This window comes from Ambystoma mexicanum, chromosome 12, assembly GCF_040938575.1.
Source record: "Ambystoma mexicanum isolate Mex_15411 chromosome 12, UKY_AmexF1_1, whole genome shotgun sequence".
Taxonomy (NCBI): Eukaryota; Metazoa; Chordata; class Amphibia; order Caudata; family Ambystomatidae; genus Ambystoma; species Ambystoma mexicanum.
The window spans coordinates 522,725,967-522,794,893 of NC_090936.1; the positions used below are offsets into that span (position 1 = coordinate 522,725,967).

The 68,927-nt window shown below is 49.2% G+C and overlaps 1 long non-coding RNA gene across 1 annotated transcript; it reads right to left on the reverse strand.

Annotated features, from left to right (window-relative positions):
* Window positions 1-26,952: 26,952 nt before the first annotated feature.
* Window positions 26,953-57,503, reverse strand: LOC138513740 (uncharacterized). The gene is made up of 3 exons (XR_011281804.1): window positions 57,466-57,503; window positions 53,633-53,674; window positions 26,953-26,983 (listed from the first exon to the last, which is right to left on the reverse strand). It is a non-coding gene; the product is annotated as an uncharacterized lncRNA (long non-coding RNA).
* Window positions 57,504-68,927: the final 11,424 nt, after the last annotated feature.

The following is a 68,927-nucleotide window of genomic DNA, read 5'->3' on the forward strand; positions in this document are numbered from 1 at the left end:
AAGAATTTTGAGGCTGGTGGCGACACAATGGGGAGTTCGACAGGGTTGTGGGTTGGCCCCGGCTCTCTTCTATCTGTATCTTGCAGACTTGGGCTTCTGGTTGGATGTGGTCACGGCTTTTCCTCCGAGTATTTCATTATATGCTTTATGCAGATGATATTGTGATCATGGACCAAACTCCAATTGACCTCCAATGGTCAATAAATGCACTCATTTCCTTTATGGATGCACATGATCTTGTGGTAAATTGCCAGAAAACAAAAGTATTGGTTTGTGGGAACAGAAAGAGGAAAATGCAGTTTGTTTGGTTAATCAACAACTCCTCTATTGAGTGCGTAGGAAGCTATGTATACTTGGGTTTTACTATATATGGCTGCCCTAATAAAAAGATCAGATTGGAGGCCACAAGGAAAACATTTAACAAGTTTAGTGCATAATTGAAAAAAATTATGTGGAAAGTGGGGACATTTTCTCTAATGCCTGCAATAACATACTAGAGGTCCAAAGTATTACTGTCTCTAATGTATGATATTGAAATCTGTGTAGGGGGGAGTTGAATTGGTCTTTGTTGGGAGGAACTATCTGGCAGAATGTTCTGGGTTTGCCTAAGGCTGTTCCAGCCTCTGTCATACTTCATGAATTGGGTCTGCAATCTATGGAATCTTGTTTTGAATGGAAGCACCTCTCCTTTCTGACTGCTAGAAGAAAATTCCCTATGATGTGAGCTAAAGACCCTGCTGCTTAATGAATCCACAGCATATTTTAAGCGTTGGGTAAAAGTTATTGAGAATGTTTTACTGGATCTGGATAGATCGTTGGACTCTCCGGACTATGATCCTCAAAAGGTAAAAAAGGTTGTGTTAGAAAGAGACTGGATAAGAATGAGCACGGCAGTAGAAAAATACAACTTGTTCCGCAATGTGGTAAAAAGTGGAAAGCCTCAATCATGTCCAGAAGCATATCTTGAAAGATTTCCAAGTGCCGGTTTGAGAAGCAAGTTTATGCGATTTCGCTTAAACTTGCTAGCTACCTTGGAAATTGTGGGGGGAGGAAATGACCTTCAAAGATCCTTAAGACATTGTAGGCTATGTAATGCCCTGGGTACAAGTGAAACTATTGAGCATCTTTCATTATACTGTTTGCAATCTAGGTCAATAAGTTGTAAACATTTTTTATCCTCACGTGAGACAATATAGATTATTGGATCTGGATGTTTTCTGGAGAACATTTTTGAATGGGAGATCGATTGCATTGACTTTGGCGTCGATCAGAGGCATTGAAGAAGTTTTAGCTATGATGTCCTGTTTATGTGGTTTTAATTTAGTTATGTGCCATTAGTTATTATAGTATAATTGTGAAGTGTACATGTATAATTCTGTGTTCGGTTATTTATGAATTGACTGTGTTTTATATGTATTTTTTTTTTTAAACTTTTATTTTTGGCGGCAGAGGTATACATTAGGCACACACATCAATCCAGCAGGTGAACAGTACAGTCGCATTATTACTTGGTACAGAAGTCAAACAACTCTCAGTGGTCGCAACAAATCAACTAAGCTTCACATGGGAGAAATGAAAGAATGAGTTCACGGTGCAGGAGTAAATTACGCTGGAGTAGGGGACGAGCCCGACCCGGGCGCGCCATCACACTGACTGCTGAGGTACGCATTGAATTCAACCCAAATGTTTTTGGGGCGTGAATGGCCCGGGAGCATGGTCAGATATTCCTCTTCGCAGTTTCGTGACCAGGTGAGCAGACGCAGCCAAGTCTGGAAGACCGGAGGAGAGGAGCTCCTCCAAACCTGGAGTACACATTTCTTGGCTACCATACAGCCTATATTCAGAAACTTAGCCAGGCTCCCGGTGCAGACCACCCCCCCACACCCCAAACAGGACTGCCAAGGGATCAGGGTCAAGCACCGTGTCTGCTATTGCAGCAAGTGTTTCTAGGATGCGCTTCCAGAATTCTGACAATCTATCGCAGGACCAAAACATATGTAAATGATCAGCTTTTTCGGCCCCGCAACGTGGGCAGGAGTGCACAGTGGCACGGGTGAACCTCGAGGTGCGATGTGGAGTGTAATATAGCCTGTTTAAAAGCTTGTATTGCATGGCACAATACCGAAAGTTTAGAGAGACTCTCTGAGTGTGAAGACACATTCCCTCCCAAATCTCATCGGAAATCTCCAGACCCAATTCTTCTGCCCATTCATCACGTGCCTTAAGAGCCAGATTTGGGGTAGTGTCCTGCAGGATCCTATACAGAGAGGATACGACGCCGCCAGCGCCACCAGAATTAGCAATGTATGCAATCGCCAGGGCATCCGGGGGCTCGTCTGGGAATGAGGGCCACATGGCACGAAACGCTGCCCGTAATCTTTAGTATTGAAGAGTTTCTACTGCGGAACCAGTGTGCCCCGGTTTCCACGTCTGGGGTTCAATAAACCTGCCCTCAGGGTAAAAGTCAGATAAAGCCAGATATCCCAGTGAGCTCCAGTGTCGGACCAAGGCAGTGTCATGTGTGGGTTCCAGCCCGGGGAAGGACCATGCAGGAAGCCATTTGTAATATGGAGAGGACTCAGGTGTCGGGTAAAGCAGGCGCGTCCAAGCACGGAGGGTCGCATTGAGTGGATCAATTGGGGAGTCGGGTGTGTACTGTCGGTGCAGAATGAGGGACATTATGTTGACACCAGCGGCTGCTAGCCGCTCCAGCTTGACATGCGGGCGCTCTTGAGAACCTGGGTACCAATGCGTGGCGTGTTGGGCTTGGGCCACAGTCCAATATAGGGTCAGATTAGGAGCCGTGAGACCCCCTCGCTTGTATGGGAGTGCCATGTTAGTCCACTTCTTGCGGACCGCACCGGAGTGCCAAAAGAACTGTGCGCAGAGCGAGTGAAGTTTGGTGAAGTAGGCCTTCCCGGGCCATACGGGTATGTTGGTAAAAACATAAAGGAGCTTGGGGAGTAGAATCATTTTAATGAGGGAGAGACGACCAGCTATAGATAGCGGGAGAACGCGCCATCGCAACAGTTTAGACTCAACGGTCTGCGCCACAGCCGTATAGTTGTCGGCCAGCAAAGCAGGCTTCGTCAGGGAGATATGGACGCCCAAATATCTGATACCATCCGGGGACCAGCGGAGAGGGAATTCAGTAGCGGGTTGTTTAGTGGAACTAGTAAGTGGAAAGATCTCGGACTTGAAATAGTTAATTGTGAAGCCAGAGTGGGCGCCGATACGAGTAATGTCCCTCAAGATGGGGTCAAGGTGAGTTGTGGGGTCTCTAATATACAGTAGGACATCATCTGCGTACAGGGAGATGATCTCAGGGTTAGCTTTCAGTCTGATCCCCCTGTGAGCGTGGCGAGCGCGAACCCAGTCTGCCATTGGCTCTATCACTAGGGCAAATAGGATGGGTGAGAAGGGACAACCCTGGCGGGTGCCTCTAAAAAGTGTGAAGGGATCAGAGGTTAGGGAGTTGACCCGAACCTGCGCCACAGGGGAGGTGTACAGCAACTTAATGAACCTGATCATATTTGGGCCGACACCCATTGTCTCGAGTACCAGCCACATGTACCGCCAGGAGACCATATCGAAGGCCTTCTGGGCATCGAGCATGACTGCCACGGCCTCCACGTCCTGGTTCATACGAGACATAGCGTTAAATAATCTCCTGATATTGTGGGAGGTAGCCCTCCCAGGGACGAAGCCAGACTGGTCTTCATGAACTAAATATGTCATGACGGGTAGGAATCGATTTGCTATAACTTTAGCGAAGACTTTTGTGTCAAGGTTCATGAGAGAGAGAGGTCTATAGGATCCACATTCATCTTCGGGCTTACCAGGTTTGAGCAGGACCGTTATGACTGCTTCCCGCATGGAGGGGGGAAGAGCCGAGACCCGTAGTGATTCGGAGAGACCTCGAGCAGCCTAGGGGCTAGTATGGCGATGTGCTCTTGATAAAATTCGGCAGTGAGTCCGTCAGGACCCGGTGCCTTACCTTTGGGCAGGTCCGAGATGGCGGACACTACCTCATCCAAGGTGATTGGGGAATCTAGTTGCTCTCAGGTGGAAGGGGAGATCTCCGTAGTGGGAATCTGGTCGAGAAGGTCGCGGGTGTATTGCTCGGTATGCTCTACAGGCTGGGTATAGAGGGAACTGTAAAATTCGGTGAAAAAATCTAGGATTTGTTGGTCAGTCCACAGTATGTTCCCTGGTTTATCTTTGACTGAGGTGATCTGAGTACGGCCAGACTCCCTCCTCACGAGTGTGGCTAACGTTCTCCCAGGTCTGTCCCCCTCACCATATTTCCTGGCGGCTTGTGGGCGGCTGAAATATCGGACCTCACTGGTGGCAAGAGCATTGTATGTATGGAGCTCGTCGCTAATCTGAGCGAGGATGGTGGGATCTGTCCCAGTGGAGCCTCGCAGTTCCAACTGCTTTAGTTTGGTTTCGGAGCGGCCAAGGGCGGCCCTGATTGATTTTAATACCCCCGCCTCCCGTGAGATAGACATACCTCTAATATATACTTTGAAGGCGTCCCATCTAACCGCCGCCGAGGTGTCCTGGAGGGAGTTATGGACAAAGAAAGATTTGATATCGGCCAGTATCTCAGCCCTGAACACAATGTCCCGGAGGGTCTCGGATTTAAAGTGCCAGGTGGGAAACTTGGGGACAGGGATCCCTAGCCCAACGGTCAATGTAATTGGAGCGTGGTCTGAGAGTGTGCGGGGTAGAATTCGGGAGCTCTCAATTCTGCCCATCGTATCCCTTGACACCAGGAACAGGTCTATTCTGGACCAACTGTTATGCACAGACGAATAATAAGTGTATTCCCTCTGCTGGGGGTTTAGTGTCCTCCAGGCGTCACAAACATTGAGCGTCCCGATGTGGTCTCGCAGTTTGCGGGCAGCTCTGGACAGAGCCCGAACAGCCGTGCCAGTTCTATCCAGGACAGTGTCCAGTATAAGATTCAAGTCACCACCCCATATTATCTGAATGCCAACATAACCCAGCAATATAGAGGTGATAGTGTCAAAGAATTCAGGAGAGTCGACGTTAGGGCAGTAGGTATTAAGAAGCAGATATTCACTGTTTACCAGTGTGCAGTGGAGTATGACATAGTGTCCCTCAGGGTCAATGTAGCTTTTATGTAAAATAAACTTCATGGATTTGTGAATCAGCGTGAGAACGCCCCTAGCCTGGGTGGAATAAGCGGTGAAGAATCTAGCGGGGCCCCATGTCGGGGCTATGGTCCTCGGCATGTGGCCCGCAGAGTGTGTCTCCTGCAAAAACAATATCTTACACGCATGCCTGTTAGCATAGGCCAAAATCTTGCGGGCCTTAGTGTGGTTGCTCAACCCCCTGATGTTCCAGGACATAATGAGAGTGGTCATTACAGTGTCAGACAACTAATCCCGCAATGCACAGTTAATGTACCTCCCAAATCCAGCGATAGCATGGGTTTCCAACCGTGGTGCTGAGAGTGTAATCATAGCCAGACAATGTGTGCGCCGTGCAACCTCGTGTGCCTTTTTTAAATAACACCCCATTCCCACCCCCCTCCCTCACTACTGCCCCATAGGCAGCAGTGTGTTCATTACCCGCCCTTAACTGTAAACGGCTGGGCCATCCCCAACTTGGCCCGAGCTGTCCAAAGGCCCAACCAGGGCTAACACACAACAATAGTATAAAGAACATTGCAATCGCAGTGGGGTGTGCCATTGCCGTGCACTGGCACGCTTAGGACCCAAAGGGCCGTTACAAAACAAGCAGTGAACTGCGGTATCATAGTGCTAGTATATGAATCTAACCATCAGCAGGGCCTACCTGCCAGGCTCTGGGACATTGCAGCCCAACACCCATACCGCCAGGAAAACTCAGGATTAACAGCTCAATAATGCAATCAAACTACCAGTAAGTATCAGAGACGCTGACCAACATGTGAGCTGTCGGAGCCGCATACCCGGATAAATGGCATAACAGGAGAACCATTAATGCGGTCGGCGGCCAGCAGCCCTCCCAATACCCCGTAAACAGGACAATTAGAGAGAGCAGGGCCCAAACCAGTTTCAGTCATTGTTCATGATATCTTCGGCAGGGGGATGAAGAGGAACATGTGCCTCTATGAATTTCACTGCTTCCGAAGGGACCGTGAAAAAATAGAGTTTGTTGTTGAATGTGAACTTCAATCTCGCTGGGAACAGTATGGCATAAGGGATATTCCTCTCTCTGAGCAGCTTCTTAACACCGAGAAATTTCCGGCGTTCCTGCTGAACACCAACTGAGAAGTCAGGGAAAATCCGGATTACTTGCGATTCCATTCTGAGCTCACCTTTTTCGCGTGCAAGCCAGAGAATCAGGTCGCGGTCTTTAAAACTGAGGATCTTTGCAATAATGGGCCTCGGGAAGTCTCCAGGCTTAGGGCGTGGTGATAGTGCCCTGTGGGCTCTCTCAACTGTGAAGAAGGGGGACATGTCAGGGTTGCCCAGGAGGTCTTTCAAAAGGCTCTCAACTGCCAGTTCGAGTCGGCCCTTCAGCGCATTTTCCGGGACTCCAACAATACGTACATTGTTCCTCCGTGACCTGGATTCTAAATCGTCGCATTTGGCCTTAACTGTCTTCATGTCCATGACCAAAGTGGATACTGTGCCCTGTAGCGTGGTTATGTTATCCTCATTAGTACTGACCCTATGTTCGGCCTCTGTAATTCTTGACCCATGCTGGTCCAATGTAGCTTTGAGAGACGCTACGTTTGCATTAATATCGTCTAGCTTTTCATGGAAGGCAGCAAAATTCCTGGCCATCGACTCCATCATAGATTGTAGGTCTGTTTGAGGTGTTTCAGCGGTCGGCAGTGAGTCCGCCCGGTCCCCCGATGCATGGGCCGAGCCAGATCTCGGGGCGGCTCCCGCAAATCTGTCCATGGCTCCGGTCTTACTAGTATTCCTGGATCTATTGGGCATGGCGCGATACGGCACTAGAAATACGTATAGCCTCTATGAGTGGTATGCCCGCAGATGATACATGTCGCGGGAGTAGAGGTGAGCACTATCTTGGTGAAAGTCTTAATACTGCTGCGCAGCTCAAGGTAAGTTAGCAGGCAGGAGGTGTTAGTGCCAGGAGCCAGGGGTCGGGGGGGACAGTGCCCGGGGGGGCAAGCCAGAGACCGCTGAGGAGATCCGTCCCAGTGGCAGAGATCAAAAGGAGTTCAATGCATAATACGCGGTGAGCTCAGCCCAGGGCCACGAGGGAGCGTGGGGGGGGGGAGCAGGGGCAGCGAGGCAGCAGCGGTCCCACTCAGAACATTCCCCCGCTCCTCACCTGCATCCACGGAGTCCCAGCAAGCCCGATCAGCCCCGCGGCCACAGCACACCCAGCGGGGCACAGCAAACCGCCAGGAGCCGCCCAGGAGCACCGGCCCCCAGGAGTACCGGGAGCGAGCGGGGGCCAGTGACCCAGCAAGATTGTAAGTGCGGCAGCTGGGCCAGCGCTACTCCGCGTCGCCGACGAGGTGAAGCCCCGTGGAGATGGCGCGCAACAGTCTGCCAGCGTCCACTCGGCTCCCCAGCCGGTGCACGGCCCGAGATGCAGGCCGCGAGTGTCTGGGTCCTCAGGCGGCCTACAGGAGCCACTGCCCGGCGCAGAGGGACAGGCCAACAGCAACTCGGCGTCGCGGATGTGGGCAGCCGGGCTCACACTCGGCCCCAGGTGAAGGTGGAGGCAGGAGCGGGCGAGCCGCCGCCGAGCGGCTTCCAGCAGTGCAGTTTGGGGCCGCCAGTAGCTCAGGGTCCCGGACGCCGGCCCCGTGCAGGGGCAGCGCTGCCCGCGGGTGTTCCGGACAGGCGGCGGTCGAGGCGTTGACACCGGGAGGGCAGATCCGCAGTCGCCGTATATGGTGGAGCAGGCGGGCGTCCCAAGCACGATGGTGAGGCGGCCCCGGCAGGATGAAAGGACGGGACGCCACGCGACTCCCGGCCTCGGAAGCCGGCTCACCGCAGAGGCCTTCCAAGCAAGCCGTATCTCGGCATCGGAGGTCCGATTTGCGCTCAAATCACACTGACACGTAGCCCCAGATGTCAGCCAGGCAAAGGAGCAGGAATAAGGGCATGTAAGAGTAGCAAACCGCAGATGTATACGGATAGGAAGCGGCCGTACACAGAGCTACCGAGCTCGGCAGCCATCTTGACGGCTGCTCAACAGCGCCCCCCGTTTTATATGTATTTTTGAAATAAATGTGCGTAAGGTTTTCGTTGTTAAACCATAACACAAATAAAAAATAAAAAAACCTAACAAAATATTTGTCACACCGCCAATACGTTTTGCGCCACTAATTACATTTCCAAGGCAAATTGCATTATTTTACAAACTTCTAATGTTGCTCTTTTGCACACTCATTTCCTAAAACTCACTTTTAGAGAGCTGGATCATGCCATTTTTTAATAGGCACAGGGAATGCTGCTTCTCCTTTTAAAAATAGTTCAGTGGATCTAAACATTTCTTTTGTGTGTTACTTGATGATACTTGTCACCAGATGTAAGAATGTAGAAAATGTATCTAGTTACAGTTTGTAAATGTCAGTGTAGTAGACCATATTATTTAAAAAAAAACTAAACGTGTAATGCAACAACCTGTTTGAAAGGATGGTTGCATTTCACTTCAAACAAAATTAATTGTACACAATGTGCTTAAGCGATTTCAGGTTGCAATGCCACCCAACAAATTCATACAAATTCACCAGTTTTGGTTCCTAAATCACTCACAACTTGGCCACAGTCATGGCAAAAAAAAAAAAAGAAATTCGGCCACCGCCCTGCATTACTCATGACACCACACACACGACATGCATGTAACCACACTATGTACAGGGCCTGCACAACTAAAAGAGCAAAAGAATAAAAGCTATACTGCAAACTGGTTAAAATCATTTCAAGTTTTAGCTTGCTGTAAACGTTAATATCGATGTTGGATAAAATGTTACCTATTACAGAATTTTGTTGAATATCTGTGAACACTGATAAATAAAGTTTAGAAAAAGAAAATATATCATTTCAAGTTCCATGTGGGGGCCAAAGAAAAAAAGCCCAAAACAACAGTACAATTTAATTTGGGAAACCCGGATTTCCCATGTCAGTCAGCATAATGCGAGACAGGATGAGTAGTGCATGCAGAACACGGTGTTATGATTGTTTAGAAGGCAGCACAATTATGGTTGGTTAAGAAACGACAACTCCTTTGCCCTAGAATGTTACAGTCTCATGTTAGAATAAGCCACGGGTTCATGTAAGGAGAAGGGTGAGCACAAAAGAGGGGAATAAATGTTGAATCTTGTGTCGCACTTCCGCCACATACGAGATCACTGTTGCACTCATCCATTAGATTAAACGAGCTGCACCACAGCCTTTGACGAATACTTTCCCTATTAAATATGTATGCTAGCGAAAACACTCTTTCTTTGTTTACATCTATTAAGACCTATCAGACAAAAAGGTGTGTCTTCAGTTGACTGATCAACAACTATTCTAGTTGCTGATGAAAGTTATGACGGCGAGGCCAAGACACTAATAGTGCATTAAGATAATAATTTTCACTGATTGCTTTTGAAATGAAAACATGAGTTTTCCCACAGATTAATTGAAGCCACTGCCCCCAACCATCCTAAACAGTATCACACAAGCCATTTGCTGGCAGACCCAGGGGCGCACCAAACTACTCACCTAAAGTTGAAGTTTCACCTTGCTTCGAATTCACCACTAGGCCTAAATATAAAAAAGAAATGTCAGTATCTTTACCTTCACAGTCACTGGAGTTGTATTTGTCTGCACGCCTACACAGATAGCGTATCCTCACAAGAAATAGAAGCCCACATTAGACGATACTTTGGCTGTTAAAGTCAGCGGGTCACCTTCTTCCTGCAAGACCATTGATGAGAGAGTTTGCCAAATACCCTGTGGTAAGCCTATCGCAAGGACTGATGCAGCCTTGCATCCCATTTGAGTGGCGACATGTCCTATTTGACAAACTGGCGCAGTGTCTTGCGTGATGCAGTTGGCACCACTGGATGATGAATCTGCCCAGGGGAGTTGCTAGGTCTGGAAAAGACCCGGGGCTAAGCTGATGTCGGAACTGTTGGGACTGGGGGCTAGCTAGTCTTTTGGCTGTAGCTCCTGAGATTCTATCCGGGGCTACAACCAAAAGATCAGGGGCTATAGCCCCCTTAGCCCCCCCCCTAGCAACGCCGCTGAATCTGCCACATTTTAATTGGAATAAAGTTTTCTTTATGAAAATAAGGCATGCCATTTGGCTTAGCATTCCTTACATGGCCCGGATTCACAACCTGTGAAATACTGGACTTTGGTGAACCAAGTGCATATGTTTCGGCCCATGTAATCTGAAGCAAGGCTGTTTTTTCCCACGTGGTAGCCAGCTTACCCTGTTCTATTCTCTCTTGCTTTCTATCTCTAAATTTTGTCAGGTGATGAACACAATATTGCTCAATATGGTTTGTGATCTATCAATTAAATTCAGGTGCAATTATTAACAGCCAACAATAACCTCCTGTTGTACGTGCCTTTTGTTTCGCCAGAACAGCGGCTTCCTCTAGGCTGGTTACACAGTGCCTGGGTATACCCAGAATATTCGTAACCTTTGACTTTACAGTATTATAATTCAACACATGTATTCAGTTATTCACATCAGTGTTTGTATACAGTTTCCTGTAAATTAGTTGAAGTACATTCTATAACGTGTAGTTTGTGCAAAAGACATTTCGGTATTTAGCAATGGGTTTAGAATGAGCTGCTTATATACCTCCTGCAGGCCTGGATTCAGGTTATGTACTACGTAAGAAATTTGATTCTGTGAAGCAGATTATTAGTCCTCTTGCATAGATAATGAGGGTCCTTGTTCTCAGGGCTTTTTTAGCATGAATGAATGCCCCATGAAGAGTATATCTTCTCTGTTACATGCAGTGATCTGTATGTGATATGGGCCAATCATTTCTACACCAGTCTTTGCCCTTATTTTGAGTGCTTTGAAGAGGGATGGGGAAGCCTACCAACCCCTCCCCTCCTTCAAAATTCATGACAAGGAAGAAGGCCAGGAAATACAGCAAAGTACCCATTCTATTTCGGACCGATTCCCAGTGGTCCCATGATTGACAAATATGCAGAGACATACCCCCTCAGCCAGCCATACCCCCTTAAACAGCCCTACAGATTAGGAGCAGTACGAATTTACCCCAGTGTGTACGAAGAGCCACAGGCCATGATCAAAGACACCTCTAGTGACAGCCTGGACTAAGCACAGAGTAGCCATGTTGCTGACGTCGTTAGAGACACCAAGACATAGCAGCGTTAGACACGAAGCACACAGGCCATCTGCACTTCAGGACACAAACACACACTCGAATACATGAAGAACACAAGCATACAGTTCTATATATAGTGGATGGGTACATATCCATACTGTCATTGCTTTTATTATTTTTGCCATTAGCCAAACGCAGCAACGTAGAAACCGCAAGAGACAAGAGATCCCAAGCACAGCTTGCAGATTCTTACATGCAATTAACCCTAAGGAACCGTAGGAGCACCTATGGGACCTGACAGAGCCACGTGTCACTAACCTATGGAAATGTAGTATATTATGGACACTGTAGAAACTGCATTATAATGTTTAGGAAAAGTACAGCCACAGGCCCATCAGCAAGAGACGAGCTGAGCTAAAATTCAGGCTGAACAGAGAGCAAGGCGTGAGAAACAGGACTCGCAGCCAAGGCCAAAAGATACAGGTAACATTCCAATCCACATAAGACAAAAGGGACCAGATGCAGAAATTACTATTAATTACTATTGAGCTGCGCAGCTCAAATTCATGGTGGCTGAACACGTGACCTGGCCGAAACAGACAATGGATAGCGACCAGCGGTGGGAAAGGAGAGCTGGTCTCAGGCTCCCAGACAAGAATATGAAACAATGTGTACCAAGAGTTTTGTTGGTTAGGAGAGCACTCTCATAAGCTAAGGTGGTGTGCACAAGTTACAACATTGCAGACACATAATCGTTCCTGTTACCTTGAAAAGGTACACAGTGAGCTGAGAACTCTTGCAGATGCCAGGTCTGGGGAGCGTCAGCTCTAGTCCATCACAGTTTAGTACCCTAAGGGTGGGTAGCAATGGGCAAAAACCAATGGTAAGCACACCCACACTGCAACATTGTTATAGATAGTAACTTGGGGATGAACCAGGACAGCCACCTGACATGCGAGAGCCAGTAGAAAAACATCTATATAGTCCACTATAGGTGGTATAATACTCAATACCCAATTGTGTGGCCCGATAGGTTTTCTGGAGAAGGGCCCAAGTTGTGACGTCATGATGACGACATATTACATTAAAACCGGCCTGCGAGCTGAGGAAGAGCGAGATGTGATTGGATTTTCTCTATTCCTGTGCTGATCCCAGTTGGTTTTGCCTGTAATAATAATAAACCACAGTTTGAACTTCCTTTTGAGTGAGTCCTCTGTTTATCTAGGAAGGAGGGAGTTGGGCTCTCCAAGTCTGCGGACTTCCAGTGCCCCTCTGTCATACCTGGGGGTCCGTCTCAAAGAAGATGGAAGCAGAGTGGATGGTTGGCTGCGCCAGCCCAGCACCAGGTTGTCTCCTTCGCTGCAGAATCTGAGAGGCTGCAGGACCCTCGCATATTTCGAGAAGATGGGAAAACGCATGCCTGTGTAAAGGCTGTGAGGAGCCCCTTGGAAATCATCCTGCCCAAAGTCAGCGAGATGTCCAGGCAGACCAGGATGGGGTGGCAGGCACCTTGAGGGGGAGTCGGCAGCCAAGCAGCACCAGCGGACCTCGGAGTGTAAGTATTGAACCAGTCTAATCGCAACTGTGGGTGTGGGAGGGTATTGAGTATTGTGAAGTATTGTTTAGTATTGCAGAGTATTGTCAACGTATTGTTTAGCATTGTCACAGTAATAGGTGCAGGAGCAGATGTAGAAGTCCCTTTTCTATGTTTAGGGCACATTTGGTCTTAGGGGTAAAAGATTCTGATGAATAACCTAGACTATTGACTCAAGGGCTTCGATGACAGAAGATATGTAAATAAAGGTATTCCTGTGGGTTGGGCATTTTAGCTTGGGTCATAGATGACAGTATCCATGTGAGGGTTAGCAAAGGAGCTGGCCTATATTGCGGAAGGTGAGTCAACTAGTTAAGTCTCCTGAGTGAGACGTTTTGCACGCTAGGCGATGCAGCAGGTGTAGTTTGATCAGAAGAGAATATTGGTATACTCCACATGGAGCGGGGGAAGACAGCTGTGAGGTCTTTGTGGGGTTTGGGAGTAACAGGCTACTATAGTGTGCATGCAGTGTTTGTGTACTACCTTGTCTAGAACTGGGGACGTCACCCGTAGGCTTGCACATAGGACATGCAGAGCTTGAGACAGTGAGGAGCTAGTATTGGAAACTTGGGATTGGCAGAGGAGGTGAACAAGTTGCGGTGCGCGGAAGGCACAAGTGCAAGAATCTGGGTGTGCCCGAAGAGGCAACGAGTGTGAAGGAGGGGCAGTGCACGGAGCATGCCTGTTAAGATGTGGAGCTCGAGAGGCTGGTAGAAACTGAAATAAGTATGTGCCTTTCTCCCTTAACAGCGGACTATCGAAATCCTTGACTCGAGGTCAGGTAAGGGTACTGAAAAATGTATCAGGATAAATGCGGGGGGGACACGCCCCTTCAGCACTTGTGTAAGACATTGCTGCCTTATCGAGAGAAAATTAGCAAATATAGCATAGAATGTTCCAAAAGTACAGAGGGGAAGTTAACCAAACCATGGCCACCTTGTGGAAGTTTCTCCAAAGATGTGCAGCAATCACTACTGCCACACATACAGGGTGCCAATAAGGGGAGGAAGCTTTCAGGAGGGTGAGGGGGATGCTGCGAGGCGTCAGTGGATGCTGAGCCAGCAGGAGGTGAAAGACCCAGGGATTCATCCCTCTGCACCTTCCCCTGCCCCTCCGAGTGTAGTATCCGATGATACAGATGATGAGCAGGGGATGTATACAATGCAGGAACTAAGGGCAGCAGAGGGGTATTTAAATCCGACATATAAGCCACCACTCTACACAAAGCAGGAGAAGCCGAAAGGAGCAGGGCAGCCAGCTATGGACCCAGAGGAGAGCAGTGAGGCGCAGCAAAGCACAAAGGAGGGGCTCAAGGACATAACCACAAATAAATGGATAATGGCAGAGGTACTCCTGAAACTTCAAGGGAAAATCAATGGAGAGGCAGAAGGGGTGACCAAGGCAATGGATGATTTGAAGAGAAGCAGCGAAGCAACGGACTGGGCAGAGATAATGGACGAGGAGGATAGGAGAGAAAAAGATAGGGAGGTGAGGATAGAACGCGAGGACAGGGAGAGAAGGACAGAAGAAAAGTTGGAAAGGGAAGACAGGGAGAGAAGAAAGGAGGAGGTGAAAGAGCACATGAAAGGGAACGGGAAGAAAGGATCAAGAGAGATGTGAAAGAAAGGAAGAGAGCAGAAAGAGAGATGAGAGAGAAATGAGAAAGGGAGCTGAAAAAGACTGAAAGACAAAGAGAAGCAGCAGAGCAGGAAAAACACAAGTTAGCAGAATGGGAGAAGAGGAAGTTGCAGCTAGATAGACTAGCAAGGAAGAGAGCCCGCAGGGAGGAGGACAAGCGAGCAATAAGGGCAGTAAAGACACAAGTAGCCCTGGAAAGGGGAGGAAATAGACTCGAGGAGGGCAGACGAGCAGAACCAGACAGCACCAGATCACAAAGCAGGAGCATGATAGAAAATGAGGGATCAGGCTTAGGGATCTGGAGAGAAGGAAGCAGATATGACTTGAGAGACAGCATCGAGGAGATTGGGTTTTTCAGACGATTTTTTGTAGTAATATGGATACAGGTTCTGACAATGAGGACAGGTACAGTGGGGACAAAAGGAGGGAACAGTCTGAACCCCAGTCAATGGCATGGGAGTTCAGAACGCACACAGGTGGAGAAGGAGGGGGCAGCTCAAACAAGCACACACGACTGACAACCGGATTTAACACTCAAGAGGACACCACCACATATATCGAGAGGCTTAGAGACCTCCCAGGACGAAGAAAGGGGGAAACAGCAATGGTTTGTTACAGGGGAAGGATGATGAGAAGGTATGATGATAGAAGGAGAGCACCCATAATGGATCCGATAGATGTATGTGCAGGCATCGAGAGCGAGAGCGGGGACAGACAGGTCAGATTGACTAGAAGGACGCATGAGGAGGAGGCAGCGTACACACAGATGCCCTTACAAAGGAGAACGTGAAGTGTAGGTTACCATCATTGAGCGCAGAGGCTGGGAAGTGGGTATTTGAGATGAAAAAATAACATCTGGCCATAGGCTAGCAGAGGAAGATGTAAAGGTACTTCTAGTATCGATCTTAGGAGATGCAGCTGATGATGTATGGAAAAGGGCGGGGTTCCCAGGAGTGATGACACAAAACACTGCACATGGCGGTTCACCATTTGCAAACTTCAGGGCAGCAGTATGGCAAGCATTGAAGACCCAGTACCCGGACACGTCAGACATTGGGGGCATTACATCACAGAAAATGAGGGAAGATGAAGAACCTGTGCAGTACATTCAGGGGATTCAAGAGCTTTGGCGCCTTGAAACTCGAGAGCCTTGGGACAAAACACTAGCAATATTCTATCACATACTAGTACAAGGGCTACCAGAGCCAGTTCATAACAGTTTAAGGAAATTGGTAGGAATGGAAGCCAAGGGATGGGCAGAAATACAGCTCATGATAGTTCACCAATGTAGGTTGTGGCAGGAGAAGGTTAAAAAAAAAGGAAGTGGATAGGTAGGCAGATAAAGCTAACTTAGTACAGAAGAAACTATCTAAGTATGCAATGGAAGGGGCAATCATAACCAGCCCGACCCCACAAGCACAGCAGCCACAGCAACAGCCACAACCACAGCAGTTTGTACCGCCCATGGGAGGAGGATACATGATATGATATTATTTATATAACGCCTATGAACAATGTGTTTCAAAGCACTTCAAGGCATGGGAGGGAACAAGGGAAAATACAATGACATTTTTACAGGCCATGAACAACAAGAATGTGAAATTAACTATTGTACTCAGCCTAGCGACATTTCAGATAGTGCAAGAACTACAACACAGATAGGAAGGAAATGGGAAACAGACAGGCGACTACTGTACTAGACCTGACAACATTTCTGGTAGAGCCAGAATATACAAGAGGTGAGGGAGAGGGGAGGAGAAAGGAGGGAGAGGAACAAAACAAGCGACTATCGTACTAGGCCTGACGACATTTCAGATAGTGCTGGATGGGGTGGGGGAGAACAAGTATGGGAGGGGCAGGGGACACACAATTGTTGCTATCATACTAGGTCCAAGGACGATTCTGATAGAGTAAGTGCAAAGAAAAAAGTAACAAAGGGAGGAGAGAGGGTAGAGGGGAGAAGGGTGAAGAGGAGAGAACAGCGAATAAAACAGTGAAAAAGAGCAGAGAGGCAGAGGTCAGTACTGAACACTTAATGTTGCAAGAGATCAACAAGTGCAAGTCAGGATTCGAGTCATAGATGGGCACAACATGACTCATGGTCACCATGATTATGTGATGCTTAAGGAAGTCCAGCATGAGAACGATGAAATTCGAGATGGGTGAACCAATTTGAGTCAAATGAGTCCAAAAGTCAAATGAAAGCATCAGCAATAAGGCGGTGATGGTGTCACCATAATGTGTCAATACAAACTCCCACAATGGGCAGGGAAGGATTGTTGATGCAGGGAGGGAGAGCAAGAGAGGGCTGCCTTGGGGGGGACAGCACGATGAAGGATTTAAGCATACAGGAATCACATGCATACAACGGGGGGGGGACAGTGAAATACAAGAGGCAGGCAGCGTTATACAACTTGCACAACTTACTGTGCCATGGAGCACCTGTCCTCACCCCAGCACCGGAGGGGGATATGGAGTGGGGCAGCCCACAACAAGGGTTTGGAGGCAGGGGAGGCCAACAAAGAGGGCATGGCTTCAGACCACAGATGCATCACAACCAAGGGAGTTTCCCAGGGGGGCTTCGAGGATATGGGCAGCAGGTGCAGCAGAACACAGGGGATTTCCGGGGGGGGTTCTAGGGGCAAGGGAACAAGAGAGCCGCCACAGTGGACATATTTCAATATTTCAAGAGTGTGTCAATACAGGGGAATGCAGCAGAACTGGGAGGGCAGTGCCAGTAGCTGTACCAAGGAGAGCAGGACGAGTATTATGCCGTGGACCAGCAACAGCAAGGGCAGATGCAGGGCACACATCAACAAATGCCACAAGCACAAGCACCACCAACACAGATGCCAGCACCAGTACCAAAGTATCTACAGCTACATAGATTCAAGGGAACACACACCAATTAGCACATATACAGAAAGATGACGCACCAGCACACATGGACACAGTGGCGACAGTCCCTGTCAGAGAACTGGGGGGAGTGACCCTTGTAGGAAACAACCCTTTTACAGGGAATGGGACGTCTCTGTACCCTCCATAGGACAGCCCACAGATGAACCTGATGTGTCCCATCCTGTCGATCACACCCAATCCTGCGTAGGAACCTCACATAGGGGTGACGATAGGTGACAAGACTTTTTCCTTTCTCGTTGACACAGAGGCGACTAGGTCCTGCATTAGGGAAGGAGCATTTACATTGTCCGGTCGATGCCATGGACACTCAAGGATTCTCTGGGACTCAAGAAGTGGTTCCTTTCACTGACAATATCTCACTTTCTATCGGAGATCATGATCTATCACTACCTTTGCTTTACTGTCGACAGACATGTGTAAACATTCTGGGATGAGACATAATGAGCAGACGGATGAAGGCACCCTATATAGCACGTATCACAATAATGACAAGGAAAAATAAAATAACACACCCTGTTAGGGAATTAGACCAAGAGCTGAGTTGCAAGGATGACAAAGTTTATATAATAATAATGCCAGCAAAGAACTCTGCTGCCCGAGAGCGCTCTGCCAAAATGTACATGGGCAGCACATTATAACAGACAGTTATATCATTAGTGATGTCATTGGACTTTTGCAGATACAGTGCTTGTGATTAGTGACTAACCTATAGTGGTGCCTACTCCATAGGGGATACAGGGCACCCATTGGTCATTAGGTCCTAGTTGATCACGAAGCATGAGGGCCAGTCCACGTGGGTCAGCTGGGCTCATCTGCGCGGTGAAGGTCAGGGCGAGTTGCTGTTTCATTCCTCTCTGTGTAAGCTAACACAACAGAGACTGAATAATGGTGGATATCTGGACCTCACATGCACAGGGGCCTTTGTAGATTGGGAATACTATATTGGCATACCAACCTCTACATTCAGACTTTCATTGATACCGCACCTCCTGCACTCTGTACCCCTCCTGGGGGCATGCTTTACCACCTATCCTTGTGATGTAGCAGACAGAGGTTGTCATTTGGGACGAATATATGGTTATTATATGATATGGCATTTATAACGCGCCTATACACAAGTGTTTCAAGGCGCGATGAGGCAAGGGAGGGTGAACAGAGGGAAGACAGAGACAACGATCTTACTAGGCCCGGTGTCATTCAGATCGCGCAAGGGAAAGGGGAAGGAGGAAAAATGCAGGGGAAGGGGGAGTGGACAGTAAAGTACATGGGATACATAGAAAAAATAGAACAATATAAAAATAAGGCCAGCTGTGGCAAGTGCAAGGGAAAGTGCAGGCATCAGGTGTTAAGTGCTGGGAGGGGGACTGTAGGGATACAGACAACAGTCCCCAAGTGCAGGGGCTGCCAGGGAGGCAGTGCAGGTATGCAACTGGTGGGGGGGGTGACCTGGGCCCTAGATCAGAGGGTGGCCAGGTAACCAGTGCAGTTTCAGTCAGGAATTCAGCAGGGGAGAGGAGGAGAGAATGCAGAAGCAAAGAGGAAGGTTTTGAGGTTCTTCCGGATCCGGAGATGGTTCTCCTCAAGTTTCAGGGAGGCAGGGAGGCTGTTCCAGAGGGAGGCACCAGCCGAAGCAAGAGATCTACCACCAACTCGTTGCTTGGAGAAGCGACTGACCCTGAGGGAGTTGGAGGCGGATGAGCGGAGAGCTCGAGAAGGAAGATATTTAGGGAGAGAGAGTTGAAGGTATTGAGGCCCCAGGCCTCAGAAGGTCTTGTGGACGATGCAGAGGGTTTTGAACTTAATCCTCGCAGCCACTGGGAGCCAGTGCAGAGATTTCATTCCTGGAGAGATACGATCCCTGGGCTTGAGGCCAAGGACAAGTCTTGCAGTCCTGTTCTGGATAAGTTGCAGAGGGCAGAGAGTAGAAGCAGGCAGATTTAGAAAGAGGCTGTTGCAGTAGTCTAGCCTAGAGAGCACCAGAGCTCTAGAGACAGTGAGCTTCTGGGGGAAGGAGAGGAAAGGAAGAATACCTCTGAGGAGGTGCAGCTGGTAGTGTGACTTCTTAGTGACGTCAGAGATCTGAGGGGAGAAGGAGAGTGTGGAGTCAAAGATGACACCGAGTTTTTTTGCCTTGCAGGTGGGAGCAGGAAGAGGGCCAAGAGAGGCCGGCCAGAGAGCTGCAGGAAAGGGGGGAGCCGGTGTGCCGATGAGGAGAATCTCAGTCTTACTTGAATTAAGGCAGAGGTCATTGACGGCACACCAATCGTGGATAGCAGACAGCCAGTCAGAGATAAGGGAAGGTGAGGTGGAGGCTGAGGGGAGCCTGAAAATGAGCTGGGTGTCATCCACATAGCACTGAAAGTTGGGGCAGAGAGCGGTGATGCGATGGGCAGAGTGCCAGGTATTGGTTGAACAGCGAGGGAGAGAGGTTAGGCCCCTGGGGGACACCACAGGTAGAGAAAAAGATAGCAGAAAGGAAGGACCCAAGTTGGACCTAACAGGGTCGGTCAGAGAGGAAAGAAGTCAGCCACGCCAGAGCCTGAACAGTGATCCCCAGGTTGTCATGGAGACAGTTGAGCAGGATGGCACGGTTGGCCGTGTCAAAGGCAGAAGAGAGATCAAGCAGGATGAGGACGCAGGGGTGGAGAGCAGGTCTTCACGGATGTTCAGGAGATCAGTTTCCGTGGTTCTGGCAGCTTTGAAGCCAGACTGATGATCATGAAGACAACCAACAGCTTCAGCGTGGAGATTAAGCTGGGAGATGGCAAGTTTCTCCAGGAGCCTACCCAGGAAGGGAGTGATGGCGTTTGGGCGATAGTTAGCCGGGCAAGAGGGGTCGGCAGAGGGTTTCTTAAGAAGTGGGTGCACAAGGAAGTGCTTCAGGGGGATTGGAAGACTCCAGTGGCGAAGTTACCTAAAATACAGGTTTATGGTGGGTGTTCTGGAATGATAGTGGCGTGGGGGTTAGATACTTATTATGAAAGAGAAGGCGAGGCTGAGGGTGGGCGAGCTCTGGCCTAGCAGGGTGAAAAGGAAGAGGGCATGGACAGGTTGGGGAGCTGGATAGGCCTTTGTGCTGTGGCTGGTTCCTGTCTCACGCTCTGGGTCGAGCGCATTCTTTGAGAAATGATACTACATTATTGCAACATTCAGAGGACAGGGAATGTATGAACTTCCGTGAGAACAAGGCTTGTGCGCTCCTGGCTTGTTATGTCATGCTCTGGTCCCTCTGTGAAAGAGGCCTGCGGTGTGGGTGCTGCAGTCTCACTGAATGGTAGCTTTTGGGCCTAGTAAAATGATGGCGTTTCGGCCCACTATAATGCAATTTTTACAAATGCGATAGAGCATAAAGTGTTAGTAAGAAGAGGGGAGGTGCAGTCTTGCTCCTATTAGTTTGCTGATGTGGTTTATTCATGTCCCTCTAGCCCAGTGGGGTGGGTTAGGACTACTTCCTTCCCAACACTGAATATGACAATCTCATTCAATGACAAGGGAATAATATGCTCCACACCAGGAATTCACATGCTCAATGTAAGGCAGATTGTTCAAGCTTATTGTGGATGCACAGTACAGAGGGGGGTGTCAGTGGACCTAGAGATGTTCCACTATGAAACTTACATTGCCATTACATGGCTTCCAGGGATTGCAGGGAAGATGTGGTGAGTTCCAAACGGGTACCTATTCAGGCCAGAAATACCCATGGATGAGCCAGAGGGAACAACAGTGGCAATAGAAACAGAGGCAGTAGTTGCAAGAGAGGATTGGTTTGCAGTGCATGGGATGGATGACACAGGACGGTCATGGAGAGCAGTGATCGCAGTGGCAGAGTGATGCAGGTTGACAACAGTGACAGTTGAAGAGCTTTTCAGGGAAGAAAGGCTGGAAATAGAGATCGTGTTTGAAATGAGTGTGACCAACTGGTTACAAACTCACTACAAAGAGGTGCCACAGAGAATGGCGTTGGCGCTGGGGGTGCAACCAGCATTCTGGGAGGAGGACATGACCAAGGCACCCAGGACCCTATGGACTGCAAGTCCATATGACGTGGGTCGCATAAAGAGCATATGTGGAGTGAAGATAAAGCTAAAGCCAGGAGCAATTTTACCAAGAGTAAAGCAGTATCCCCTAACTAAAGAGGCAGATGAGGGCATTAATGAGACCATCACAGCTCTGATTAAGAGAGGCATTCTTGTACAATCAGAATCTCCATGTAGCATTGTGGTGTACCCAGTGCGCAAGGCCACAGGGGGGACATGGCATTTCATACAGGATTTAAGGCCTCTTAACCACATTATAGAAGCAGAGTATCCTTTAGTTGTAAATCCAGCAACATTTTGGGCAGCATTCCCGCAAAAGCTGCCTACTTCATGGTCATTGCTTAGAATAATGCATTCTTCTCAGTTCCACTACACCCAGACTCACAAGAATTGACCAACGTTATGCATAGAAATCAGAAGTGGAAACACACTTGTTTACCACAAGGGTACTGCTAGTCACCATCTATTTTTAACAGGGTGATACAGATGGACCTAAGTAACATACAGATGTAGAGCACAGTTTTGCAATATGCAGATGACATTTTGAAATGCAGCACGACGGAGGACCAGTGTAGGAAGGACTCAGTACACATGATGACTGTGTTAGCTGACAACGGGTACAAGGTGGACAAGGCCAAGCTGCAATACTGTCAGAGGGAGGTGCTATACATTGGACAGACGATATCCCAAAATGGCCGACAGATTACCCAGAGAGAGCAGAGACAATAAGCAAGACACCCAAGCCACAACAGTGAGGGAGATGCAACAGTTCCTAGGGTTATGCAACTACTGCAGAGCATGGGTCTTTGACTCCAGCACATACACAAGGCCACCATTAGGTGCACTGAAAGATGCACAAAGAGGAATAAAGACACTGACATGGACCACAGAGATGACTGAGGTCTTTAAAGGCATGGTCTAGTAAAAAATGTTATTTAAAAAATAGATAGGCAACATAAAAAAAAATACTAGCATTCTCTTTTTTAAAACTTCCTATGTAAAATTTTGAGCTATTCAAGCTCAAAATTCGCAAAAGCAAGCACATGGGCGCATCCATTTTGTGAAATGGATGCCCTCCTGTGCTGGCTTTTGCGGCACTAATGAAGGAAAAGCCAGCCAGCTGTAGTAAACAAAAGCTACCGCTGGGTGGCTTTCCCTTCATTAGTGCTGTATGCGGAGGACGGGGACCGGAGACCAGAGCAGGAAAGCTGCAGCTGAATCTCGGTAAGTGCTATTTATTTAAAAAAAAAAAAATAAGCTTCAAAAGCGACCTCAAACATAAATACAATGTTTTTAAAGCTGCAGTTTTATTTCTAAGTTTTCGGGGCTCCTCCAGCCCGGAAAACTTAGAAAAAAAAACCCAGCTAGTGCTTATTTTTTTTAAAAAATAAATAGCACTTACCGAGATTCAGCTGCAGCTTTCCTGCTCTGGTCTCCGGTCCCCGTCCTCCGCATACAGCACTAATGAAGGGAAAGCCACCCAGCGGTAGCTTTTGTTTACTACAGCTGGCTGGCTTTTCCTTCATTAGTGCCGCAAAAGCAAAAGCCAGCACAGGAGGGCATCCATTTCACAAAATGGATGCGCCCATGTGCTTGCTTTTGCGAATTTTGAGCTTGAATAGCTCAAAATTTTACATAGGAAGTTTTAAAAAAGAGAATGCTAGTATTTTTTTTTTTATGTTGCCTATCTATTTTTTAAATAACATTTTTTACTAGACCATGCCTTTAAGGAACTGAAAGAGGCAATAAGCACAGCACCAGTGCTAGGGATTGCAGACTACAAAAAGGATTTGTTCCTATTTTCTCACACTGACAGCGTAGTGATGAAGGCAGTACTGACACAGAGGACACGCATGGGCCATAAGCCAATAGCTTACTATAGTGGGCAACCCGACCCAGTAATGAGAGGACACAGACAAGGCCTCTGATTAATGAGCTGCACCCACCCATAAGAGCTAATTTTAAGAGAAATAACCGTACAATACATTGAAATACACTCATGTAGAGCACACAAGAGGGTCATCCAAGCTGAGACAAATCTGTGTTGGCCAGATGGTTGGCAGTTCTGTGATTTAGAAAAGAAGCTTCAAAGGCATTGAATGCACTTACAATTTTAATTCTTAATTCTTCCTATATATATATAGCTAATGGAACTAAAACAAAGGGGCCATCTCAGCTATACATATTAATCATTACATTGAAAAGCTAATGGAAAGCTTCACAAAGGGGCCTGTGGGCCTCTGGGAGCTGCTCAAATGATTGATTATGCTGATACAGGTTTTCATGTGTAAACAGAAAAAAGGATTACAATTTAAGTGCCATTATTTGGTGGATAAAAAGTGATCTTCGCTCTAATTTTCCAACACTAAGGTTTAGAACGAAAGAGACACGTGTTCTGAAACTGTGAGAGTCTCCCCTACTAAATGAGACTAAACATGATATATTAAAATGCATTCATAATTAATACATTGTATAACCATTAATGACTTCATAAAATGTTATCACACAAATGAATGCCACATTTCTATTAATTCAGCTTGATCATGGGGGTCAACAAATTTGTATTTCATTGATGTGAACAATTCCTGTCAGAAGATATGGAATAAATATAATTATGAGTCCAAATTGTCTAGCACCATCCATGACACATGTGCAAAAATATGATCAGCATATGAAATTAAGGTGTGTATTCTCTCGAGGTGTCAACCTGTTAAGCCAGTGAATGGGAAGAGGTGGCCAATCAGAAATTGTGATATATAATTGTGATGTAAATATGGCATGGTGTGGGAAATAGAGAGCCAATTTAAGTTTCAACCAACAGAAATTGATAGAGCACGCTGGGATTCTGAAGGCTGCAGAAAGGGGAACCTCTGGATGAGCACAGGGGTTGAATGACATCTTAAGATGGAAGAGACAATGGGCCTTTTCCAAGAGGCAGCCTGAAGCAGATTTTACCTGAGGCAGAGCTGGTACCCAGAGGTGGATAAAGCAGAGAGCGAAGGGGACTAGCTGACTGGGGAGATTACCTGGAGGAAATAAGGGTTCATCCTGGCTCTGTACCTTAAAAGAATCATTTTAAAATGAGTATAACATGTCCTGATGCAATTATATATATTCCCTCCATAATCATTTCTCTGCTAGTCCCTAAAGGAAGGAGCCAATAAAGGCAACTAATTCTGAATAGAAATTTTCAGCTGCATAGTGTGAAATATACCCTGCTTTCCCACTATATTCAAAGTCAAGTGAGATCTGATTCAGTGTAGAACCAATAGCATTTCTGCGCAGTGTGTACAGTCCCGTAAAACTAAAGCCAAATAAAGTGTACCCTTTGTATATTCACAGGTATAGTTAATAACCTTGGCTGTGGACTGGTTGCCAAGCCTGCATAGACCAACAAAGAATGCATAAATGAAGACCTGTGCAGGCCTAGTCATTTAAAAGGACATATTGGAATGAAAGGGAGTTTAGCTGAACAACTTCCATGCCCACAGAGAATGAACAGATGGATCTCATCAATGGCATTGTGTTGAAGTGAAATAACACTGAATTAGACACACCCAAGTCATTCAAGGGGATTAGGGGGATAGTTGTCCTTTTAGAGAATTATAATTTTGAGTTGATACATAGTGTAGATAAATCAATATTCTGTGCATTCTAAATTGATACTACAGTTTTCCTAAACCCAAGGCTGTAGATTTTGATGCAACACATCATAGCTTGTATTTCACCAATATGCATGTGCTAGGAACCCACATCTATATATGGTGGAATTCACACCAAATGTGATTTATACTAAAGTTGATGTTTATGTAACCTGTCTCCGATACCAGTACTCATCATTTGCATGGGAGAAAACAATGTTTAAACCATTTGTTATTTAAGAGAAAGTGGATTGTTTGTGATTATACGCAAAGCTTTAACACACTGCCTGATAAGCGGCAATGTTACCATAACATTGCATTGTGTTGCTTAGAAGTTGCAATTTACTATTTAGGATGAGAGGTTTAGAAATATAAATATTTGATTAATGTTAATGATTGTATGTATGATTGTATTCTGTGAACTAGTGATCATTTTGCAGGCAGGTTGATTTTCTTCTGTAGACAAGCTTTCTATGTCTGTAAATCACTGTGGTGACTTCCCTGGCATAACGTTAGGGGACCACCTTAATTTTGATTGATTTAAATATATGAGAGCTTCAACTCTGAATACAACCTGTTTCTTATCCAAGAATTGTGGGGTAGGATTGTATACTAGTTGGTGTAAGTTCACCTTAGCGAAATTAATACTTAAACCCACAATCATTCCAACAATTCAAACTTCATTAGCAACCTGGAACCTGATAAGAACAATATTTATATAAATAACTTCTCTAAAACAGAGATTATCTTCTTTTGGATCACCCCCCTCCCCCCCGGCAATACCACCTTTCAGATGGCCTACTCGCATTGGCATGGCACCCATCCCGTTGGACCAGGAAAATCATCTATTTATCATTTTCAACATCAAATTCTCACTTCTTCTCTTTCCTAAACTACTGTAATAGTCTATCTAGGACAAAACAAAAACCAACTGCAACCCGTGCAAAATAAGTAGCTAGAATTATTTTAGCACTCAAGCCCTGGGACCATACCTAACAAGGTCTCAAAAAAGTCAACGAGCACCCTGTTGCAAAGAAAATAACATGCAGAAACAACTGAATTGCTTTCTAAATCCTTCATAACATTGCTCCTAAATACCTGAACTCCTACAAAAATAAATATGTACCTATCAGAACACTAAGATCATCAAAGGTTAACAACCTAACTACAACCAGGTTCAAAAGAAAACCCAGACAGATATCTCTTGCAGTATTAAGACTGCAATTCTGGAACAACTTCCACATAACTTTTTCTGGGAAATACCCTCCACCATGTTCAAAATTCAATTGAATATCTGGCTCCATGAGCAGAATGTCTGGCTCAGATGTGGCCGGGTACCTTAACCAAATTACCTTCTCTCCTTCCAATGACTCCCATACTTGAATCTACTGCACTTATACCTTATGGCTAGCTCTTCCACCTCATTGTCACACTAAGCCATTACCTGACCATCTTGAATTTGTGTGCCTTGGCCGTACAAAAGGTTTCATGACTTGTTCCTAGGTCTACTAGTTTTATAACTGTTGTAACATGAATATCCTGCAAGAACCACAATTTCTTTAACTAATGGTCCCTTAGCAAAAACAACAACAACATTATGTAACCTAACTCTCAGCTCTGATCTCTGTTACTGAATATTATTAAACAGACCACTTGGGCATGTTACCTGATCCCATGCTTCCTATTCCTTTAATGTGTAGCGGGGGTATCGTACCACACACCTTATAGGTAGAGAGGTGTAGGCAGGCACACAATATACTTATTATATCCCTCTACTGAATGCTTGACCCACCTCTTACATGTATCCAATCCAACTTACCTGAGTTCAAGATCACCCCGGTTAGCCCTGCTGTGACATGGGAAAGGGAGGAAAAGTCAAAGATTAGGGTTGGATTTTCCCCAAATAACCCTAAGGAAAAAAGACACTAGGTTAAAGTAACTGGCACATAAAAGTAAAGGAGAATAAAGGAATGCTGATGTAGGTTCTTTTAGTTGTTGTATGCTTATTTATTAATATCCTCCGGTACACCAGCAGGGTTTTGAGATTTTTTTTTAAATACAAGCAGAAATCACAAGACACTATATATAATTAACTTTACCTTAAGCAGATGCATATCTAAAAACACCTTCACCAGTATAAAAACTCCTTTAAAATAGTTCTTTAAAAATGTGAATAGTCTTTAAAAAGTATATACAAAGTCCATACAGTGCACTGTACAAACAACTATATAAAAACGCCTTTCTTTGCAGACCACCTGGCTGTCTCAAAGTCCTTGCTGCTGCTCTTTCTTGATTTTCTTCTGCTTTTTGACTGGTCTTGACCCTCTCTTAAGACCCTCTCTTAAGATGGTTCTGGTAAGCAGTTCTGCTTTACAAGCAGTTGGCAGCACCAGCAATAGTGTGTGGGGGCCACAACATCTTTTATATGGCTGGGCTGCTTATCCAAGATGCAACTCAGCAATCAGAGGGAGTGTGGGGAGACCCACAAAACTCTTCTCCACCTGGGTCACATCTGCCAGGTGTGGGCCAGGGAATCCTGGTGGGCCAACTGTCAGGGGCAGCCCCTTTAATCATACGCAGCCCAGGAGGGCTGAAAACGTTGTGTGCTCCCCTGCGGTGGGAAGCGCCGGTACTTAATAGTGCCTGGGGCCGGTGGTTACAGTTTGCCAGCTCGGGCGGTGTTGATGTGTTCAGGCGCTCCCCTGCTTGTAAGGAGAGAGACAAACTGAAGGCCTGGGCAGCAGTGGGGAGCGGGCACTGAGTGGAGCGCCTGTCAACCCTCTTGATGTAGGGTTGAAAACCATTGAGCATGGCGCTCCACTTTCGCTGCGCAACAGGAGCGTTCCTTTTAAAGATTAAAGGAACCCTTGCGTGGTCACGTGCTAAGGTACTTGAATCTAATTTCTTTTTTTGTCCTTTTTTGTTTATGGACCCCTGGCATGGATCTTTCACCAGGCATCCGATTCTTTGTTCCTTTTTTTTATTTTACACTCGCAAGGGGGTTACATGCTCCCTCCCGTTGAACTATCCTTGGCCCTATGGATAGACTTGGCTTGTTTTATGAATTTGTCAAGCCATGATTTAGAATAACAGGCCACCAGTTTCCAACCAGTACCCTGATTCTTGGGCACCTCCCACAGTGCCCCTGGACACCCAGGAACTTGCTCTACACAAAGAAGGAGGAATGGAAGACTGAGGGGAACAGGCAATGGGAACCTCACACTGGACCCCTGGTGTATCAGAAGTTAATTTCATGACATGTGCTCTCCCTGCTGGTATGACAGAGAGCAGCCGGGCCTCTTGTAGGTTTTCCTCCTGACCCACACTGTGTGCCGTGCCAAGTCAGGGTCCTATCTTCCAGTGGAGGAAAAAGTAAGGGTTCCTCTACCATGTCCAGTGTAGTAGGGGCGATTGGAACAGGATCTGGATTGGACTCTGACGGAACACTCTCAGGATGGGGTTCAGGTTCCCTAGGAGTGGGATATGGCTCTGTGGGTGTAGGGACACACACTAGTGTCTGATTTAACCATTGGTCTGGTTAGACCCCAAACTGATCGCCCTCAGCGTCACCATCTTCACTGGCTTTGGGCTGGCCCTCTGATGGTCTCAGGGTCTCTATAGCTTGAGAAGCTTTCAGGGGTCGAGCCTGCATTGGATTTTCTTCTGGCATTTCAGTGCAGAGTTGCTGCTTTCATGTTAGCGGCCCCTTGGTCGGCTCTTCTTTAGTCAACTCCAGTGTCAGCTCAACCTCATGCCTGATTGGGAGAATACAGTTCTGGTGCAAGGTCATGATGTTGCTTGGTTCAACCTCCTCTCACAGTGAGTAGACTGGGAGCTCTCCCAGCTAATGCGCAATGATGAAGGGCTGAGACTCCCACTTGTCACCTAGACTGTTAACAAAAAATCCCAAACCAAGGAAGGGCTAGTACTTCTCTGTGCTAACCACCATACATTCAAACAAATAAGAACCTTATTTGTAATTTAGACAAATTCTACTTTCTTTAAGGTGAATAGGCAACATCAGTTCTAGATTGTGAATCTAAGCCCAATGTCACATCAATGAATTGCTTCAAACAGATGTATCATACCAATGCGCCAGACACTAGAAATATAGTAGTCCTCTCACAAAAAATCAACCAAAGTTGGCTAATATACATTTGTTATTTATTTTTCAGCCGCTGCCAACACGTGTTTCGACCTTGAACCACAGGTCTTTATCAGGACATTCAAGTTGATCTTAATCAAATGCTTGTCTCCATTTATCACACCTTGTAATTCTTAGTTGGTAAAACCTCTGGATTATACAATTTCTATCATCCAGCAATGGCAATGTTCACAGTGGCTGGTGGTCCTACGAGCCTGTCAGACATTGCCCAGGATGTTCGAGTCCTGTGCTTGCTGGCAGTATGACTACAGGTGATTTCCTCTCAGGTGGACTAGCTGGTCTGGGTGGATGCTGGTTCCCATATGACTTGCCCACCAGTGTTGTTCACTCTCTTGGGATGGTGGTGTAGAACCTCTTCCGCGCTCTGGTGGGCTGGATTCATTACATGGCTTAGTTGGCACACCTCTGAAGCTGCATCGCGTGGATGATTTGGCGCAACTCCTCCACTTGATGTCTCAGGACAGTTCATCTAATGGTGGTGGTTTTTGGGTCCCTTCTCTGAGTCATAGGTGCGGAAGCATCTGCGGCAGCAATTTTGCTCCATGCATGACCTGTTGCAGCCTGACCAGTTTCAGGCTGTAATTGTAATTGGTTATTTATAATGCGCTTAATACCCAAAGGTTTCTAAGCGTGGATCCGGAGATCGAACCTGTGTTGCTCTGCATCGTCTTGCTTCCAAAGTGAGCCTGTTGCCCCTGAGCTATCCTCCCAGAGTAACCCCCTTCCATTGCAAATCTAGCTGTAGAATTGGCTAGGTGCTGGCCAGATATTCAAATAGACGGCCACCCTGTTGGAGGCGTGTGGCAAATTATTTAATTATCAGCTCTGCACCAGACTCAGTGGCTCCAAACACTCCACCCACTGTGTCCATGATGTCCTTTATAGTGGGGTCTGGATGACTCATCGCGGGAACGCGCAGACTCTCAATGATGCAACACCTCTTCTCCTGGTTTGGAGCTATCCAGTCACGTATCATCTGGTTTGCCCAAAGTTGGTATTCTTCTTCACCCCTCTTGGTTGGTTTCTCCCTGGAGTAGGGTCACTGGCAGACATAGGGGCCATGCTCAGATGGTGTCGCAAAGGTCTCATGTAACAAGTCCATGATGGCATACGCCTGTCTTGAAAAGGGGTTTTTCTTCCCAGGGACCAGCCCTTGAGAGCATAAATTACCCAATTCAGCCCAAATTACAGGTCCGCTCGTCCCAAGCAATGAACTCATGCTAGTGAAATGACACCATCAGTATAAATGTAGCATTTATTAGACAAAAAGCATAATATAACAGAACAGTAAATTTAGCAGAAATCTGGTATTCAAGTTAAAGAAGAGTACAAAACTCATTAGAGAAATCACAAAACTTAGAGAAACACAGCCTTACGCCCCTTGAGATGATGTCATCAGCGCTAGGAGACCCTGGTCATCTTAAGCTAACTGCTGCCAGCCCCGCTCAGATAACAGCGCTGCAAGGTGCTGCAAAGAGCATCAGGTTCCAGGCACTCGCTCTTGCTTGAACCAAGTCTGCGGATCGATCTCCCACCTGGGTCATGTGGGCATGCTTTTTTGTAACCTCGTGCTGTCAGTCAACATGACGCACAGTTCCAGAATCTTCGTCGTGCAAAAAATAGGTTTGCCCATGGAAAAACCCAGCTCAGTAAATTTACAACGTGATCCCTTCTCTGCCCCCTCCCTACTTGGAGCCCATCTGCGAAAGCACAGGAATGTCTTATCAGTGTGTGTGGAAGGCCGTACCAGGCTTTCTCAGAGAAAGAGGATTTGTTTACTAAGCCATGCAGAGCTACAGTTACAAAGACAGAATATTCTAGGAGAAGCTGAAATCAATTAACCCCTAGTGAACAAGCTCTACCAGGCCTGCACTCATAGCTTAGTGTCTATAGCGCTTCAAAGATTGGCTATCTAAGCGCTATATAGGTGCCATAATGCTCCAAACACTCCAATACAAGTCTCTATTAGCTACTGAACTGGGGCCTCTGCTCTGCCTGTCCATGCACAAGGCATAATGTAACCTTCCACCCCTACTGGACCTGCATATTCCTTGTAGCTCACTAATGCGTAATGGAGGCGCTACCACATTACTTTCAGCATTTAGCACATACTTTGAATAAGCTATTGGTTTTTATCTTGTAATGCAGCCATATAAGGCCCTAATATGGAAATATGGCACTTTGTATCTCATGACAATGTCAAGGTGGAAGCGATCAGTTTGGCGCCTCTATCCTCTGGCGTAGCACAGGCACACGCTCTAGAGCATGGCAAAATAGGGGTGCTTACGAGCACACCCATGATGACACCTATACTGGGTGCTGCAGGATGAGGGGGCGCAGCACTGGGCAAGGCAGGATTTGGGTTAAGAGTAGGTGGTGTGACTGGTTTAATAGCCTCCAACCCTGTTAATGTATTCAGTGCCTAGAGAGGATTTGACACTGTAGGGTCTGCCCCATGGATGGTAAGGGGCAAGGTCTCAGGGTCAAATTCCTAAGGCTTGTAGCAGACCAGGATACTGGTTCCTGCTAGACAAAGGGGCTTTACCCAGACATTTCACCTGGCCAGTGAGAGACTCTAGGGATTCCGTCCATTTGAGCACCTGATGTAGAGGTGTGCTCCAAGGGACATCACCTATGATAAAGCAATGGTCAGGCTTATTCCCCTCACCCTCAGCCCAGCTGGCTACCTGAAGCTGATCCATGAGGATGGTACCTGTCTGTCAAATCCAGTAAAATTCAGGAACACCATAAAGATAACATTATCTAAAATTCCCTATCCACAAGCTGCACAAAACAACTGATTTACTGGAAAAATAAACAGAAATGCACACTAGCAAACTCGACACTACCCCAGGAAAGAGAGAGTAGCTATGAGGTAAGTAGGTCTGAGGTAAGCAGGTATGAGGTAAGTAGGTAGGATAGGGAGAGTATAGGCACGCCAAAGGTAATCTCGGCAGTGCCTCCAAATGTAGCGGGGGATCGTACCACACATCTTATAGGGTGACTGGTGTAGCTGGGAACACAATATACTTATTGTATACCTCTACTGAATTTTAGACCCACCTCTTACCTGTCTCCAACCCTGCATACCTGGATCCAAGATCACCCAGTGACCCCCAATGTGGTGTGGGAAAGGGAGGAAAAGTCAAAGATTGGGGCAGGATTTCCCCCAAATACCCCTAAGGAAAAAAGATACCAGGTCAAAGTAACTGGCACACAAGAGGAAAGGCGGACAAAGGAATGTTGGTGTATGATTCTTTTAGTTGTTGTATGCTCACTTATACCTTTTTCTTCTGGTACACCAGCCAGGTGTTTAGAATTTTTTGTTTTGAACAGGGGAAATCACAAGACACTATAAACAATTAACATAACCCGAAGCAACTGCATATCTTAAAATACCTGCACCAATATAAAATGTCCTTTAGAATACTTCTTTCAAAATGTGAAAAAGTCTTTAAAAAGTATATACAAAGACCATACAGTGCACTGTACAAAAAACTATATATAAAAACGTCTTACTTCGGAGACAGCCTGGCCACGGCTGTATCAAGGTCCTTGCTGCTGTTCTTTCTTGATGTTCTTCTCGGCCTTGGCTAGTCTTGACCCTCTCTTGAGATGGTTCTGGTAAGCAGTTCTGCTTTACAGGCACTAGACAGCAGCAGCAATAGTGTGTGGGGCCCCTAAGTCTTTTATATGGCTGGGCTGCTTATGCAAGATTCAGCCCAGCATTTAGGTTCAGATTTGGGAGCCCCACACAACTCTTCTCCACATGGGCCACATCTGCCACGTGTGGCCCAGGAAGTCCTGGTGGTCCAACTGTCAGCGGCGGCCCCTGTATTTATACGCAATCCAGGAGGGCTGAAAACATTGGGCATTCCCTTGCTATGTGGAGCACCAATAATTAATGGTGCCTGGGGCCCAGCTGTGACAGGGTGCCACCTGGGGGCCGGGTGGGCGGGCGGCAATGATGTTTTCAGGTGCTCACCTGCTTTTAAGGGAGTACCAAACTGAAGTCTTGGCAGCAGTGTTGAATGGGCGCAGAGAATGGAGTGCCTGTCAACCCTCTTGATGGAGGATTAAAAACAGTTGACCATGAGGCTCGGCTCCCGCCACTCAATGGGTTTTTTCTTTTTTAAGAGTAAATTAACCCTTGCGCGACCATGCCTGAGGTTCTCTCGCACTAAGGATCCGATTCTTTGTTTATCTTTATGTTACCCCAACAATGGGGTAACATGTATGACACACCTTTGTATGGCACTCAGTATCCTGCTTTGTTTTGCCTTGTTGCCTTGAAGCATCACCCCCACGAATTAGCATATTATAAGACTAAACAATAAAATAAAATAAACAAAGAGTGGTGAAGGGGGAAGAAGGAAGGACCTGGAGTCAAAGGGCAGTGAAGGATATTCATTTTGATTACCTCAGCCTAAGCCATTAAATTAATAATGGACACCACCTATTCAAATCCACCTTGATATTGGCCAACAAACTGAAATATTAGGCATAGGGATTATGTGAGACACACTATTATAGCCTTATAGAGAGGGAGTGGTCAGTATCACACCATAATGACCTGCTACCAAGTTAAGGCCATTAGCACACAGTGGTGGCATTTGTTTTGGTGTGAAGAAAAAAGTTCAAACTGAGTTAGTACCTTCAAAGTCGTTTTATTCTGTAGTATTTAAATGCATCTTTATAAGATAACCATTTTAACTGCAAACTTGGTTGAATGTAAAGGCAAACAGTTTCTCTTTAAGAAAGTGAAAGTGTTTCCCATGTTTTAACTTTCTTGTGTTAAATTGGACGTTGCAGCGAAAAAGGTCCTCTCAGAGAGAAAGTGTCTTGTTTAAAAAGATTTGCCTGGAAATTGCATTGTTGTTTCCCGGCCTGCTTTTGAAAACACTATCAGGGTAATTCATAGAATTTCGCAGAAAAGTGTCGCAAGCGGCTGGCGCAGAGTGTCCGCGTGCGATTGTCTGCGCCAGGCACGTGCGCTAAAACCGATTTCCGCGCACAGCGTATTCATGGATTTTAGGCTCCCAAACCAGCCGTGGCGCAGAGTATCGCAGCGACCCTGCAGCAGCGCCAGTAACGCCCCCAAGAACGCCCTCGCGCAAGGAAAAGCCATCAAAATCGCTAAATCATCGCAAAGGGCTGCGCTAACCCTGGACCAGTTTACAGGGCTGCCAAACAAGGAACGCAAAGCGGGTAACGTTCATATCAGGGGTACGCGGGAAGTATTACACGCGATTAGCCAGGGTACGTGTATTACAGGGGTACGCGGGAAGTTTAACACGCGATTGGCCAGGGTACGTGTATTAGAGGGGTACGCGTGAAGTTTTACACGCGATTAGCCAGGGCACGTGTATTACAGGGGTACGCGGGAATTATCACACGCGATTTGGCTGGGTAGGTGTATTACAGGGGTACACGGGAAGTTTTACATGCGATTTGGCTGGGTACGTGTATTACAGGGGTGCGCTGGAATTATCACACGCGATTTGGCCAGGTACGTGTATTACAGGGGTGCGCGGGAATTATCACACGCGATTTGCCTGGGTACGTGTATTACAGGGGTGCGTGGGAAGTTACACACGCGATTAGGCTGGGTGGGTCCTCACAGGTGTTCCCTGTACACCCTCCACGGCCCCTGCAGGCAGCCCACAAAACAGGGGACTACCCTGCACACGTGCTCATGTCCCCCTGCACCCCCACCCCCCAGCCACCAGGGGCACCCTCCACCAGGCCCCCACCCATGTCTACCACCACCCCCACCCCCCAGCCACCAGGGGCAGCCTCCACCAGGCCCCCACCCATGTCTACCACCACCCCCGCCCCCCAGCCACCAGGGGCAGCCTCCACCAGGCCCCCACTCATGTCTCCCTGCACCCCCACCCCGCAGCCACCAGGGGCAGCCTCCACCAGGCCCCCACTCATGTCTCCCACCACCCCACCCCCCAGCCACCAGGGGCAGCCTCCACCAGGCCCCCACTCATGTCTCCCTGCACCCCCATACCCCAGCCACCAGGGGCAGCCTCCACCAGGCCCCCACTCATGTCCCCTATCACCCCCAACCCCCAGCCACCAGGGGCAGCCTCCACCAGGCCCCCACTCATGTCTCCCACCACCCCCACCCCCCAGCAGTGCAGGGGCAGCCTCCACCAGGCCCCCACTCATGTCCCCTATCACCCCCACCCCCCAGCAGTGCAGGGGCAACCTCCACCAGGCCCCCACTCATGTCCCCTATCACCCCCACCCCCCAGCCACCAGGGGCACCCTCCACCAGGCCCCCACCCATGTCTCCCACCACCCCCACCCCCCAGCAGTGCAGGGGCAGCCTCCACCAGGCCCCCACTCATGTCTCCCACCACCCCCACCACCAGCCACCAGGCGCAGCCACCACCAGGCCCCCACTCATGTCTCCCACCACCCCCACCCCCCCAGCCACCAGGGGCAGCCTCCACCAGGCCCCCACCCATGTCTACCACCACCCCCACCCCCCAGTCACCAGGGGAAGCCTCCACCAGGCCCCCACCCATGTCTACCACCCCTCCCACCCCCCAGCAGTGCAGGGGCACCCTCCACCAGGCCCCCACTCATGTCCCCTATCACCCCCACCCCCCAGCCACCAGGGGCACCCTCCACCAGGCCCCCACTCATGTCCCCTATCACCCCCACCCCCCAGCCACCAGGGGAAGCCTCCACCAGGCGCCCACCCATGTCCCCCTGCACCCCCACCCCCCAGCCACCAGGGGAAGCCTCCACCAGGCCCCCACCCATGTCTACCACCCTTCCCACCCCCCAGCAGTGCAGGGGCACCCTCCACCAGGCCCCCACTCATGTCTCCCAGCGTGCTACGTGTATTTCAGGGGTGCGCGGGAAGTCCCACTCGCGAATAGCCTGGGCGCGTGTATTTCAGGGGTGCGCAGGAAGTTCCACACGCGAATAGCCTGGGCGCATGCATTTCAGGGGTGCGCGGGAAGTTTTACACGCGACTTCAGCAGGGTACGTGTATTTCAGGTATGCGCGGGAATTATCACACGCGATTTGGCTTGGTACGTGTATTACAGGGGTGCGTGGGAAGTTACACACGCGATTAGGCTGGGTGGGTCCTCACAGGTGTTCCCTGTACACCCTCCACGGCCCTTGCAGGCAGCCCACAAAACAGGGGACTACCCTGCACACCTGCTCATGTCCCCCTGCACCCCCACCCCCCAGCCACCAGGGGCAGCCTCCACCAGGCCCCCACCCATGTCTACCACCACCCCCACCCCCCAGCCACCAGGGGCAGCCTCCACCAGGCCCCCACCCATGTCTACCACCACCCCCGCCCCCCAGCCACCAGGGGCAGCCTCCACCAGGCCCCCACCCATGTCTACCACCACCCCCGCCCCCCAGCCACCAGGGGCAGCCTCCACCAGGCCCCCACCCATGTCCCCCTGCACCCCCACCCCCCAGCTACCAGGGGCAGCCTCCACGAGGCCCCCACTCATGTCTCCCTGCACCCCCATCCCCCAGCCACCAGGGGCAGCCTCCACCAGGCCCCCACTCATGTCTACCACCCCACCCCCACCCCCCAGCAGTGCAGGGGCACCCTCCACCAGGCCCCCACTCATGTCTCCCACCACCCCCACCCCCCAGCCACCAGGGGCAGCCTCCACCAGGCCCCCACTCATGTCTCCCACCACCCCACCCCCCAGCCACCAGGGGCAGCCTCCACCAGGCCCCCACTCATGTCTCCCTGCACCCCCATACCCCAGCCACCAGGGGCAGCCTCCACCAGGCCCCCACTCATGTCTCCCACCACCCCCACCCCCCAGCCACCAGGGGCAGCCTCCACCAGGCCCCCACTCATGTCTCCCACCACCCCCACCCCCCAGCAGTGCAGGGGCAGCCTCCACCAGGCCCCCACTCATGTCCCCTATCACCCCCACCCCCCAGCAGTGCAGGGGCAACCTCCACCAGGCCCCCACTCATGTCCCTTATCACCCCCACCCCCCAGCCACCAGGGGCACCCTCCACCAGGCCCCCACCCATGTCTCCCACCACCCCCACCCCCCAGCAGTGCAGGGGCAGCCTCCACCAGGCCCCCACTCATGTCTCCCACCACCCCACCACCAGCCACCAGGCGCAGCCACCACCAGGCCCCCACTCATGTCTCCCACCACCCCCACCCCCCCAGCCACCAGGGGCAGCCTCCACCAGGCCCCCACCCATGTCTACCACCACCCCCACCCCCCAGTCACCAGGGGAAGCCTCCACCAGGCCCCCACCCACGTCTACCACCCCTCCCACCCCCCAGCAGTGCAGGGGCACCCTCCACCAGGCCCCCACTCATGTCCCCTATCACCCCCACCCCCCAGCCACCAGGGGCACCCTCCACCAGGCCCCCACTCATGTCCCCTATCACCCCCACCCCCCAGTCACCAGGGGAAGCCTCCACCAGGCCCCCACCCATGTCTACCACCCCTCCCACCCCCCAGCAGTGCAGGGGCACCCTCCACCAGGCCCCCACTCATGTCTCCCACCACCCCCACCCCCCAGCCACCAGGGGCAGCCTCCACCAGGCCCCCACTCATGTCTCCCACCACCCCACCCCCCAGCCACCAGGGGCAGCCTCCACCAGGCCCCCACTCATGTCTCCCTGCACCCCCATACCCCAGCCACCAGGGGCAGCCTCCACCAGGCCCCCACTCATGTCTCCCACCACCCCCACCCCCCAGCCACCAGGGGCAGCCTCCACCAGGCCCCCACTCATGTCTCCCACCACCCCCACCCCCCAGCAGTGCAGGGGCAGCCTCCACCAGGCCCCCACTCATGTCCCCTATCACCCCCACCCCCCAGCAGTGCAGGGGCAACCTCCACCAGGCCCCCACTCATGTCCCCTATCACCCCCACCCCCCAGCACTGTGGGGCACCTGCCAGCAGGCCCCAACCCATGTCACCCACCACCCCCACCCCCCAGCAGTGCAGGGGCAGCCTCCACCAGGCCCCCACTCATGTCTCCCACCACCCCCACCCCCCAGCCACCAGGGGCAGCCTCCACCAGGCCCCCACTCATGTCTCCCACCACCCCACCCCCCAGCCACCAGGGGCAGCCTCCACCAGGCCCCCACTCATGTCTCCCTGCACCCCCATACCCCAGCCACCAGGGGCAGCCTCCACCAGGCCCCCACTCATGTCTCCCACCACCCCCACCCCCCAGCCACCAGGGGCAGCCTCCACCAGGCCCCCACTCATGTCTCCCACCACCCCCACCCACCAGCCTCCAGGGGCAGCCTCCACCAGGCCCCCATTCATGTCTCCCTGCACCCCCATCCCCCAGCCACCAGGGGCAGCCTCCACCAGGCCCCCACTCATGTCCCCCTGGACACCCACCCCCCAGCCACCAGGGGCAGCCTCCACCAGGCCCCCACTCATGTCTCCCTGCACCCCCATCCCCCAGCCACCAGGGGCAGCCTCCACCAGGCCCCCACCCATGTCTACCACCACCCCCACCCCCCAGCCACCAGGGGAAGCCTCCACCAGGCCCCCACTCATGCCCGACTCATGTCTCCCACCACCCCCACCCCCCAGCACTGTGGGGCACCTGCCAGCAGGCCCCAACCCATGTCACCCACCACCCCCACCCCCCAGCAGTGCAGGGGCAGCCTCCACCAGGCCCCCACCCATGTCTCCCACCACCCCCACCCCCCAGCAGTGCAGGGGCAGCCCCCACCAGGCCCCCACTCATGTCCCCTATCACCCCCACCCCCCCAGTCACCAGGGGCAGCCCCCACCAGGCCCCCACTCATGTCCCCTATCACCCCCACCCCCCCAGTCACCAGGGGCAGCCCCCACCAGGCCCCCACTCATGTCCCCTATCACCCCCACCCCCCAGCAGTGCAGGGGCAGCAGGCAGTCAGGCAGCAGCAGGTGGGAGCGTGCTCGGGCTCTGGGGGGCAGTAGTTCGGCCTTCCGGGCAGGAGCGTGGTATTCCGTGTGCGTACGCGTGGCCAGCTTGGTACGGAGTGATTTTGCACGTGAAAATCCTGCACGTCAGCGTGAAAACTGAGGAAAGGCCCTCAGAGCGTAAGCGCGTCTGTGACGTGACCCGCACAGGTGTTTCCCACACAGCACGTGATGACAGAGCACACGTGGAAAGACTGCACGTCAGAGTGTAATCGCGTGTGATTGGTGGAAATGGCCCTACACGCAGAAGTGACAAAGCGTGTGATTGGTGGAAATGGCCCTACACGCAGAAGTGACAAAGCGTGTGATTGGTGGAAATGGCCCTACACGCAGAAGTGACAAAGCGTGTGATTGGTGGAAATGGCCCTACACGCAGAAGTGACAAAGCATGTAATAGGTGGAAATGGCCCTAGCGCGTACACGCCGCGTAAGTGACGCTGGACGTGTGGGCCTGTATAAAAGGTACGTGTAGAACACGTTTTCCTTGTACGTGCTTTTCGTGGAGAGCGAGTGGGTGAATTCTGTACTTCTTGTCGTTTCACACGCGATTTACTTCACGGCGTTTCAAGTTCGTATTCCCTGTTACCTCTGACAGCTTTTTCTCTTTTTTCTCTTTTACTGGTTTACCTGGGCCTGTTCCCTCAAACAGTGTTCCCTTCTACTGTTGTCCTGTCTCCTCAGACAGCGGACAAATCTTCTTTTGGCGGGGGTGTTGCCAACCAAACGTGCTCCTTTTACACGCTCGTTTACCAGGCAGACGGTGAGTCACGCACGTATCTAACATCTGTGCTTGCCCCGTGTGTAGCCTACCCCTTCAGAGGTCATTCTAGGCTGCGTGTGACACGCATACGTTCATTCTTGTGTTTCTGGGTGCCACAGCGTAGTGCAGGTTTTTCTTTCTGCACACGTGGTCTAGGAGGGGTTGCGTGCACGTCATCTCCCTTTTTTGGGCCTCCTGTGCGTTGCGTGACCCGTCATCTTTCCCCAGGGGTTACATTCAGCCTTGCTAGAGCACTAGGGTACAATTACCATCTGGTACCCAACCCCTTTGACCCCCAATTGCCCAGGACAATAGTCTACATCCACTCCCATACGCACATTAACATCAGTGCCATGGCTGGGAGGCGAGGATTCCGTAAGGGTGGCAAAGGTGGAAGAGCCACAAGTGGTGGCCGTGGTGGATCCAGTAGGGGACGTGGTCGTAACTTGCAGGGTGAGCCTGTCCCCCCATGTGTGGAGGACCAGTCACGGGCACCCATAATCCCCCCCCTCCCCCCCTCCCATTGATGCTGATGTGGCTGACACCATCCATGCTCAGCCCTTGTTGGACCAGCCCATTGTGGCACCAGACCTGGCTGACTCCATGGCTGACTTCCAGGTCAGCAGGGCTACGACACGTGTGCTGGTGCACGTTGATGCCATCATGCCACGTGGATCTGGGGCAGCAAGGTCATCTGCTGCACCAAGGAGGCAGGGCGGAGAGGCTGCAGGGGCAGCTGCGGCTCCATCCACCCCAGCCCTCACACACCCAGCCAGGACAGTGTCGGTCCTAGTCCATGCTGCTGACATTCCCCCTGACACCATCACACTAGAGCCAATGCCTGCACCAACTCCCATGCTGAGTGTGCAATCCCACACTCCTGATACAGAGTCCACCAGGGCTCCTGCCCCTAGTGTCTAGAGCGGCGCAGGACACTCAGGATCACCACCACCTTCCAAGCGGAAGAGGAAGAGTGCTCGTCCGGCACAGGCTGATGCCCCAGACACGGCTACACAGTCCGGCCCGTCCAGGAAGCCCAGCTTCACGGATGACGAACTGAAGGCACTTGTCGAGTATGTGTCCGGACATGACAACGAGATGGTCATTGTTGCAGGATCCAAGACCACACCTGCACAACGCCAGGCACACTGGCAGACCGTTGCGGACATCGTAAGTGCCCTTGGAATCGTGAGGCGCACAGCCAATGATTGCTATAAGCGCTGGAATGACCTAAAGTGCAGGGCAAAGAGTAAGCTGGCCTCAAGTCATGCCACAACTCTAGTGACTGGAGGTGGGTCTCCAGTAGTAGACATGGAACTCACTCCACATGAGTCAGTCGCTGGGACCTACGTCACGGAGGAACAGATCCAAGGCGTGGGAGATCTGGCTGATTACGAGGCATTGTCCGGTGAGTGCACATGCATGTGTGTGTCATCCATGTGCATGGTGTGTGTGTGAGGGCTTCTGTTCGGGTGCCAGGTGAGAGTGTGTGCGCCTGAGTCGTATGGGTCAGCCATGTGCTTCATGCAATCCTTCCTGCGCAGCTGCATTTGGGCATAGCAGTATCCCTTCTGCCAACAGTAGACATCTAGCCCAACTGCACGCCAGTTGCCCTTGAAGTGTCACCTTGCCACAACATATTTGCTTCTTTTTCACTGTTCATTCAGTCAGTTTGTTTGCATTCCACCACTTTCACTAGGCATGTCGCTGTCCACTAGTCACATGTCTGACATGGGTATGGTAAAGTGGAGTGACTTTGTTACCTGGATATCATTTGTACACACATGTCCCTGTGCAATTGGACCATTTCAGACTGGCAGCTCCAGGTGAAAAATGTGACCTGTTAGAATTAGAAAAGCAATTACATGCGGGAACTGGACTGAATGAATAGGTGCTGCCCTCCTCTCCATCTTCACTCAATAGCAATGGTACATGCCATCTGTGTGATGGCATGTGTGTTTCACCTGCCAATCACAGGCCAATGTGTGATGCCACTGCCAGGCAGCATGCAGAAAATGTGTTCATCTTCCATCTTGGTGTCATCAGTGTGTGCCATTTGCCTGCACTTCATACGCAGTGAGGGTGCATGCATGGGAGGGTTTTAGTCATGTGGGACATGTGTCAATCAAGTACTGGTTCTCTTGCTTCTCAGCCCTCAATGTGTGCCATGGTGCTAATGCCTGTTTCCATTTCTTTGTTTTCATGTCTTTGCAGGGGAAGACGCACCTGATACTGCTGGGGTTGTGGAGATGGTGCAGACCCAGGAGGGGTCCGAGGGCCGACCAACCACCAGTGAGGGACGTGGTGTGGTGGTGGGGGAGAACCCACAAGTGCTGCAGGTCGTGCTCTCAAGGGGTGTCTCTGGCTGCACCTCCCCCGAGCTGTACTCAGGTGTTGATTCGGATGAGACCTACGTGCCGTCGCAGGTGAGTGTTCCAGGGAGGGATTCTGTTCTGTCTCACCCACCTGCACCAGGGTCAGAACCCTCCATGGGGATGTCAGTGTTGGCAGCTACGCCTTCGGTGGTTACGGATGCAGGGTCACACTCCGCGACATCTGATCCTGTTCCTGGGCCAGCAGATCAGAGGGGGAATGCAGTCCTGCAGCCTCAGGCAGTGCCGGCACAGCAAGGCGCAGTTCGCCTTGCCCCAGACAGGTGTGGTGCCCGCCGACGTGGTGGCCGTACGCCACCCGGCAATACCGCATGGGAGCAATCCATTTACGGTATGGCAACCCAACAGGCTGCATCATCCGAGATGATGGCTCAGGCCATGGATAGGGTGGCCATTTCCATTGTCCCCCCAGAAAGGCTGATGGAGCGACTAGAGCAGGCAACCGACTCCATCTGCCAGTCACACAGGGAGGACATGTTGGGGTCCAACAGGGACAGGCGGGCGGCACTGGCGACTCTGCAGGAGGCCATCTCCATTGAGTCCCAGGGCCACAGGGAAGCCCTGAGGCAGGAGCTCCTTCACCTCAGGACGACTCTTGTTGAGCTTGAGGCTTCAACACACCAAAGGACAGAACAGCAGCTGGAGCGTCTCACCCGTACGCTCTCAGCTGAGATGCAGGCAACGAGGGCGGAGGTCCGGGCATCCCGTGAGTTGTTGCATGGGGACCTCCGCACACTCATCCTCCAGAACCAGACCTACCACACCCGCATGCTTGCAGCCATGGAGGAGCAGACTAGGGCCTTGCGTGGGCTGCCTCCCATAGTGCAACCACCTCCGGATGCAGCTGCACAGGGTGATAATAGCGACAGCAGTGATACTCCCACAATAGGGTAGCCGTGTGGGCCATGAGCCCATGGAGGTGTTTTATCTTCCCAGGATCCACGCAGGTGGGTTCTGGTGTGCATCCTGTCCTCGGACCTCCTGGGTGGCCTCCCCAACCCCCCCGGGCCCATCAATGGCCATTTTTGATTGTTTCTTATTTTTATTTTTATTTTTATTTCTTTTATTCCCAATTTTTTTGGGACGATCTGTTGGCTTCCGTGGTTCCTGTGGGCATACGCTGCATTGTGGCTGGGCACATGCAGGCTTGTAATGTATTTGGTTCAGATGCTTGGGTTTGAGTCACACACACCCCTCCTGCTTCCCGTTTCCATGGGCTTGCAAAGGGTGTGCCCAAGTGACAGTGAATTACACAGTGACGTTGGACTCCCATGAGCTGTGTGGGCAGTCTGTAGTCAATACTGTGTATACATTCCTAGTGCATATTGCTGTTGTGTTGTACACTGCATGTTGCATTGATGTGTAACTCTTTTTCTGTGTCTACCTCCCAATTTGCAGGTCCCTTCTTCATGTCCACACAAGGACCTCTAGTCTGGAGATGGGGTCCATGTTGGCAGCAGTGCACCTACAACTCTACATGGCGACAACACTGCACAGTTGGTAGTGGTGGGAGTGCAGGCATTTCCAGGTGGTGAGACTACTAATATGTAACATTTGTGATGTCATGTTAATGGTACTACGTGCTCAAGTATGTTGTTGGTCCGGCATTGCTGTGAGCATTTCAGGTGTTGCAGGTTTCTAATAGTGCCACTGTACATAGTGAGACTGATGTCATGTTGTGGGGATTACTTTGTTTACCTGCAATTAGCATGACATGGCACGGTGTGTCGTGTGGCGGTGCTGGGGTTGGGTTGGCTGACATGGCACTGTCCTCTTGTTGCATTTTGCAAGTGGGTATTCATTTTAGCTGCTTCAATGTGTAACTTCACAAAACTGCATTGGTGGTGTCTGTGTGGGTAGGGATGCACACATTGTGACACTTCCAGGTGAACAATCTCAGGCTGACATGGTATTCCCGGTTCATTCTCCAGACATTCAGGATCAGTGTCAGGTTGAGTCATCATTGATTGTCAGATGGAATGTGCCAGGGCAGTGTGCACTCCACAGGGGTGTGATTTCTATGTGAAGTAATTAGCCACTAGCTGTGTACGGGCTGCCTCCCCCCGTGCCCTTTCCCCTCCCATGCGCAGCGGCTGTGCATGTGGTTGGGGATGTGGGGCCACCACCATGTCCACGGCCAGGCCCCGGCGTGTTGCAACGTTGTGCAGGACACATGCTGCCACTATGATCCTGCACACTACTGGGGGAGCGTATAACAGCTGCCCGCCAGAACGGTCAAGGGAGCGAAAGCGTGACTTTAGCACTCCGAATGTGCGCTCCACTATGCCCCTGGTTGTAATGTGGGCTGTGTTATATCTTACCTGGGGTGGCGTGGTGGGGTTCCGAATTGGCGTCATCATGTGGGGGCTGAGAGGGTAGGCACTGTCCCCTGTGGAGGTGGTGATTGGTATCATTGGTGGGGTTGTGACCTTGCTCAGTATCCAACATGCATGCATGTGCAGTGGCATACATACTCACCAAGCAGCCATGTATCGCCATGCCGCCCAGCTTCTAGGTCCCGGCTTAGGGTGGACATTCGGTAAATGAAGCTGTCGTGGGTGGACCCGGGATAGTTGGCATATACTGAGGTGATGATTCCCTTGGCATTACATGCTACCTGCACGTTGATGGAATGCCAGTGCTTGCGGTTCCTATAGATGTGCTCAGATGCCCTGGGGGGACGTAGAGCCACATGGGTGCAGTCGATGGCACCTAGCACTTTGGGGAATCGTGCCACAGCGTAAAAATCCAGGGCGGCAGCATGCCTTTCTGCAGGTGTTCTGGGCAGGTATATGTGCCTGCGGACTGATGGGCGTGCAGTGATGATGTTCAAGACCTGGTGTAGGCAGCGTGACTGGGTGGCCTGTGACACCCCACCCACTATGGCACTTGTCCGCTGAAATGATCCAGTGGCTAAGAAGTGCAGTACATTGAGGACCTTCTCCAGGGGGCTGAGTGCTTGGGAGCACAGGGTGGGTGATGTGAGGTCATCCTCCCACTCACTCACCAGGTCCAGTATAATGTGTGGTGGAAACCTGTACCTCCCATACACCTGGTCATCAGGCATCCCGAAAAGGCTGGTTCTGGGTGTGAATATTCTGGCCCTGACTATCCTCCTCCTCCTCCTTTGGTAGCCCACTGCCACTGCTGCTAGGAACGGTATGTTCATCCTGGCGTCTGAGCTTGTTATTGTTAAAGTCCGCAAATTTATGCTTTGCGCGTGTTCTAGGCGAGCGTGTGACCCGCGCACCCCTGGAATCCAGTTCCCAGTCCAATAGCGTGTGGAAATTCACACGCACCACGGGATACAGCGTGTGACCCGCGCACCCCTGGAATCCAGTTCCCAGTCCAATAGCGTGTGGAAATTCACACGCACCACGGGATACAGCGTGTGACCCGCGCACCCCTGGAATTCAGTTCCCAGTCCAATAGCGTGTGGAAATTCACACGCACCACGGGATACAGCATGTGACCCGCGCACCCCTGGAATCCAGTTCCCAGTCCAATAGCGTGTGGAAATTCACACGCACCACGGGATACAGGTTCGCTGACGTACTTGCATGTGTAAGTGCCCGCGCACCCATTAAATACACGTACATAGGCCAATCGCGTGTACGCGCACTTTTGTCCAATTACACGCGATGACACTCTGACGTGCAGTATCTCCACGTGTGCCCCGTCATCACGTGCTGAGTGGGGAACACCCGTGCGGGTCACGTCACAGACGCGCTTACGCGCTGAGGGACTCTGGTCCAATAGAATCGCGTATGCGTGCTGACGCGCTTACGCGCTAAGGGCCTTTCCTCGGATTTCACGCTGACGTGCAGGATTTTCACGTGCCAAATCACTCCGTATCAAGCTGGCCACGCGAAAACACACGGAAGACCACGCTCCTGCCCAGAAGGCCGAGTTACTGCCCCCCAGTGCCCCGAGCAGCCTCCCACGTGCCATCTGCTGCTGCCTGCCTGCCTGCCTGCCTGCTGCCACCGTGCCCTGCCATTTGGTGCCTGCACAGCAGCCATCTGCAGGGGTCCAGTTGCTGTGTCCACCCCTGCTGGAACTGAAGACTCCCGACTGGGATTACATCGCTCCACAGCCCAGCCCCAGGACCCAGTTGCCCACCCACACCTGCCTCTGGGGTTGCCATGTCGGGCACTTCCACATCTGGCACCAGTGGCAACCCCAGGCCAGAGGGGCAGAGGGGCACCAGCTTCACTGTCACCGAAGTTGGTGTCCTGGTGGAGCATGTCCTGGGGCAGTATGATGCCCTCTTTGGATCGTCCCGCGCCAGCAAGGAAGGACGGCAGAGGATCTGGGCCGACTGTGTGGTTGCCATCAACGCGGAGGGGGTGGCACCCGCGACGTCCTGAAGATCAAGAAGCGCTGCGAGGACTTGAGGTCCAGGACCCTTGTGAAGGCCCGGCGCCTCGTGGAGGGGGGCCGGGGCCGCATGAGTTCCATCCAGATGAGGGTCCTGGAACGCGTACGCCCAGCGCTCCACGCCCAGATCCTTGAGAGGGAGGCCCGTCTGGAGTTGAGCGGTAAGTGTCCATGCATTACTGTGTGAGACAGGGCATGTTGCGGTGTGCTGGTTCTATGATACTTGCCTGTATGTGTGCCATAGGCCATGTATGCATGTATGTGTGCAGGGACATCATGGTAATGCATGTGCGACCAGTGATGTGTGATGCACATGATTGTTGCATGTGTTGAAATGCCGCATGGGGAGCCCTATGCAGATTTTGAACATGAGAGCATGCCAGTCTCTGTACCTGGACATGGGTGGGGGTGAGGGATGGGTGCTGATGCCAGGTACATATATGGTAGCCATGTCTGTGTGCCTGACCTGCGTGTCTGTGACTTGTGCATGCCATGGATGCATGACACATGTGTGTGACAATGCACAGATTCAGTAAAGCAGCCAAATTACCCTTGTATCCGCTGTGTTTGGTTTGTTTGGGGCCAGATGGATGTGACTGAGGTGAAGTGTGTGCATGTGATAGGCATGAGCCATGATGCATGTGAGTTACATATCATTGAATGTTTCAAGAGTCCATTGGACATGCATGGAAATGTCCATGGCATGCACCATGCCTGTTACTGTGTGTGTTTTGCCTGGACTGACCCATGTGTTGTGGAGGGACATGATTGTACTTTGACAGTGGTGCTCATCTGCTATTGCTTCCTGTCTAGGGGACCATTGTACAGTGCCCTGATGCTTGTGTTATTTGTCTCCCTCTACGCAGCGGCTAGTGAAGAAGAGGGCGGAGACGGCGCTGTGGAGCAAGGCGGCGGGGATGCCCCCACGGCTGCAGCGGAAGGGGTGGGTGAGCCCCCACAGGGGCCTGCTACGGTGGGAGACGGTGAGGAGCCATCCAGGTTGGTGGTTTGCACAGAGGAGGAGGAGGCCGCCACTGGGGCACACATGGGGCCTGGTGGGGGCATCCCTGCTGGTGCAAGTGGTGCAGTCCAGGGCCAGGGGCAGGAGGCAGCACAGGTCACCGTGGAGGGGCCTGTGCATGTCGCTGTCCCTGACCCTGTGAGTGCACCACCATGCACCAGCAGGGATGCCCCGTCCCAGGCCTGTCCGCAGGTAGAGGGGATGTCCATGTCACCTGACTCCCCTCCACCTGCGGACGTGGGAACCCCTGGCCGTGCGGAGAAGGTCCTGATTGGGGTCGCGATGCGCACGGCTGTGATTCGTGATGCCGTGCGTGCTTCCCGGGAGGAGCACGCACGTCATCACGAAGTGCACCGTGCCGACGTGGCTCAATTGGGATCGGCCATGTTCGGGGGTTTCCTGCATGTGTTGGCCAATGTGGCGGCCCTCTCCTCCTCTGTGCAGGCTATCCACCAGTCGTTCTCCTTGCCGTCTTCCAGCCCAGATGCCACCAGGGCCCCCTGTGGACCTGCCCCGACCAATGCAGCCAGCTCGGTGGGGATCCCATCCCTGCCACAGTCGGGAGTCAGAGATCCAGCAGGGGTGGACACCACAGCAACTGGACCCCAGCAGATGGAGGATGTGACGGCATCATCGGGCAGGGCACGTGCACGACGGCGTCGGTGGTTTCCATCAGCCTGGATGCCGTCGTGCTGGCACAGGCAGTTGCGTCGGAGGCAGCAGCAGGCTCAACGTGGGAGGCATCATGGCTCGGGGCCATCAACATCAGGGGTGCAGGCATCGGCCGGAGGGCAGGAGAACCCTGGAATGGGAGTGGCTTCCGTGTGGGAGCGGTTGTGCCAGCGGATAGGTGCGGGGCGGCAGCGGGCAGAGGAGGAACGGCTCACGATGGTCAGGGCGGAGGACTCCATGCGGAGGGCGCTGAGGCGGGCTGAGTGCCTCGAGGGTCTTCGCAGGGAGTTTGAGCTTGACACTGCGTTATCCCTGCGGGACCTCGGGGCCAGGGAACATGCCCGCCTCCAAGCCATTGACCAGGAGTTCGATGATGCCCTGGCCCATGACAACAACCAGTGAGCCGTCCGAATAGCCCGCTGCCTTTGTATATAGTTGTATAGTTAGGGTTAGGTTTCCTTTGTTTTTTTGATTTTTTTTTGGTTGCGATTGGACAATGCACCACTTTTTTGTATATAGTTCAGTTTTTAGTTAGTAGTCATAGTTAGGTTTAATTTGGTTGGGCTCATGGACCCAGGATGATCTTCTTCATGGTTCTTCATTGGCTTATTTTAATTTTTCAGATTATTTTCTTGGACATTCATCTTGTTTTGTTTGATTTGCTTTGTGTTTTTTCTTATTTGATTTCCATTCTACTTGCTGTTCAATACATATTTTTTTTTATTCTTCAATGTGTCGTATCATCTCATTGCTTTCAGGCATGTCATGTTGGGTGTTTTGTCATTCACTTGCAGCCATTGTGTGTGACAGACATGTGTTCAATTGCATTATTTAAATTGGGGGTGTAACATGTAATTGCCTTTGATATGTGGGTGGGTGTGATAGTTGGTTGGGCCTTTTGGCAGGGGAGGATGGGCATTACGGACATGATTGGGGAATGTTGGGACCCAGGTGCAGGGGGGCATGGATTGGACATGGGTGGGGGCCTGCTGGCAGGTGCCCCACAGTGCTGGGGGGGTGGGGGTGGTGGGAGACATGAGTGGGGGCCTGGTGGAGGGTGCCCCTGGTGGCTAGGGTGTGGGGGTGGTGGGAGACATGAGTGGGGGCCTGGTGGAGGGTGACCCTGGTGGCTGGGGGGTGGGGGTGGTGGGAGACATGAGTGGGGGCCTGGTGGAGGGTGACCCTGCACTGCTGGGGGGTGGGGGTGGTGGGAGACATGAGTGGGGGCCTGGTGGAGGGTGCCCCTGGTGGCTGGGGGGTGGGGGTGGTGGGAGACATGAGTGGGGGCCTGGTGGAGGGTGACCCTGCACTGCTGGGGTGTGGGGGTGGTGGGAGACATGAGTGGGGGCCTGGTGGAGGGTGACCCTGGTGGCTGGGGTGTGGGGGTGGTGGGAGACATGAGTGGGGGCCTGGTGGAGGGTGACCCTGGTGGCTGGGGGGTGGGGGTGGTGGGAGACATGAGTGGGGGCCTGGTGGAGGGTGACCCTGCACTGCTGGGGTGTGGGGGTGGTGGGAGACATGAGTGGGGGCCTGGTGGAGGGTGCCCCTGGTGGCTGGGGGGTGGGGGTGGTGGGTGACATGAGTGGGGGCCTGGTGGAGGGTGACCCTGCACTGCTGGGGTTTGGGGGTGGTGGGAGACATGAGTGGGGGCCTGGTGGAGGGTGCCCCTGGTGGCTGGGGGGTGGGGGTGGTGGGTGACATGAGTGGGGGCCTGGTGGAGGCTGCCCCTGGTGGCTGGGGGGTGGGGGTGGTGGGTGACATGAGTGGGGGCCTGGTGGAGGGTGCCCCTGGTGGCTGGCGGGTGGGGGTGGTGGGAGACATGAGTGGGGGCCTGGTGGAGGGTGACCCTGGTGGCTGGGGGGTGGGGGTGGTGGGAGACATGAGTTGGACATGGGTGGGGGCCTGCTGGCAGGTGCCCCACAGTGCTGGGGGGTGGGGGTGGTGGGGGACATGAGTTGGACATGGGTGGGGGCCTGCTGGCAGGTGCCCCACAGTGCTGGGGGGTGGGGGTGCAAGGGGACATGAGTTGGTGTTCATTAGTTCAAGGAGACATGTGCCTTTGCTGGGGGGCATGCCCATGGTGGGTGGGCTGCCTGCGGGACATGACCAGGGATGCAGGGTAGTCCCCTGTGGTGTGGGCTGCCTGCAGGGGCCGTGGAGGGTGTACAGGGTACACCTGGGAGGACCCACACTGTCAAATCACATGTGGAACTTCCCGCGCACCCCTGAAATACACGCGCCCAGGCTATTCGCGTGTGGAACTTCCCGCGCACCCCTGAAATACACGCGCCCAGGCTATTAGCGTGTGGAACTTCCCGCGCACCCCTGAAATACACGCGCCCCCAGGCTATTCGCGTGTGGAACTTCACGCGCACCCCTGGAATACACGCGCCCCCAGGCTATTCGCGTGTGGAACTTCCCGCGCACCCCTGAAATACACGCGCCCCCAGGCTATTCGCGTGTGGAACTTCCCGCGCACCCCTGAAATACACGCGCCCAGGCTATTCGCGTGTGGAACTTCCCGCGCACCCCTGAAATACACGCGCCCAGGCTATTCGCGTGTGGAACTTCCCGCGCACCCCTGAAATACACGCGCCCCCAGGCTATTCGCGTGTGGAACTTCACGCGCACCCCTGGAATACACGCGCCCCCAGGCTATTCGCGTGTGGAACTTCCCGCGCACCCCTGAAATACACGCGCCCCCAGGCTATTCGCGTGTGGAACTTCCCGCGCACCCCTGAAATACACGCGCCCAGGCTATTCGCGTGTGGAACTTCCCGCGCACCCCTGAAATACACGCACCCAGGCTATTCGCGTGTGGAACTTCCCGCGCACCCCTGAAATACACGCGCCCCCAGGCTATTCGCGTGTGGAACTTCCCGCGCACCACTGAAATACACGCGCCCAGGCTATTCGCGTGTGGAACTTCCCGCGCACCCCTGAAATACACGCGCCCAGGCTATTCGCGTGTGGAACTTCCCGCGCACCCCTGAAATACACGCGCCCAGGCTATTCGCGTGTGGAACTTCCCGCGCACCCCTGAAATACACGCGCCCAGGCTATTCGCGTGTGGAACTTCACGCGCACCCCTGGAATACACGCGCCCCCAGGCTATTCGCGTGTGGAACTTCCCGCGCACCCCTGAAATACACGCGCCCAGGCTATTCGCGTGTGGAACTTCACGCGCACCCCTGGAATACACGTAGCCCGCTCCCCCAGGCCCGATCGCGTGAGGAACTTCACGCGAACCCCTGTAATACACGTAGCCCGCTCCCCCAGGCCCGATCGCGTGTGAAACTTCACGCAAACCCCTGAAATACACGTAGCACGCTCCCCCAGGCCCGATCGCGTGAGGAACTTCACGCGAACCCCTGTAATACACGTAGCCCGCTCCCCCAGACCCGATCGCGTGTGAAACTTCACGCGAACCCCTGAAATACACGTAGCCCGCTCCCCCAGGCCCGATCGCGTGAATAACTTCACGCGAACCCCTGTAATACACGTAGCCTGCTCCCCCAGGCCCGATCGCGTGTGAAACTTCACGCGAACCCCTGAAATACACGTAGCCCGCTCCCCCAGGCCCGATCGCGTGAATAACTTCACGCGAACCCCTGTGATGCACGTACCCTGCTGAAATCGCGTGTTAGACTTCCCGCGCACCCCGGTATACACGCACACGTATTTTTTGTCAGCGGGTGTCCGTGTTTGTGGGTACCCCTTTGCACGTCATTTTTCCTGGAGGGCCACAGTATGGGACATTCATCATGGCAGTATATAGGTGCTATTTGTTGGCGCACCTTTTGGCGCACATTTCTTACAGCCGCAGAGACGCTACCGCCTGCTTTCTTGTGGCGGTCGTGTTTGTGCCTGTGCGCTGGTTTGAGCGTGCGCTTTTTTGCCCTATTCTATTCCATGAATACGTGTTGTAGGCGAGCGTGTGGGCGTTCCGTGCACTTGTGCCCTGTACTTCCCCCGTGACACCCACGTTTTGGCAAGTTGTTCCCCATTCCGAGTGTTACGCCCGTGTTCCGCCTACTTTTGTTGCGTGCGCCGCGCTATGTGCGAATTTCGCTGTGGCCTGTGCGATTTTCGCTGTGACCTGGCGCACGCTGTTAGATGGCCTGTGCGCCAACGTGCGCCGCGCACTTTTTTATCGCACATCCGCTGGTTTTCTCGCGCACGGCCTTCCATGAATCGACGTGCGCTGCTTTTCGTGCGATTTTCGCAATTGCACTGCGATTTTCGCTATTCCACTGCGATTCGCACGTTTTTGCCCACTTGCGCCGCGCTAATTATTCCATGAATCGGCCTGTATGTTCGGAAGTCAGTCAATAACAGCAGGTATTGACTGCCCTGTAAACATTCTGATTGGCTGAGAGGAGGTCAATAACGATCTCCATGTGCTGAAAAGTCTTTTTCTCAAGTAGATTAGGTTTTCTCCTCCCTTCTTGCCTTAGTTTTTACCACCTTTACTTTCATCAGCATTAATTTTCAGCACCTGTGAAATTCATAAGTTAATTTTGACCCTGTCAATGTCCTGTGTTTTTCTGATTCCTTGGTATACAGTCGTTTTGCCGCTAGGCTTTTTTTTAATGATTTCTTTAACAAAAATTATTCTTTGAAAAAACTCATTGGAAAATAAAGGGTGTATAAGGGGATAAAAAGTGTAGGGGGTTAGGGATAGGGATTAAATAATAGCGAGGGGAGTAGGGGAGACCCACACATATAAAAACTCTAGTAAAAAACTCATTAAAAAAACTCATTGAAAAAAACTTGGCAGCAAAAAGAACATAGAACCGATTCCTCCACCAACACTATTATGAAGTACATTAGGTTTGCCATAGTTACCAGAATGTCCGCTGTGATCATCAACAGTTTGTGGTCCTTTTCCCCAAACATGCTTCTGTTTTTACCATTAAGAGTACCCTTAATTTACAGAGATTGCATTATCTAGTTGTGTTCATTTTCTTCCACGTTTCTCAAAGAAAATGAATAGAGTCAAATCAATAAGGATACTTTGCTTCTATCTTGATTCTATATCTTATTTTGCAAACTTCTGCAAGTCCAAATTTCACTCAATCATAAAACTGAATGAAATAGCTATTTAAACCTAAAGCGAATGATTCTGAAGGACGACCCACCACTATACCACTTACCTTCTGTATAGATTGCACTCTGATACGATGTTACTCCAAAATCTAGAATAAAAATAGAGATGTTCATTCAGATTATTTCAAGTATATGGACAATCTCATTAAACACAATAACGTATACTTGCACATTCACCAGTTAACATTACAAAAATCATCACATATACATGAATGAGTAGAAAAAGGGGTTTGAATAAACCTGCAAGGCATTTATATAATTATAAAACAATTAAACTGCACGATAAAGTAAGAGATTTTAAAATTAGGAACCATTGGAAAAGGCTACATACCTCTCTAGGGGAAGGGAGGGGATGGTCAAGAAAAAGAAAAATGATTCTTGGTTGCAAGAGTGGGGGATAGAAGTCTAAAAGAATAAACAGCAGAGTAAATGGAGTTAAAGGACGCACAATCCGACAGACACCAGACTTTGGAACAGGAAGGATGAGGAGTCTGCACCTGTACTATCACTAGGGTAGTTTTACTGTCTTTTAAGGGTGTGAGCATGGTATCTCAAAATTTTTAGGGGAGAAGAGTGTATTTGCAGCTGTCTTTGATGATGTTTGTCTTCTCCATATTTAAAAATGTAATTCTGATTACTGATGAGAATTGATGTAGCTGGCATTTTATGGTATATGCTAATTCTTAAAATATATTTTAAAAAACAGAACACAGTTATTGCTAAATTCTGCAGCCTTCAGGTCAGTCTTAGCAGATCTTCACCATTAGGTATTTTTATGTTTCGACTTGAATTTATTATATTTTGGTGCTTATTTCCTTCCGCACAATGTTTAAACAATGATTTTGTTAATAGTATTCTTACTTAAATTCCTCATTGCCAGAGGAGTAAGGAACCTTCTATGCCAATCGGACCCAGATCAGGACAGAGCCGCACCAGGGGAGACTGCGCAAGCCGAGCGCCTGAATTCAGGATAGAGACGCAAACTAACCAACCCTATTAACAATTTCCCTTTCTGCATACACCTCTCAAACTCCAAACCAAACACAACTAAAATCTACAGCACAACAAAACGCACAAACATCACTACATTTCAACAACAAAACAAAAACACACACAGTCTTTCACAACATCACACGACGACTACCGGCCGCAAACACCCCAGGCCCAGCCAACGGACCCACCGGGCTGAGGCCGCCAACAGCACATCACTGCTCTCTTGCACTTTTCCTGCTTCCTCCCACTAACTCAACCTCCCCTCCTCTTTCAGAGCCGCCATAGCGCCAGGGGACCACTCCGGTGGTGATAGTGCACGGTACAAATGTCCTTTAACATTAACATTAACATTGCCTCAATTCTACCCTTAAAATATAAATGTAATCTTGAAATTATGGGCAGTGTTTTCACATGTACTTTGGGGTTCATGAAAGGTGTAATCAGGGGACCTTCTGTGTGTTTTCAGCAATGCACAAAGTGCCCTTGTTCACACAGGTATTAGGTATTCTTAGACTGTTATTTAAAATCGGTTATTTATTGGTGTGATTCTTCAGCTAAACCTAACTATGCAATCTCATTTTGTACTCTCTGTTTTCATCTAGAATTACGATCACATTAGGAAACCTTTCTGAACTTAACTCAGTTGAAAACTTTTCTTCTGAGCTTATCTACTTGAATATAGTGATCTTTCTAATGACACTTTTTCACATTTACATTTTCTTATCAACAAATTAACGTTATATGCCTTTTTTCAACAATAATAACCATTCACTTGCCAACACATTACATTCAAGTTACACATTCCATTCATTAGGAATGTTAATTCATTGCAATGAGCATAATGTGGATTCTGTCCCAAAGAAAAAGAGCAGTATACATTGAAAGAACTGCCTGGGCACAGGCATATTGTCCTATTCTCCTAGTTAATGTTTTAAAATCTAACAAAAATGGCCTTAATGACAGAGGCCTGACCGATTAAGCATTTTTTACTTTGAGAAGTGCACAGTCAGTGCATACACAAATCACTTCGTACATACTTTGTTCCAAATGCAAGTTTTGTGTCCCACGGAATGACAGTGATAAACACATTTCTGAGCTCATCCCTGACACACGAGCCCTGATTCGCAGGAGGATGCAGTCAGAATTGGGCACCCTCTGTCAAGGCCTGCTCAGACAAGGTGCAGACCCAGTGAAGGTCAACACACAGGTCAGCAAGGGTAATTAAATACATTTGTTTGCCTTTCAGTATAAAATAAAGAGTATGGAAATTTCTTGTTAGTTTACATCCCTCCCCTAAATGCGGTGTCAAATAAGAGTTTTAATTGAGGGCCAATCACAAGCAAGGTGCTCCTGCCATCAAAGTATGTGGTGAAATAGGAGATTGGGGGCACTGAAAATATCAGCATCCACCAGCCCACCTCCCTCGTGGTTGCTGGAACCCAATGCATATTTTAATATTGGATGTACAGCCCATATTTATAAATACAGGGAGGGCCAGCCTGTACCTCACTTGGCCATGTGCCAGCAGCCTTGCTCTCGCATTGCATGCATATCTCCATTATAAATAAGTGTAGATGCCTGTAGGACTTGATGGATGCAGGTTGATTATCACTTCCTATGTCCAGCAGGTTATGTGAATCTAACCCATAGTTTAACAGATTCTGAACACTTATTACCACAAAAGACATGTTTCTGCTAAATTGTAGTGGGGAACTGGGTGCTTTTAACACATAATTGCACTCATGGTACAGCACTGGAATGTGTCCCCATACCTCAACTCTACACCCCACCACCCCACCCCAGTATTAAAAAATCATTGAAATATACACACAATCTGGTTAACTTGTGATTACATTATTTAAATGTGATAGACAAGAATTCAGAAGATTTAGAAAAAAACACACAGTTTGAAGAGTTGAGTAACAACATATATTTAGAGAAAAATGTGTTTCAAAAGAATGGGTCAGGAGCACATACTTAAGATTATATGGTGATCATCTTTACAGCTATATGAGCAAAGCACTTTTGAACTTTAGCCCCGCATACTCATCTTTTCACCCACTAATCCTTCTTACAACTATTTGTTTTTACTTTTATGTATGCAAGATCATCGAAATATTTAAATATATCCAGTTGTCAGGAGGGTTTAATATCTCATGAAATGTTGTAACTTTATGTCTGTCTATTCCACATCTTACTTATCATACATGTACCATAATTAAATAGATTTACACCAACCATGTATGTTTCATTGTATGCACTTATAAATATAAACAATTGAAAATAGAAAATATGCATTATACTTTAAAAATACACTATTTTAAATGTTTCTTGCAAACAATCTGTTATTCCTTTTTTTTCAACTTTTATTTAGTGGATTTAGAATCAGATAGATATTTTAGGATCTTGGTATTTAACATGTAACTTCTAAGTCAAACAATTTCCTTAGATTTGATGTTTGCTTTATTTTAGTCGTTTTTTAAACAACATCCAACAATAATCCAGAACAAAAATGCCCCCCAGATCAACTCCCAAACTTGTAACCTTTTAATTCATTATTCATTGTGAAAAGGAAGTTAGAGGAGATAGGTTAGTACCTAAATATTCACCACAGATATTAATTGTATCCACTTGTGGTCTCTCAATCAGGTAGTACATTTTCCTCATATACTCTACTCAAGTTTCACACAAAACAATGCTTCTGTTTTATTCAGATCACAAAACCCAAAAAACAATTATTTGTCATATGGCATCCTTTTTCAACATCTTAACCAACGTTTTATAATTTAGTTTGCAAATGTCTGTCTACAGAATTACTCTACAACAAAACAAACCCAACACATTCCAAGCAGATAATGCTGAAAGGCACACTATCTGTGATACTTACCTACTGTTGGCCTTGCAGTTGTGGCTACTATATAGCCTAAAAAATAACAGGATTTGAAAAATGATTTAATTTCACGAAACATAAAATGTAAAGTAATAATGACACAAACAAGCTGGTCAGTTATTTTCCGCATCAATTATGAGCTACCAAATAGTTTTTAACATGTTTATTTATAGGAGGACATTTTTTAACATGCTTATTTACAGGAGGACGTTCATGATTAATGCTGCAATAGTAGCGGATGTGTTTTTTTTAACAACTTTATTTTCTTCTCATGGAGTCTTAGTTACAAACATTCAGGTAAGGAACAGTATACTTAAATCTCAGTATTGTTCTCATCCCTCTTTCACCCCCTGTCCGTTTTCAAGTTTGTAGTACGTCCATGAGTTTTAACTTTTATAACTCCCCTGCTCCCTCTTCCTTCGGATTCCGGTATATTTCCCCTTTCACTCCTCCCTCCCCCCTAAAAGAAAAACAAACACAAAAACAAATTCAACAACAATAGAGCTGGGATCGTTCCACTTCCGTCCACCGTTAAGCAGTTTTGTTACAGTCCGGGCCTTGGCCACGTATGTTGGCTGGAGGTGTGGGCCTCCTCACGTTTCCTCTTGGTCCAGAGCCTTAGTTCATGATTGATCTCAGCAGGTTGGGTCTGTGGAAGTAAGCTTTCCTGTCTGTGACATACATAGTGCACTATTCATATAAACTTGTTGGGGGCTAGTGATAGCCATGCCATATTTCATCAAGTCCAACACAGTTATACTTCTCTCTAACCCCTGCCTGTGTTCACCCAACAAATTACTCATACCAAAAAGGGCTTCTTCATGCAAAGGTATACATATCATCTTATTTTGTTATTCTTTCATTATGATTAACTGCAATAGGGTCTTCATAGGACCTGCATGGAATAAGTTGGCTGCACAAGCTTTGACCATCATATGCACAGTGGGGTTGAATCGGGAAGCCTGCTATAAGCATGTTGCGATGAGTAGAGTTCTTGTTGCATCGTTTTGGTAACCGGTAGTACCTGCACACCCATACTCTCATGATTCATACTATAGAGGGGACTTGTTTGCAGAAAGAGGTCTAGCCTGTTGGTATCAGATCTACACATAATAGTGTCATGCGCATCTGACACCTAGCTATGCATTGGTGAAAGGCGTCCACATGACAGGAGGGCTGTAAGTAGCCCTCTGCCCAAGTTGGTAAAGGACATGCATTGGTGTTGATGGGCCTTAAAATTGTGAAAATCCAAAAGATAATGTAACCACTCATGTTCTGCATTCCCCTTTCCATTCTGAACACTGCAATCCAGGCAAAGGTCTGAAAAGAACCCTGACTGCCCTGAGCCTGTGACTGAGCAGACCAAACACCGTGGAATGGTGCCTCAAAGGGAACACATATCACAATAAATTCCTTGTAAATATGAAACATGAGCTGGGGTGCACTTAACACTCACCGGCACATAAATATGTGCATCAAGTGTTAATTTAGAAAATGGGCAATCACGGAAAATGAACACAATTTTCACACTTGCTTGTGAACTCGTTACATGCAAATGGGAAGTATGGTGACTTGGCTCCACTGTTTTCAAAGAGGGCTAGCAAAACGGTTGGATTTGATGTATATTTTTCACATGCCCATTGTAAGGTACGTATTGAGAAAGGTTGCCATTCCAGCTTCAAATGTTCTCCGTTATACCTGCTGTAGTATTTTTTTTGGTTTTTATATCAAGATTATTGGGACGCAAGATCCATGCATGACCTTTGTGCAGCCCTTTGATAATACAGTTTGCACATCTGCCATTCTCCTGTACTCAGGCTCTTCAACCAGTGACTGACCATAAATGGCTGCTAGAGGTGTTCCTATCCATTATCTACAACCTGTAAAGAATCAAACACACCTCTCGTTGCCCCTTGTGCTCCCTCTCATTTCTGCTCGCTTCCTCTCCTCTCTCTGTTACTCTGGAATGACCTTTGTCTCCCTCTCCGCGCTACTCCCACTCTATCTGTATTTAAATCCAACCTCCTAACTCTCCTCCTTTCTGAAGAACCACTTGCATAGCATTCTACCTCACCACATCTCCCTGTTTTCCTCTCCCACTACCTCTTTATGACAGCCCCACTATCCCATTCCTATAGTATGCTCTACTGTTCTTGTTCCAGGTCCGGGTTTCTACCTCCCTTGCATCATCTGGACTTATATCCACATCCTCTCACCCATTGTCATGGACACTGGTCCTCTGCTCTACAAATCAATTTGTTTTGCAAGTATTTTTGTGCCAAAAATGCATTGTTTTCTCTCAATTTTTTATTAATACATATGCCACTGTTAGGCAAAATCCTGTGCAGTTCCCTTTGGGAGCACTACAGAAGATTAAGACTACAGGTATGAGCAATAAATCCCCTTTGGTATCAGTCAAAGATTTAGTTGGTAGCTGTGGCTAAGCAGTCAGACCTATCTCAAGAGGGAGGTGAGCAGTATTCAGGGTTTACACAATAGAGCTATAATACTATGGCACAAGGAAACAGTGACCAAAGCTTTGTATTAAAAAGAATATATATATTTATTTTACACACTTCTAAGATAACACATTAATCACAGTTATTAAAGCAAGTTAAAATCATGTCAAAAAAAGTATACACAACTCCCTAGTTAAATTGTAGACAGGTTTGAGCAAGAGTGAAAACTGAGCAAAATGGCACAGTGAAAACCCAACACAAATGGCACTCTAGCAATTTCTCACAAGGGAGGGACAGCACAAGTTATACAGGAATATATTCTTAGACACCCTATCAGCACTTCACATAAGTCTGTGAACAAGGTTAGACACAGCAGTACTTTAGCATGTATAATACTTAAATGAAAACCGAGCAAAATGGCACTTCACAAGTTTTAAAAGTGGGAAAGAAAAGGTGGTTATAAGAAGTAGGTGCGCCAACACAGTTCTTGTTGAGAAGCAATCTAGAGAAGGCAGTTCTAACACATTCAGCCAGGGTCAATAGGCCTGTGCCAGAGTCAGTGGTACAGGGTAAAGACCCCAGGAGCAAAATGTTCTTGTAGCTGCAGTCAAGTCTTTGTGTCTTTGTTAAACGATTCGAAAAGGTGGATGCAGAAGGTGAAATACAATGTTAGAGGATAGGGGCGGCCAACCCAAAAGGTAGGTAAAGGATTTAAAACATCTTTAGCACTACTACGCGAAAAGGGAGGCCTGGCGGAACAAAGTACCTTAAAATGTAGAAGAGGCTCCTGCGGTGGCGGTTGTTCCTGGCAGTTCCTGCAGTTTGGGAGATCCAGCAGAGGAAGAGAGACTCTCGTCGTGGAGGAAGGTTCGAGTTACTGCACTGCCCAGGGATGAAACCAGCCGCAGTGCTGCCCAACGAATAAAAGGTGTGCTCCTTTAAATCGCGGTCCGGGTGGACGGGTGCCTGCCTATCCGGTCTCCGAGTGCAGGGCACTGGCGATTCGAGGAAGGCGATTGACAAACTGGTTGGCCCCACCAGCTCAAGGGAAGAAGGCTCTTGAAGATGAAGATCTTCTCTCGTCGTGTGGATAAAAGTGGTGAGACGCTGCAGCAGGGCTTCACCGGTGGTTCAGTCATTGCAGATGTCTTTGGCTTCTCTCCTCTTCGGCTTCTTAGTTCCAGTGGCAACGTCTTGCTCTTCCAGTCCTCAGGAACCTGCTTTTATGCAAAAAGATCCCCATTCATACAGCCTAGCTGTCACTCACACAGTGGAGTGGTCATCCTGGCGGGTGACCCTCCAGCCTATCAGGGCAGAGTGCAACAGGGGTTGCTGAGGCAACCCTGTTCAGGGGTCCTGCTTCCCCTCCCACACAATGGATCCACCCCAGACTCAATGGCGCCGAAAGGAGGGCTTCTTCGCAGAAGCCCACCAAAAGGACGAACAAAGGATCCCCGACCTGGGTTAGGTTTTTAGAGAAAGACATGAGAAAGAGTTTATATAAAAGTTCTGGCAAATAAAACCTACCGGAGTAAAGTTAATATAAAAATAAACCAGCGGTATGTTAGAGGCTGTCAGTAAATGTGGTAGCCTCGAACAATGGGAAAATCCCATAGGGAAATATTTGCGGTCGAATATTTTTGATAGTAACCACTGCCACCAGCCAGAAACATTTGAGAGAGGGACTGTACGGTACCCTCTCGAAAATGAACATAAGGGAAAAATGATTAACCCTTGCCAGTACCTCCATAGTAAGATGGGTTGTACTGGTTTTGTTCATAAAGATTGACTAGTAAAGTCAGTTGGGACTTTACATGCCCTGGGAGACAGTAGTCAGTCTCAGGGTCTGGAGTCTATGTTTGGGGATCGTTACGACACCCCTGTGTCATTGCACGGAGGGTGCTGTGTAACACATGTGGATAAAGATGGCTCCTATGGAGGTGAGATTAACCCCATAGACATTAAACACAAAAATAGCCTAGAACACACATAGCAAATATGCCTAAGATTGGGAAAAAGAGTCACACTCTTAGCAGGAGAAAACAAACAAACCCTACAAATCCAGCAAAGCTGCTGGGAGACACTAAAGGTAAGGGAAATTAGCCATAGAATGAGAATTCTCCCTAACAGCTGTAGTGATACACAAAATTGCAAATTTGCCAATCAGGGCTTTAGATGACAGCATTAGCCGCTGAAAGCCAATAGTTTATTCAAAGTATGTACCAAAAATTCTGACAGTAGTCTGTTGTAGCACTTCCATTACGCAGTAGTGAGCTACAAGGAATATGCAGGCCTAGTAGGGGTGGTAGGTCACATTATGCATTGTAGATAGACAGGCAGGGCGAAGGCCCCAGCTCTGTAGCTAATAGACATTATTGGAGTGTTTGGAACATTATGGCACCTATATAGCGCTTAGATAGCCAATCTTAAGCGCTATGAACACTAAGCTATGAGTGCATGCCTTTTAGAGCTTGCTCACATAGGCTTAATTCATCTCGACTTTCTAACTGTGGCTCTGCATGGCTATGTAAACTAATCTTCTTTCTCTGGGAAGACACTGATAAGACATTCCTGAGCTTTCGCGCAGATGGGCTCCAAGTAGGGAGGGGCACAGGAAAGGAGCACAGTGGACATTCACAGAGTTGGGTTTTTCCATGAATAAGCCTATATTTTGCACAGGGAAGCTTCTAGAACTGTGTGTCATGGACTGACAGCACAAGTTTATAAAAATGCATGCCCACATGACTCAGGTGGGAGATCGATCTGTGGACTTGGTTCGAGCAAGATCAAGTGTCCGGAACCTGTTGCTCTGTCGGCACCCTGCAGCGCTGTCCTCTGAGTGGGGCTTGTTACAGCTAGCTTATGAGGGCCAGGGTCTCCCAGTGCTGATTGAAGGGGCGTAAGACTGTGTTTCTCTATGTTTCTCTAAGTTCTATGTTTCTCTATATTTTGCATTTCTCTAAGTTTTGTGCTTTGTAATCTTCTCTAACTTGAATCCCAAGATGTTGCTGAAATTCACTGTTTAGAATAAATACTAAAACTTTTTGAAGGTGTCATTTGTCACTAGCATGAGTTCACTGCTCGGCACAATAGAACCTGTATTTTGGGCTGAATTGGGTAATTTTCACTCTAAGGGCTGGTCCCAAGGAAGATTTTCCCAATATCAAGACAACAGCCCCAAATATAGGTTATCTAGTCCTGTCATTTCATATGTGGTTATTAGTAGCTGGCGAGAGACAATCAGATTGTAATATGCAAACTGATTGGCCTTTGCCAGGGCTTTACTCGACCAGGAATCCCTCTTCCGACATTCTTTTCCTTTGCCCCCTGCGGGGTGGCAGCCCCTTGGTCAATGAGGAGGCTCAGAACAGGGTAATTCCCACTCTGATCCACCCCAGGGTTGGAGGCTGCCATCCTCCACCCACCGGGGAGCAAGGTAAGTGTTTTCCCTCCCCCAACCCCCAAATCAAACAATCCCTTACCTGCCCTCCCACTTACCTTCTTTTTGGTCCTTTTGGGGAGCGGGTGCGTTGGAAACATTTCTGTCAACAGCGTGTCCGCTCCCGATCGACGACAGGCCGTCATGGAAAGGAAGAAGGGACTACACATAGTCCCTTCTTCCTTTCCATGGTGGCCACTTTTTTGTTTACTTTTTTCTATTTTTTTCAATGGGCGCCATGGAAAGGGAGAAGGGACTACTTGTAACTATGGGCCCTGGGCTTTACCTGACTCGGTAATGTCCCCGCGGCCCGGGGCTTATTGCTTAAGTGTTTCTATAGGTTAACTCGCTATCCCCATACCTTGCTCAATGTCATGTCTTTGGATCTGTAGTGCAAGTAGGGGCTCAATATGGTCCCTTTCAACAGAACAGCAAAATATTGATTGATTAATTATTCTACCTTCATGTCAATATTAATAGGCCTATAGATTAACACGCACATCTGTATGTAGGTTCGCTCTTGTCATGTATGCATTACTTTGATCTTTGAAGAACTCATCTTTGACATAGCACAATACAACAAAGTTCCCAATTCATTATTTCCAACTCACATGCTGTGATCCCCCTTGAAGTATAATTCTTTGCTGTTGGCATGGTGTCATTGTTTTACTCTAGTACAAACATGTTCTGAAACGTAGTGGTATACAAGTGGTTTGGATTGGTGAATTTGTCCCTGAATACTGCTTGGCCCATTTCGCACTTATTTGAAATCCTTTTACAGGAAAAAATATCGGGGTTAATTTTCTAAAGATATTGTTACATTTTGAAAGTCTGACATTGTTAATACCTATATTATGGTTTTAAGGTAAGTGCCTGTGTATTCAAATGTAGATGGCTAGACAGAGCAGTAAATCTAGCTTATATCTTTCCAGTGATATCTGTGTCTGCGATGGTTTCTTATTTGTTATATTTGGACCTACTAGGCTGCATTCCAATAAAAACCCTTTCTTGATCTAGTGCCTGCGTCCCCAGTTTTTGCTTTTTTGCAATGCTGTAAATAACAGCGGATACTATTGCCTAATTGAACGGCACTCAATGTGTTAACTCCAGAAGCATGAAAGTTCAGGGCAGCCATGCTGAGATTCCATCCTGCGACCTGTGGATTGAGCCCGGGTCTCCACAATAGGCTCAGACAGATTTCTGAAAGGTCACCGACATATATTTGCAGGGTGCTGTCGGAAATTCTGTTACCCCATGAGTAATTGACACATGGAACTCGCGATCACCAACACAAAGCTTTGGTGGGATTTGGGATACTGTCAGAAATCCGCCTTCTCCCTATTGAATCAGACACAAAAAGTATGTTTTTTATACCTAGCATATGTCGTGGAGTGTCTAAAAATAAAAAAAATAAAAATATAAAACTCACTGCCTTGAGGGGTCGGCAAAAACCTTGCAGACAGTAGGAGGGTGTTTTTGTAGTTTTTTAAAACCGATCATCCCAGGCCTGCCATATATGCAGTAGTTTTGTCATCTAGAAAATGAAGAAGGGGTTGGTTGTAAGCCTGGGCAAGCCTTTCCAGGACAGTGCATCCACATTTCTGAGGATCAGCCAAACTCAAACTAGCTGGAAATCAGTGTGATTTGTCCTCTTCCCATAATAGTTCAGACAGGAAATCTCAACAGTGAGAGTCTAATTCATTCAACTACCCAACTAGCTGACCAATTATTGAGGTACTTCATGTTCCCCTTTCTGTCCTCAGGACCTATAGTCTCATCCTGTATCTCACAGGACCGCACTAAAGTCCCGGCACTGAAGGGATTAAAGGCCTGTAATGCATTCACTTAATTCTGTTGATGCCTAGCAGCTAAGTGTGTTTTTCATAATACATGCCTGGTTGATGTCACCTATCATTACTACATGCTTTATTTTTACCATTGAGAATCTATGATTTCCTTATGAATCAAATGGCAACCAGAGGACACAAAATTAGGATGAAGACCTAGCATCCTGACAAAGGGTTGGGTGCTAGTACCCTAATAGCTCCTTGCTGTGGTGCAATGCCAGCAGTTGTGGGGCCTGTGCCTTCCTTATGATCCATTGTCTCTGGCTATGACTTATACATTGGGCATCCTGGCCCTGCACAAAGTGACGAGCCATAACATCAAATTCCATAGTATCATACATTCCAAGGAGTCATTGATCAAGGCCTCCTTATATAAGATTGGCATTTTAGGAACCATCCATCATATGAGAAATGTGGCAATCTGGCCCTTACAGTCCCTCGAGCAATGTGCTGATGCCCCCAGGGAACGTGTGGGGATGTGGTCTAGTACAGGTTATACATGGTCATATAATATACACTCTGTATTTATTTGTAATACGTCTGGTACCTTCCACATGTTCTCCATGAGTTTTAACAATTCCTGGTCCCATTTCTTAATGTACCCCAGGCGCATCCGAAGTGCATTGGAAGTGTGGCTGTTGGGCTGGGAGCTCTGCTACTCCTGCTTTCTTGGTCACCTCTTGGACTGCCGTCGGCAAGAGGAAGTTCGTCCTGCTGCTTAACGTGTGAAACGCGCTGAAACAAGACTGCCATTGGAGTGTCTCTTGGATTGTTTACCTGGCTCTGCCCATTTGTCCCGCCTTCTTGCCCGCCATCCACCCATAGCCACTTCGACAAAAGCACTGGTGCACGCGCATCTCGCGCACGCATCCGAAGTGCATTGGAAGTATGGCTGTTGGGCTGGGAGCTCTGCTACTCCTGCTTTCTTGGTCACCTCTTGGACTGCCGTCGGCAAGAAGAAGTTTGTCCTGCTGCTTAATGCGTGAAACGCGCTGAAACAAGACTGCCATTGGACTGTCTCTTGGATTGTTTACCTGCGCGATTATTAGCTTTACTCATTGTTGAAGACCGCGGGTTTCCCGCGGGTCTTACTGCTGATACAAGAGTGAATGCTACAACTCGAAACTCACTCCTTGTTTCTTTTTGCAGCTCTGGCCATTTGTCCCACCTTCTTGCCCGCCCTCCACCCACAGCCACTTCCTCAAAAGCACTGGTGCATGCGCATCTCACGCACGCATCCAAAGTGCATTGGAAGTGTGGCTGTTGGGCTGTTCGGCTGGCGGTGGTGGGGGTGGGCCTTATTTGATTGTTGGTGAGTCTAGCTTATCTCAGCATGTGCTTGTGTACTTGATTACTTAGGGTGACTTACCTACAAAGTAAACATGAGAAGGAATAAACTCCTGATATTACGCAAGGAAGCGGGTGCTGACTTTTTTGCTGCAGTTAGTACAAGAAGGGCTAGTCTTGCGCGCGCTGCGACGATGCCGTTGCCGGAAATGTGTGACAAGGAGGCAGCGCTCCTGCAGTGTGCGCAAGACTGCTCTAACATGGAGAAACAAAGGGATGAAGTTATTGATCCTTCCCAACCACTATTTGGGGAAGAAGACATGAACAACGATATGTCACTGAAACCGCAAGATCTGGATGTTTTAAAGGAAGTTGGGATCCAAAGTATGGAAAAGGAAAATAATGTCCCAAGTGTCTTTAATTATGATGACCTGATGGACTGCTCTAATATCCTACCAATGCAGAATAAGAATGATGTTGGGAACCCTGTAAATAACCACATAGATGTCATACCTACTGACTTATCGGTAATGATGAGTCTATTTAACAGGCTTTTGTTGGCTGAGTTACGCAAGCAAACAGATGCTATTAAGGGTTTGGCATCTGAAATACTGTTATTACCAACTAGATTTGCGGAATCAATGGGTAACACAACGATTGAAAAGCTTAGCTCGATTAAACAGAAGAATGCTGATAGACATAATGGCTCTTGTTCTGTCTCGGTTACGACTCCTGAAGAGATCCTTGTTGTAACTACAACGCAGGAAGACTTAACCGAGCCAGATCTGGAACAGATTGATAATGAATTGATTGAGACAGCTAAATTAGATTCGGTGAGGGAACCGCTGAAAGTGACAGAAAAGGAAAATCCTGAGACAAAAATGTCTAAAAGACAAGGTAAAAAGTTAGCTAAATTAAGGAAAAAAAATAATAACAAAAACATTTGGGCGACTAAGAACACTTCGAGAAAGTTTCTGAAAGATTGTGATATGGATTGTGTTGAAGTGATGGTTGTTCTAGAACCTAAAAAAAATCATAACAAAGAATCAGCAAATGGGTCGCTCCTGAACCAAAATAAGTCTAAAGATCAATCTACACAGAGTGCATACACAGTGGGAGACTTGCCTTTAGGTGATATCATGAAAAAGAAAAAACAGATTCAGAGCGATGACATGTTTGAAATCTTTAACGCAAAAACAAATAATTCTAATGTTGTTGATACTTTTATTCAAATGAGGGGGGATTTCGTCATCAAAACACTAAGTCATGGGTCTGTTATGTCAGAGAGTAAGACGATCTCGGGGTAGGGTTTTGGGGGCATCCCAGTACCTGTGAGGATCCGGGTGGGCATTACAGTAAACTCAGGTCTGGGCAGCACAGACTGGAAGGTCTGTGCTGAAAAGATCGGCACTGTAAGTAATTATACACCTGACCAACAGGGTGGCCGTAAGAAAAATCTGAGCCTAAGATCGACGGATGGGAAGGTCCCTTTAGGATCTATGGGCAGTGTAAACTACTCCACCAACTTAAACAATAACCAACAATTAGGGTGTATGGCTATTATGGGCCACTGCGCCACTGACCGGATTGTCCCCGCTGAATTTATGGGAAGTGCCTCCAACTCTAAATTAACAAGTACTACCAATAATCTACTTGATTTAAATGGTGGGTGTATGGATAATAGGGTTTATGGCAACACTGATGGGAATGTCCCCTCTGGACTAACGGGGAGTATCTCCAATACAACATATACTACCAATAACTCATCTGGGCAACAGGGAGGGTGTACTGTAAACCTGGGCATAGGGTCTTCAGATCTAGAGGACCTGTCAGGACCAAATGGAATGGCTTCCAATCCTATAAGTTGTACTAATCACTTAGACCTTAACTTGCCAGGTACATCTCATGGTCCAGTAACTGGGCAGGCTCTCAAGGATGATGAGCTTTACCAGTCCATAACAAGGGTCCTAAAGGAAAGGCCCTTACAAGAAGTAAGGCTACTCTGGTGGGTCAGGCAACCGATAATAAGATGGATGGAACTTATGAGGACTACTGTGCGGATTCAGGCAGAGGTAATTGGGCAACTAACCCTCTGAAGATGGGAAATGAGTGTGGGGAACGGAGCCACTTCAGGAAGTTCGTGCCCCAGAATTAAGGGAGCCGGCAAGGCCAGAACTACCTGGGCTTGTCTTGACGACCCTATTTAAGGATTCGGGTAATATATCCTTGAATAGGCCTTATATTTGATCCTTATTGAGTCAAATTAAGGAATTAAATCTGATTTCATCTGCAGACATAGAGTTAGTGGACTACATTCACAGGCACAGACTAGATTATGTAAGGTTGGTGATTCCATCACCACTGCTAAGAAATGTATTACTAAAAGAGGCGGAGCAGCTACAATGGAGGGGCTTTGACATCTTTGAG